The 65223-nt window shown below is 51.0% G+C and overlaps 6 protein-coding genes across 12 annotated transcripts; 4 read left to right on the top strand and 2 right to left on the bottom strand.

The window, feature by feature from the left end:
- Positions 1–7471: 7471 nt before the first annotated feature.
- Positions 7472–19205, top strand: LOC111153853 (VPS11, CORVET/HOPS core subunit). Its single transcript, XM_022513120.1, has 16 exons — positions 7472–8067; positions 8838–8986; positions 9078–9213; positions 9538–9701; positions 10540–10787; positions 11499–11700; positions 12098–12249; positions 12994–13180; positions 13810–13956; positions 14069–14257; positions 14368–14529; positions 14971–15110; positions 15195–15397; positions 15530–15701; positions 17287–17509; positions 17634–19205. Exons 1-16 carry the CDS (start codon positions 7881–7883, stop codon positions 17796–17798), a joined length of 2826 nt encoding a protein of 941 aa, XP_022368828.1. The 5' UTR covers positions 7472–7880; the 3' UTR covers positions 17799–19205.
- A 616-nt stretch (positions 19206–19821) lies between these two features.
- On the top strand, positions 19822–27605 carry LOC111153864 (hydroxymethylbilane synthase). Of its 4 annotated transcripts, none has more exons than XM_022513136.1 (14): positions 19822–19988; positions 22154–22207; positions 22544–22616; positions 23179–23228; positions 23742–23797; positions 24165–24242; positions 24456–24533; positions 24643–24718; positions 25788–25901; positions 26152–26190; positions 26435–26554; positions 26798–26851; positions 26988–27074; positions 27173–27605. In XM_022513136.1, the coding sequence occupies exons 1-14, from the start codon at positions 19956–19958 to the stop codon at positions 27344–27346; spliced, it is 1086 nt and encodes a 361-aa protein (XP_022368844.1). In that variant the 5' UTR covers positions 19822–19955; the 3' UTR covers positions 27347–27605. The 4 variants fall into 4 exon arrangements, with proteins under 4 accessions (XP_022368844.1, XP_022368847.1, XP_022368845.1 ...); XM_022513137.1 differs by lacking the exon at positions 19822–19988 and adding an exon at positions 21571–21990; XM_022513138.1 differs by lacking the exon at positions 19822–19988 and adding an exon at positions 21927–21990 and having other exon boundaries at positions 22158–22207.
- Positions 27606–28560: 955 nt separating this feature from the next.
- LOC111153866 (histone H2AX) lies at positions 28561–29233 on the bottom strand. Its single transcript, XM_022513140.1, has one exon. The coding sequence runs from the start codon at positions 29167–29169 to the stop codon at positions 28738–28740; it is 432 nt and encodes a 143-aa protein (XP_022368848.1). The 5' UTR covers positions 29170–29233; the 3' UTR covers positions 28561–28737.
- A 760-nt stretch (positions 29234–29993) lies between these two features.
- LOC111153751 (dolichyl-phosphate N-acetylglucosaminephosphotransferase 1) lies at positions 29994–34811 on the bottom strand. Of its 2 annotated transcripts, XM_022512960.1 has the most exons (9): positions 34445–34811; positions 33990–34110; positions 33604–33817; positions 33209–33355; positions 31877–31961; positions 31333–31521; positions 30933–31020; positions 30618–30773; positions 29994–30539 (listed from the first exon to the last, which is right to left on the bottom strand). In XM_022512960.1, exons 1-9 carry the CDS (start codon positions 34603–34605, stop codon positions 30474–30476), a joined length of 1227 nt encoding a protein of 408 aa, XP_022368668.1. In that variant the 5' UTR covers positions 34606–34811; the 3' UTR covers positions 29994–30473. The 2 variants fall into 2 exon arrangements, with proteins under 2 accessions (XP_022368668.1, XP_022368667.1); XM_022512959.1 differs by having other exon boundaries at positions 29994–30773.
- Positions 34812–40822: 6011 nt separating this feature from the next.
- Positions 40823–49667, top strand: LOC111153947 (C2CD2 like). 2 transcript variants are annotated; one of them, XM_022513294.1, is made up of 14 exons: positions 40823–41242; positions 43239–43334; positions 43707–43826; positions 43995–44105; positions 44194–44310; positions 44405–44516; positions 44659–44767; positions 45578–45642; positions 45732–45859; positions 45958–46132; positions 46824–46925; positions 47052–47185; positions 47273–47558; positions 48575–49667. In XM_022513294.1, exons 1-14 carry the CDS (start codon positions 40889–40891, stop codon positions 48784–48786), a joined length of 2121 nt encoding a protein of 706 aa, XP_022369002.1. In that variant the 5' UTR covers positions 40823–40888; the 3' UTR covers positions 48787–49667. The 2 variants fall into 2 exon arrangements, with proteins under 2 accessions (XP_022369002.1, XP_022369001.1); XM_022513293.1 differs by having other exon boundaries at positions 47049–47185.
- Positions 49668–52952: 3285 nt separating this feature from the next.
- Positions 52953–64012, top strand: LOC111153941 (histone H4 transcription factor). 2 transcript variants are annotated; one of them, XM_022513282.1, is made up of 10 exons: positions 52953–52999; positions 57240–57424; positions 59938–60167; positions 60420–60531; positions 60689–60841; positions 61554–61631; positions 61720–61840; positions 61932–62070; positions 62160–62284; positions 63036–64012. In XM_022513282.1, exons 1-10 carry the CDS (start codon positions 52953–52955, stop codon positions 63454–63456), a joined length of 1611 nt encoding a protein of 536 aa, XP_022368990.1. In that variant the 3' UTR covers positions 63457–64012. The 2 variants fall into 2 exon arrangements, with proteins under 2 accessions (XP_022368990.1, XP_022368991.1); XM_022513283.1 differs by lacking the exon at positions 52953–52999 and having other exon boundaries at positions 56352–57424; positions 62974–63176.
- The last annotated feature ends 1211 nt before the right edge of the window (positions 64013–65223 follow it).

The following is a 65223-nucleotide window of genomic DNA, read 5'->3' as shown; positions in this document are numbered from 1 at the left end:
CTGCTTTCTTCTTCTTTTTTTGTAACTAAGAACAAATCGTGAGGATTTTCCATATCTGTTTGTAAAGATTCACCTCATGGTTTACTGCTGTAGAACATTCCACAGCATGGGGCTTGGTTAGCCACAGTGATGGAAACATACGTTGTCATTTCAGTCCCACTAAGAAAGATTTTGTATCTGTATGACTGACTCTACTTTTGGGTAGCTATGTAGGACAGTAGATTCTTTCCATCCATTTCTTTCTTTTTAAAAATTTTATTTATTTATTTTAAAAGATTTTATTTACCTAAATTTGAGAGCGAGGGAGAGCACAAGCAGGATGAAGAGCAGAGCCCGATGTGGGACTCAATACTGGGACTCCAGGATTATGACCTGAGCCAAAGGCAGACGCTTAACCAGCTTAGCCACCCAGGTGCCCCTCTTTCCATCTGTTTTAAACAGATTTTGCATTTTTAAGATTTACTGGGCCTTTGTCGCATATAAGCACAGTACCCGGTATGGGATCCCACAGATGGGGATGACCATGTCCTTGCTTTTGGAAGTCACAGTCTGTTGGGAAACAAATAGGTTTATGGTTTCAATGCACTTACTAAAAACCTATTGAATGGCTGCAAATTGGGAAAGCAGAAAGATTAGTGTGCCCTGCTCCTGAGCTCCCATCCCCAGAATATCCTTGGTGGGAGCACAGGTTTGCTGCAGTGATGGTTTTCGACCTGGGAATTTGCCCCTTCAGAGATGTAGCAGGTGCAAGTCCTCTGGGGAGTCACCTATTTTGTCCTCTGAACAGAGGGGAGAAGTGTTTCACAAGGACATGTCATAAAACAGTGGGAACGTTTAAAAGTAAAACACCTGATTTAATTTAAAACACCAATTTAATTTAGATTGACCAAAGCAGCCGAATTCGCTAGTTCTTGTTTAGAATAACTTGTTAATAACATTTGAGGACTACATCCCTTCCCCCACGCTGAGCAGAAACCCACAAGATGCCACCTTGCAGAACATACACCAAACTGACAGAAGACAGGAGCCCCCAATTTCGCTTTAGATATAAAGTTTAAAACCAGGCAAAACTAAGCTATGGTGATATAAGTGGAGATGGTTCTCATTTTGTGGGGTGGTAGTGTTTAGAAGAGGGCATAACAGGTTTCTTGGGGTCTTGGCAGTGCTGTTTGCAATGGCTTTGTGAAAATTTAATGGGCTGTTTTATGTACGCTTTTCCATGTATATGTTGTACTTCAATAAAAATTTTAAAAATAGGGTGCCTTGGGGTGCCTGGGTGGCTCAGTGGGTTAAAGCCTCTGCCTTCGGCTCGGGTCATGATCCCAGGATCCTGCCCACATCGGGCTCTCTGCTCAGCGGGGACCCTGCTTCCTCCTCTCTCTCTCTCTGCCTGCCTCTCAGCCTACTTGTGATCTCTGTCTGTCAAATAAATAAATAAAATCTTAAAAAAAAAAAAAAATAGGGTGCCTGGGTGGCTCAGTGGGTTAAGCCTCTGCCTTCAGCTCAGGTCATGATCTCAGGGTCCTGGGATTGAGCACTGCATCGGGCTCTCTGCTCAGCAGGGAGCCTGCTTCCCCCTCTCTCTCTGTGCCTGTCTCTCTGCCTGCTTGTGATCTGTCAAATAAATAAAACCTTTTAAAAAAATAAAAATTAAAAATATTTTATATGTGTTGCACAAAAGACTAGAAGACTTGGGGCGCCTGGGTGGCATAGTCGGTCAAGCGTCCAACTCTTAATTTCAGTTCAGATCATGATCTCAGGGTCGTGAGATCAAGCCCTGCATCAGGCTCCACGCTGAGCATGGAGCCTGTTTAAGATTCTCTCTCTCCCTCTGTGCCACACTCTTACCCCTCCCCCTTCCCTCCCTCCCCAGCACTGCTGCTCTCTCTTTCTTGGTCTCTGTCTCTCTCAAGAAAGAAAACAAAACTAGAGGGTTTGATTTTTGCTGGAAACCTTAAGCAGGGGAAAACTTACTTTTATCAGGAGATGCTGCACCAGATGAGTTTTTTCCTACTTCTTCACCAGTGGTTTTAGAATTACAAAAATATGGTTACTGAAAAAAACTGGAAGAACATGAAAAAGAAAGAATAAAATAAAAACCACCCACAATTGAATTTTCTAAATTAAATACTTTCAGCATTATGTTGTATATCCACACACACACTTTAAACTTTAATGGAAATAATATTTTGTGACTGTTTTTCATTTAATTTACTGAGAACATTTTCCTATGTCATTTTATCTCTACAGAATTTTCAGTGGCTATCTATAAAATTGCAGCATGAAGAACTACAATAATGTATTTATCAAGATTACTATTTGACAATTAGGTTGTTTCTTTTTTTCTGCTGTTATAAAATTGCAATAGACACTTATTGACAAATCTTTATTCAGATCTACCCCTTATAATCTACTTAGGATAAATTCCTAGAAGTGGTTATGCAGGCTTAAATTCCTCTTTAGGCATTTGATATATTCTGCCAAGTTGCCCTCCAGAAAGATTTACCATCTCTGCTTCCCTACAGCAGTGAAAGACAGTGCCTGTATCTTTACACACTAGCAAGAATACTGATGTGTTTCTGTGGTCCTGGTATTATGAATTTGAATAGGATGGGAGGTGTGGAAGAGAAGGCAAAAGATTGGGAACATTTCACAGTTTGCATTGAGATGGGGATGATTATGTGTCAGGAGAAAACAAGACTTCCAGTTTTCTTGAATTCTGTCATTTCACGACTGCATAGAGAATTGCTCAGAATTTTGAACAAATTTATGGAATTGGCTTTTAAAAAAAATAAATAAATCGAGCACCCAGAATATGGGGCTTTAGAGTTGGACAGACCTGGATTTGCCTGTAAACACCACGTTCTACCTGTATGACTCTAGGCAAGTTGTTCAGCTTTCCTGAGCCTCAGTTTCTACAGCTTTAAAAGCGACCTGCTTGGGGGCGCCTGGGTGGCTCAGTGGGTTAAGCCTCTGCCTTCGGCTCAGGTCATGATCTCAGGGTCCTGGGATCGAGCCCCGCATCAGGCTCTCTGCTCAGCGGGAAGCCTGCTTCCTCCTCTCTCTCTCTCTGCCTGCCTCTCTGCCTGCTTGTGATCACTCTCTCTCTGTCAAATAAATAAAATCTTAAAAAAAAAATTGTTTAAAAAAAAAAGCGACCTGCTGGTACATGCCTGACAGGGCTGATGTAGAGGGAGGTAAGGTGCTTAGCACAATGCTTGGGACGCCCTAAGCACCAAATAGACATTAGTTAACTACTTGTTTCTGTTCTTAGTGGGGAGAAATACAACTTAAAAATAGGCACTACTGCAGTGTTAAAAGCTTGGTTAAGTGCTCTGCCAAGTTCATGGGGAATTTCCTTTCTCTTTAGGGGGCCAGATTTTCACAATCAATAATCAGCTAATTGCTTCCTCCTGTTTCACTGTAGCTTTGGAAGCTGAACTCTCCTGTATGTGGAGAGCTCTGAGTATATTTTAAGATTTTATTTATTTGTTAGGGAGAGGGAAAGAGCACAAGCAGGGGGAGTGGCAGGCAGAGAGAGAAGCAGGCTCCTCAGCAGAAACCCCCATGTGGGACTTGATCACAGGACCCCGGGATCATGACCCGAGCCGAAGGCAGACGCCCAACCAGCTGAGCCATGCAGGCGTCCTTCTGAGTTTATTTTAGATTGGCTTTCCTGTTGCTAAAGTGGAAACTTCTGCTAGCCCTCATACGGGCTAAGAGAAAAAAAACCCAGACCTTTCAGTATTCCGGAAAATGGTTTCTACCCTGAGAGCCAGATGAGAAAAAAACAAAACAAACTGATAGAAAATAAAAGCTTGCAATCAGAACAAGAAGTATTCCTGTTTTGCTCCAGTGGATATAACTGTTCTGTACATCACGGACAGCAGTTTGCTGAAGAGGAAAAGAGGCCATGGCTAGGCACTCCTTGATTGTGAATTGTGATCTCTTTAATTTCAAACTGAAGACTTGAATTGCTTCTTTATCTTCAGTCCATTTGGACCTCAAGGTCTCCATATGCAGAACTATAACTGAATCAGTACATCATTTTCTGTGCAGTTTGCCTGCTTATCTTCCTTACTATACTGAAGTTCCTGGACTTAGACAAGTATAAGAAAAAGATAAATCCTTGTTTATGTTCTTTTTAAAAAATTATTTATTTATTTATTTGACCGAGAGATGGCGAGAGAGGGAACACAAGGAGGGGGAGTGGCAGAGGGAGGGGGAGAAGCAGGCTCCCTGCCAAGCAGGGAGCCTGATGCAGGGCTCAATCCCAGGACCCCAGGATCACAACCGAAGCCAAAGGCAGACACCTAATGACCGAGCCACCCAGGTGCTCCTCTAGTGTCTGTTCTGACAAGTATAGCCCAGCTTCACGCTTCAGAAAAGTGTCTAATTAAAGGTTAGGGACCAGAAGAACTTTGATGTGCTCACCCAGGGAGAGTCACTTGAACCTCTTGGAGACTCCGTTTCCCACCAGAGATAATGATACTTCTGCAAATGGTTGCTATGAAAAGTCCATAAAAAGAGAAACCACCCTGTTAGGTATAATTCATTATATAAAATTAAGGACTGGTTACTGTCAGACCTTTCTTTAAAAAAATTTTTTTTAATTTGTTTATTTGACAGCATGTGCATGAGAGAGCGCAAGCAGAGGGAGCAGCGGGAAGAGGGAGAGGGAGAAGCAGGCTCACTGCCAAGCAAGGGAACCTGACTTGACTCAGGGCTCGATCCCAGCACCCTGGGATCACAACCTGAGCCAAAGGCAGATGCTTAACCAACTGAACCACCTAGGCATCCCTGTCAGTCCTTTCTGTGTCTGTCCCTCATGGTGGTTGAGCTCCCTAAAGGGCAAGAATCATGTCTTGTTCATATTTACATTCTGGGCAGTTAGTACAATTGCAGGAATAGTGAGTACTTGATACATGTTTGTCTAAAGGAGGAAAGGAGGGCACCTGGGTGGCTCAGATGGTTGGGCGTCTGCCTTCGGCTCATGATCCTGGGGTCTTGGGATCCAGTCCCTCATCTGGCTCCCTGCTCATTGGGGAGCCTGCTTCTCCCTCTGCCTCTCTCTCTCTCTGTGTCTCATGAATAAATAAAACCTTAAAAAAAAAAGAGGAAAGGAAGGAAGGCAGTAAGTCTGAACAGGTGCAATGGATTGTGAATCCCTGCCTTCGTACCCTTGTACCCTCATAAATAGGACCAAATGGACACAGGCTTTACCAGGTTCAGGTATCATAGGAAGACTCTGGGCCTCTGCCATTGGACAGTAAGGGGAGCACCCAAGTCAAGAACAAAGATGCCCCTCTGCTGTTCACCTCTCTGCATTCACGTTACTTCTTTATTTTATTGAAAAATGATTGATATACAACATTGTGTTAGTTTCAAGTATACACCCTATCAATTTGATATTTAAATACGTTACAAAATGGTCACCATGTAAATCTAGTTAACCATCTGTTGCTATACAAAGTTTTTATAATATTATTGACTATATTCCCTATGTTGTACATTACATTCTTATATATGTATTGTATAAATACATTTTAACCCCTTTACCTGAGGCACTTGGGTGGTTCAGTCTGTTGAGTGTTTGGCTCTTACTTTTGGCTCAGGTCATGATCTCGGGATGGTGTTCCATGCTGGGTACAGCGCTCAGGCCAGAGTCTTCTTGGGACTCTCCCTCTCCCTCTGCTCCTTCCCCTGTTTGCATGCTCTCTCTCTAAACAAAAATAAAATCTTTTTTTAAAATCTTTTTTTAAAAGATTTTATTTATTTATTTGACAGAGATCAGAAGTAGGCAGAGAGGAGGGGGGAAGCAGGCTCCCCGCAGAGCAGAGAACCCACGATGCGGGGCTCGATCCCAGGACCCTGAGACCATGACCTGAGCCGAAGGCAGAGGCTTAAACCCACTGAGCCACCCAGGCGCCCCCAAAAATAAAATCTTAAAAAAAAGACAAGGGGCACCTGGGTGGCTCAGTGGGTTAAAGCCTCTGCCTCGGCTCAGGTCATGATCCCAGGGTCCTGGGATCGAGCCCCACATCGGGCTCTCTGCTCGGCAGGGAGCCTGCCTCCTCCCTCTCTCTGCCTGCCTCTCTGCCTACTTGTGATCTCTGTCTGTCAAATAAATAAAGTCTTCAAAAAAAAAAAAAAAAGACAATCCCCTTTACCTCTTTCACCATCCTTCACCCCCTCTCCTCACATCCTCACATTGCTCCTTTTTTTTTTTTAATGTAAGTTCTGTGTCCAATGTCAGACTTGAACTGATGACCCCAAGATCAAGAGCCACATGCTCTACCAACTGAGCCAGCCAGGCACTCGCCACGTTGCTTCTTTTAACATCTATTATTCATAATCTTAACAAATGAAATACACACAATATCCAAAAAATTTAAGGAATGGTACAAAATATACTCAACAGATGAAAGAGAGTCGACTCCCCATTTGTGCTTCTGCCTATGGGTTCAGATCCTGAAACTGTGACAGAGGAAAGAAATCTGAGCTGGACGTCAGGAAATCTATGTGAACTAGACAGTTTCTTCCTCTCACTTATCCCTTTAGCAAATGGGGCACTACCTTTTTTCTCAACCAGATTGAGGAGAGGAGGGGGTAAGGGGAAAATGATCCACATTCATTTCTTCAACCAAACGAATATCTACCAGCTCTGTTAAGCCTGGTTCCTGGTAAACAAAACACAGCCCCCACTCTCTGGGAACTCCTGGTGGGAACAAAGAGTAAAATAGTCTGGAAATAAAAAGCAGTGGGGGAGAGGGGTGCAAAACAAACTCCACAAATACTAACCACATGGTCACTTTTTCACACGTCATATTATCTCAAAATGACTGTCACTCCTGTACATAGCTCCTTGTGGCACCAGACTGTACACCTACAGTTTTCCATGCGAACAGTTGGTTTAGCCAGAGATGGAAATGGTGGGTGGCCATGGAATACCTTGGACACTTGCCACTTGTTAAATCACTTGGCTCTCAGAGCTAACCCTTCCAGGCATTTTCCCTGTGTTGGGCTTATGTCCCATACCCTCCCACTATAGAAAGGGAAAGAAAGCCCACGTTCTTGAGAGTTCCTGCACCATGAGTATTTCCTAGTTTCGTTAAGAAACATATTCTACGTGTCTACTTCATGCCACAGACTCTAACAGAGGGACACAAAAACGAATGTAAGACTCTGTGTTTCGCAATCTGTATCTGGTGGCAGATGCAAACTTCTAATTTTAGTTCTCCTGCAGCTGAAAAGCCAGTTTCATATACCTTCATTCATTTATGCCTCAAAACAGCCCTGGGAGATCGGGACATAATGCACTTAAGCACAGTGGGTTACAATTCACAAGGCGCCTGACATTCCTCACCTTTTTTCCTTCAAGATTTTATTTATTTGGGAGGCAGAGAGCGTGCAGGGTGAGGGGCAGAAGAGGGAGAGAGAATCTCAAGCAGACTGCGCTGAGCCCAGAGCCCCAGCCGGGGGTCGATTCCACGACCTTGATATCAAGACCTGGGCGGAAATCAATAGTCGATGCTTAACCGACTGAGCCACCCAGGCGCCCTCATATGTCTCATCTTGATCCCTTGTTGTCCATGCATTCAATAATGGAGGAACCTGATGCTCAAAGAGGTGAAGGGTCTAGCACTTCAGAAGCATTTTACCCAGTGCACGTATAGAACCAACAAATTAGCAACGGGAGGAGCGAGTGAGTGACCAGCTAGGAATCCTATCTCACGCGGGCCCCACTCACCGGCCTGGGGAAGCTGTCACTTGGACTTCAAGGCGCATGTGCAGTCTGGCTCCTGGAAGCGGTCCTATCACGTGATCTTTGCGCGCCTCTCACATGACCTCTCTCCCAGAGGCGGGGACCTTGGGCCAAGATGGCGGCTTACCTGCAGTGGCGGCGCTTCGTTTTCTTCGACAAGGAGCTGGTGAAGGAGCCGCTAGGGAATGATGGGGCAGCTCCTGCGGCTGCACCTGCCTCAGGACCCGCTGCTTCCAAGTTCCTCTGCCTCCCTCCCGGCATCACTGTCTGCGACTCCGGCCGAGGGAGCCTAGTCTTTGGAGATATCCTTCCTCTGGAGCTGTCTGTTCCCTTCCCAGATCCCTGAAGAGATCCAGCTGGGATGGAATCTGTCGGGCATAGGGGTTCGTGTTGCGTGCCACTTTCCTTTAGATGGGTGCCCAGTTCTCCTTCTGAGGCTTGAGGGAAGAAAGAAGGAAGTCCATTCTCTTAACTTGTTACCAACTGAGCAATCCTGGGCAAGTCACTTAACCTCCCTGGGCTTCAATTTACTTATCTGTGAAAAGGGTATGAAATACCAACTTGGCAAGGTCGTTTTTAAAAAAGATTTTATTTATCCACTTCAGAGAGAGAGAGAGATCGTGAGAAGGGAGGTCAGAGGGAGAGGCAGACTCGCGGTGGAGCTGGGAGCGTGATGCGCGACTGGATCCTGGGACTCCGGGATCATGCCTGAGCCCAGGGCAGTGGCTTAACCAACTGAGCCAGCCAGGCCACGACAAGGTTATTTTTAAGATCAGTCAGAACGATGAATGCAAGTAGGCTTTACAAGATGAACGTGTTAGATGTCATTACCTCCCCTGCCTAGATCGTGGGCAAGGAGATAAATGAAAGTGAGAGTTTGTTGCTTTTTTCTTGACAGTGTTGGTACTAAACTCTGGCCTTCTTTTTCACCCTTTTAAAGATAGGGACTTTCCAGAGATGATATGTGGGAAAATCCTTGAAAAATTTAAGGAGTTGGATGTATGTAAGTAGTTATCTGGGTTCTGGTCTAAATATATCTCCTTGGAAAGGAGGCTCCTTGACTATTTTGCACATATGGAAGGCCAAATCTGGTTCTTGCCTCGCTCCCTACAGCTGACAGGCTTCCAAGCCTACAAACTGCGGGTGACACACCTGTACCAACTGAAGCAGCACAATATTTTGGCATCTGTTGGTGAAGATGAAGAAGGCATCAACCCCCTGGTGAGTCCTAGAAGGGAAGTGGGAAAGGACCAGAAGACTAGAATGATTGTTGGAGGGGACTAGCATTCACACATCCGAGGTGTGTTCACAGGTAAAGATCTGGAACCTGGAGAAGAGAGATGGTGGCAATCCACTCTGCACCCGAATCTTCCCTGCCATCCCAGGAACAGAGCCGACAGTTGTGTCTTGTTTGACTGTCCATGAAAATCTCAACTTTATGGCCATCGGTAAGCAGAAGGCAAACGTAACGCTCTGTGATTCTTTACAGATTTTCTTCAGAGTTGCTCTGCACCTTGTCTTCATTGTTTTAATGAGATCATTTTGTACTGAACTCAGGCCTTTGAGATATTAAAGTTTGGAGTGGGAAAGCATTCAGTTTTGTTCTTTGAAAAAGAGTCCGTGAGTACCGATTTTTATGTTAACCGCTGGGAAAGCTGGGTATGAGAAGAAAGTTTGTCACTTCCAACAAGTGCCTCAAATGGTCTTTTTCCCTTTCTGTGCTTCCTGATCTTTTCAGTCTCAGTGAAGTGCTGTTTCCTGCTCTCCTACAGGTTTCACAGATGGCAGTGTTACATTGAACAAAGGAGACATTACCCGGGACCGGCATAGTAAGACCCAGATTCTGCACAAGGGCAACTATCCTGTAACTGGGCTGGCCTTTCGCCAAGCGGGAAAAACCACTCATTTGTTTGTTGTGACAACTGAGAATGTTCAGGTATGAGTTAGGGGCAGGCAGGGGAGGGTTCTCCATTGCTCAGGGGCCTAGGGTAAGGAAGTGACAAGAAAGGTAGGATTCTTAAATTTTTCATCGTGTAGCCTTGAGTCATTTGCTCTGCTTAATATTTTATTTCTTCATTTAAGAGATGAGGAAGAGTCAGAATTAGGAAAAGAGCTAGAGCTTATAGTTAAAGACCTGAATTTTCTTCCTAACTTGTTAAGTGACATTCGACAAGTTGCTTTACTTTGCTGGTTCCTGGTGCTCTTCTTATTTCTAACAGCCTACTCTCAGGAATAATCTTTTGGTAAAACAGTACAAGATTATTGTATTTCTAATGGTGGCAGGATTCCATTAGTAGGTGGTGATAGTATACACATAGGAAGGCAGTGTGGTCCTTGCTTTCTCATATATATATATATATATATTTTTCCCCCCCTTAAACAAAACCTGAGATTTAGAGATTTAGAGAATTAGAGAGAGTGCGCACATACGCAAGCATGGAGCATGAGTGGGGTGGAAGGAGCAGAGGGAGAAGGAGAAGCAGGCACCCCACAGAGCAGGGAGTGCAACATGGGGCTCGATCCCAGGACCCTGGGATCATGACCTAAGCTGAAGGCAGATGCTCAGCTGACTGAGCCATCCAGGCGCCGCACCCCCCCCCACCAGCTTATATATTTAGCAGATGGGTGATGGTTAATGGACAAAACAAACAGCCAGAGAAAGTCTTAGGGTGCTGTGAGTTAGAGAGAGAGCCAGTGTGGAGTTGGGAATACCTTTGAGAAGGCTTAGATGCCTGCTCCTGAAAGGGAGCCTGTTAACTTCTTTCTTCTCACAGTCCTATATAGTTTCTGGAAAGGATTACCCTCGTGTGGAGTTGGACACCCATGGTTGTGGCCTGCGCTGCTCAGCCCTAAGTGACCCTTCACAGGACCTGCAATTCATAGTGGCCGGAGATGAATGTGTCTATTTGTACCAGCCTGATGAACGTGGGCCCTGCTTTGCCTTTGAGGGCCATAAACTCATCGCTCACTGGTTTAGAGGCTACCTTGTCATTGTCTCCCGTGACCGGAAGGTTTCTCCCAAGTAAGGACTCCAGGGAGAAGGAAGAGGGTGTAGGGCTGTCCTTGTTCCCCCAAATTCACATGATTTTAAAATCCTAATGCCTGCATCCTGTCAATCTCCTACTTTGGTTTTATGTAAATTATGCTTATACCAAATTCACTTGTAATGTTTTTACTGAAAAAAGTATTTTTGCTACAGATGTTTGCCAAGCAGCCCTGGTGCACTAGAATGCTCCAGAGAATTTGGAACTGCCTTTTTTTTTTTTTTTTTTTTTTTAAATTCTTCTGTCAATATAAATTGGGAGGAGGGACAAGGAAATAAGTAGTAGAGAAGTTGGAAAGGGCTGGGTGTGCAGGACATGGTATTTTTATCCTGAGCAACCTGAAAGGGGCGGCAGGGTCTTCTGCATGAGGGAAGTGATCCCTGTCAATGTTCGTTTTCACTCAGCACTAAGTGTAGCATCTTGTTTTTACCAGGTGCTAATTATGTTAAACAAATGAGTGCTCGGACGTTCTTAGTTTTTTAATCTATTGCTTATGTTAATTGTAGGATCCTGAAGGGTAAGATCTCTTCCTAGAGCTGCCAGTGCAATGCTGCACTTACGGAATGTGCTGCTAGAGGGGCCGAAGGGTGGTCTGTCGGGGGTGGAACGGGCAGCACTAAAGTTGTGATGTAAGGGGTTGCTGAGACAGAGCGGTTAGAAATACCTGGTGCTTTTTCTTTTCCACACAGGTCGGAGTTTACCAGTAGGGACTCACAGAGCTCCGACAAGCAGATTCTCAACATCTATGACCTGTGCAACAAGTTCATAGCCTATAGCGCCGTCTTTGAGGATGTAGTGGATGTGCTTGCTGAGTGGGGCTCCCTGTACGTGCTGACGCGGGATGGGCGGGTCCACGCACTGCAGGAGAAGGACACACAGACCAAACTGGAGGCAAGGCCACCAGGTTCCCAGAGCTGGCCACAAGCACCCAGACACAGCTGTAGGAACAGGCTCCCCAAGTCACCTTGGCCAGGGTGTTTCCCTCCCTTTGGGGCATAGCCTTACCCAGGTCCCTTAGGGCAGAATTACAAGGTAAATGACCTGGGATGAGATCTTAGAGGAAGATAATGGCTAGGAGCCTGAGTCCATTCTCGGGGTCCACTCTTTCTGCCGAGAGACTTGCGCGGTAAGGCAATGTTGGTCTTGGGGGTATCCGAGAGGTCGTCCCTGTCTGGGATCTAGGCCGGCCAGAAGTCTGGGACTGTCTGGCTTGTGTATTGTAGGTGCATTGTGGGAAGGTGTCTTCTCTGGATGGCTTCTACCAATTTTTTAATCTCTCCCCTTCCAGATGCTATTTAAAAAGAACCTATTTGAGATGGCCATCAACCTGGCCAAGAGCCAGCACCTGGACAGTGATGGCTTGGCCCAGATCTTCATGCAGTATGGGGACCATCTCTACAGCAAGGGCAACCACGATGGGGCTGTTCAGCAGTATATCCGGTCAGTCCTGGGGTGCTTTAGGCTATAGCTCTGCATGCAGCCAGATAGGCTGACACCTGGGCTTCAGTGAGGGGAGCAAACTCACCAGGAACCACCTTTTCCTTCTGCAGGAACTGGGATGGCCTTGGTGAGAAGATAGTACACTTAATTGCAAAGGGTTAAATATTACATGACCAAGATACAGTTGAGCCAATGAGTTTTAAAGTTGAACCTCTTGTTTTATACTTCAGCCTGGCCTTTGTTAATATCATTTTGGGAGCGGCCAGGGGTTCAGTTGGTAGGGCATTCAGTTCTTGATCTCAGGGTCATGAGTTCAAGACCCACGTTGGGCATATAGCTTAGTTAAAAAAAAAAAAAAATTGTGTTTTGATCTGATTTTTTTAAGAGAAAAGGATATTCATCTCTTGGCTTCCACAGTTTCTTCTCTTGGTACTAATTCTTGGGATTTTCTGCCCTAATAAGGGGTTTGGGGACCCTGTCTAGCTCCTTTCCCTACCTTTCTAGAATTCCTGTTTTCAGCCAAGTTTAAGAGTCAGTGCTCTGGAGCCTTGCTTTCTCACATGGTCCATAATCCAGGAGCATTGGTATCATCTGAGTCTTTGTTAGAAACACAGACTCAGGCCTTACCCCAGACCTCTCGAAACAGAATCTGCATTTTAAGAAGACCTGCAAGCGATTCCTATGCACGTGAAAGGTTGAAAAGTACGCTGATGCAGATACTGTGTGATGCACGTGTCTCTCCAGAACCATTGGAAAGTTGGAGCCGTCCTATGTGATCCGCAAGTTTCTGGATGCCCAGCGCATCCACAACCTGACCGCCTACCTGCAGACCCTGCACCGGCAGTCCCTGGCCAATGCCGACCACACCACCCTGCTGCTCAACTGCTATACCAAGCTCAAGGACAGCTCGAAGCTAGAGGAGTTCATCAAGGTGTGGGGGGTGTTAGTGGGAGAGTCCCTAAGGGTCCCACTGAGCATGAGGTGGTGCCCATCTTGTCCCTCAGCAGATGCTGGGAGAGGAAGGAGCTGACCTTATGTGGGGACCAGGATCCTCTGGTCTATAAACTGGGAAGAGGAACAGCCTTTCCTGCTAGTTCTCTCCCAGCTCCCCTCTTGTTTTTTGATGCTTGGACTTGCCGTAGTATCTAAGCTCGGAATTAACATTGGGAGGCCCCTGGGTCCCCACAGGAGTCCCTGAAATAGTAGGGGCAGAGGAAGACTGGCTCTTAGAGACTTTCTGAGAAGAGGACATAATGTTCTAAAACAATGGGCTTTATTTATTTGCTTTACTATTATTATTGGTCTCCCAGCGACCTGGCCTTGACTTTATTGTTATCTGAAGAATCTGGGAGCACCTGCCTAGCTCAGTCAGTAGAGCCATGTGACTCTCGATCCTCTGGGTTGTGAGTTCAAGCCCCACATTAGGTCTAGAGATTACTTAAAAAAAAAAAAAAGAAAGAAAGAAAGAAAAAAAGAAGAAGAATCTGGTCTTAGATGCATGTTTCCTCTCCGTTTCCCAACCCCCTTTCTGTGAATGACTGTTTCATGTCTCTCTGGCAGACAAAGAGTGAGAGTGAAGTCCACTTCGATGTGGAGACAGCCATCAAGGTCCTCCGGCAGGCCGGCTACTACTCCCACGCCCTCTACTTAGCTGAGAACCATGCCCATCACGAGTGGTACTTAAAGATACAGTTAGAAGATATCAAGGTAAGTGAGACAGAGACCTGTTCTTTTGCTAGGACATTCTTGGAAAGATGAGAGTGCTTCCTGGTGGGTGAGGCAGGAGCATGCGCTTCCTCTGCCTGTTACCTCTCTCCAGAATTATCAGGAAGCCCTCCGGTATATCGGCAAGCTGCCTTTCGAGCAGGCTGAGAGCAACATGAAACGCTATGGCAAGATCCTCATGCACCATATACCAGAGCAGACGACCCAGTTGCTGAAGGGGCTCTGTACAGACTATCAGCCTAGCCTCGAAGGTCGAGGCGATCAGGAGGCCCCAGGCTGCAGGGTGAGACCTCAGGGAGAATGGCTTTTGGACATCAGGGATCCCCTGGGGGGGCCTCAAGGAGACCATGCCCATTCACTTGGCTTCCTCCCTCCCCCTCTTCCCTACCACAGGCCAACTCTGAGGAGTTCATCCCCATCTTTGCCAATAACCCTCGAGAGCTGAAAGCTTTCCTGGAACACATGAGTGAGGTCCAGCCCGACTCACCGCAGGGCATCTATGACACGCTTCTGGAGCTGCGACTGCAGAACTGGGCCCACGAGAAGGATCCCCAGGTGAGGCCTGGCAGATCTATGGTGCTCCTCTTCCACCTTCTTTTTTTTTTTTTTTTTTTATTTTTTTTTTTTTTTAAAGATTTTTTTTTTTTTATTTGACAGAGAGAGATCACAAGCAGGCAGAGAGGCAGGCAGAGAGAGAGAGGAAGGGGGAAGCAGGCTCCCTGCTGAGCAGAGAGCCCGATGCGGGACTCGATCCCAGGACCCTGAGATCATGACCTGAGCCGAAGGCAGCGGCTTAACCCACTGAGCCACCCAGGCGCCCCCTCTTCCACCTTCTGTGGTGGCCTTTTGCTACCTTCTTTAGACCAATAACACCTCACCCCCCGGGGGGCTGAGTGGTCCCCTGTGAAGAGGCGGTTGAAGAGGTGGTTGATTGGGCTTGTCGCGGAGACCCTGTGGTTCTGCCCTCTGGCCAGCAGCACGCTTCTCCTTCCCTAGGTCAAAGAGAAGCTTCATGCAGAGGCCATCACCCTGCTAAAGAGCGGCCGCTTTTGCGACGTCTTTGACAAGGCCCTGGTCCTTTGCCAGATGCACGACTTCCAGGATGGGGTCCTTTACCTCTACGAGCAGGGGAAGCTGTAAGATGTGGGCCCAGTTCGAGGAAGGGGGAAGGGTCCCTGTGTCTGGGGATGGCTGCTGAGTGTGCCCTGTCCCCACCCCAGGTTCCAGCAGATCATGCACTACCACATGCAGCACGAGCAGTACCGTCAGGTGGTGGCTGTGTGCGAGCGCCACGGGGAGCAGGAGCCCTCCCTGTGGGAGCAGGCGCTCAGCTACTTCGCCCGGAAGGAGGAGGACTGCAAGGAGTACGTGGCCGCTGTGCTCAAGCACATTGAGAACAAGAACCTCATGCCGCCCCTACTAGGTGCTTGAGAGGACGGGGTAGTGGGGCCGAGGGGGGTGCGGGCCACCGACAGCTCCGGGCAGAGGCTCTTCCATTCCATCTAGAGGGTGCCATGTGCTTTATTGTTTCCTTTCCTTCCCGACCCAATCTCAGTGGTGCAGACGCTGGCCCACAACTCCACAGCCACCCTGTCTGTCATCCGGGATTACCTGGTCCAAAAACTGCAGAAACAGAGCCAGCAGATCGCACAGGATGAACTCCGGGTGCGGCGGTACCGAGAGGAGACCACCCGCATCCGCCAGGAGATCCAGGAGCTCAAGGCGAGGTACTTGGCAACTGGATACATGCAGAGGCCCAGGGGATGGCCTCGTTCTTCACCAGGTGTCACTAAATACTTTTCGTAGAGGGTTATATGGAGCGTGTTCAGACATTTCATTCTTTTTTTTTAAGATTTTATTTATTTATTTGACAGAGAGATCACAAGCAGGCAGAGAGGCAGGCAGAGAGAGGAGGAAGCAGGCTCCCTGCTGAGCAGAGAGCCCGATGCGGGGCTCGATCCCAGGACTCTGAGATCATGACCTGAGCCGAAGGCAGAGGCTTAACCCACTGAGCCACCCAGGCGCCCCCAGACATTTCATTCTTAGAGATCTGTCTTAACGGAGGAATTCCAAAGAAGGGTTTATCCCATAGATCATTATTTATTGGGCTTTGGAGAATGTTACTTGTGGCAGGTACTTTTCTTTCTATAGGAGTCTGTGTTTTGTTTTATTTTGAAGATTTTATTTATTTATTTGAGGGAGAGAGAGAGAGAGCAAGTGAGCATGAGCGCAGAGAAGATAAGAAGGAGAAGCAGACTCCCCATGGAGTTGGGAGCCAGATGTGGGACTCAATCCCAGGACTCCGGGGTCATGACCTGAGCTGAAGGCAGTTGCTTAACCAACTGAGCCACCCAGGCACCCCAGAAGTCTGTGTTTTACTTTTCTTAACAACACATCTAAGTTGTGGTTGGAAGCCATCAAAGGTAAAACAAAAACAAAAACAAAAAAACTTGGCTTTAGAAGATAGAGGAAGTGGATAATTATAAGTATTTGTACTGTATATTAATCTCCTACTTTTAAGTTTTAATCTGCCCTTAACATTATAAAATATTTATTAGAGAAGAAGAGTTTTTTCATCCCACAAATATTTACTGAGCCCCTGTTATGTCTCAAGCACCGTTCTTAACAACACAGACAAAAAGCCCTGCTGTATGGCGCTTGCAACGTAGAGATAGAAACAGACACTGAGTAAGCAAAATATTATGTTAGATGATGATAGGGTCCAAGGAAGAATTGAGTTCAGGAATGGGAGGAGGGTGCAGAGCGTGTGTACATTCTCCTGTAGGAGATGGCCAGGAAAGGCCTTACCGGAAAGGTCACATCTGAGGAGAGACCTGAAAGACCAGTATAAGCGCCCAATTATGGAATGACTAAGTCTCAGGAATGAAAGGCACAGCATAGGGAATAGGACCAGTGGTGTGCTGATAGTGCTGTGTGGTAACAGACAGTAGCTACCCTCGTGGTGGGCGCAGCAGGACACAGACTCGTCAGTCACGGTGTTGTACACCTGAAACTAACATGACCTATGTCAGCCATGCTGCAGTTTAAAAAAACAAAGATATGCAGGACAGTTTAGTGGTAGTTGTGAAAACTGAAAGCGTTAGCTGGCCTTGCGGGATGTGTGCTGAGACCCACTGCAGGCCCAAGGCAGGGTGTCCTTATTTGACTTTCTGTTGGTGACAAGGGCAGGGCCTCGCAGTCCCTTCCAGGGACCTCTCTCTCCTTGTTGACTCCAACCACCTTCTCTCTGTTCCTGGCTCTCGGCTCTGCTCTCACTCTTTGCCACTCCCTTCTGGTCTCCCTTGCCTGCAGTCCAAAGATCTTCCAGAAGACCAAGTGCAGCATCTGTAACAGTGCCTTGGAGTTGCCCTCCGTCCACTTTCTCTGCGGTCACTCCTTCCACCAACACTGCTTTGAGAGTTACTCGGAAAGTGATGCCGACTGTCCCACCTGCCTCCCTGAAAACCGGAAGGTCATGGATATGATCCGGGCCCAGGAACAGAAACGCGATCTGCACGATCAGTTCCAGCACCAGGTGGGCGTGAGTGCGTGGTTAGCTGCCCCACTCCCTGAGCCTCACCGGAGCATCGGCTGGTTTCCTTCTCTCACTGAGGACTGGGAGACCTACAGTTCTGATTCTTCTCTCTCTTTCCCTGCAGCTCAAGTGCTCCAACGATAGCTTCTCTGTGATCGCGGACTACTTTGGCCGAGGTGTTTTCAACAAATTGACTCTGCTGACCGACCCTCCCGCGGCCCGGCTGACTACAAGCCTGGAGGCTGGACTGCAGCGGGACCTGCTCATGCACTCTAGGAGGGGCACTTAAGCAGCTCGGGGGGGTGAGGTGTGAGAGTGGGGGTGCAGCAGTGGAGACTCGGGGGACAGAGGCAGGGCTGTTGCACAGGAGTCAGGCACACGTGCCCAGGACTACACCCTGATCCAACGCCATAGCCCTCAGGAGTAAAGGGGACTTTCTTTTTCTCCTTCCTTCTTTGGCCAGCCCACCATTCCTCCTGTTGACTTTTCGAGCAGTGTGGATCATTCCAGACCAGCGGGGGAGGGCACCTCAGCAACCTCTGAGTATGAACAATAGCTGCTTTATTCTCTCTCCAAGAGCACCAGGCTGTGCTTGGGTCCTTGCTCCCAGAGTCTATAAATAAAAGAATATAATAGTTTGGAGGTTGAAGGGTTTATTCTGGGGACTTCATGGTGATTCGTAGCTGTGCAAACTGTACCTTTCCTCTGCTCTGGAGGACCCCTGCTTCCTTTCCTGCACAGTTCCTTGAAGACCGTGTTGGACAAAACCTCATTCCAGTAGTGGGTGGAGCCTGTGGCACCTGGTAGACTTTGATTTAGGAATCTCTGCAAAAGGCCTGATACCTTTCTGCTCCAAGAGCAGCCTGGACCAAGGTACCCAAAACAGCACCCGCTCTGCAGCCTGGCTGGTTTCTGTGGCTCTCGTGTCAATCACATATTCAAGCAGGAGGCAGACTCTGGTGGGGATCCTGGAGTTGAGGCCTGCCTTCCCAGCGGTAGGTTGGTGTCTTGCTGGATTTAGTACCAGGTGATAAGTAGGATAAAGAGCCCTTTGCCCTTGACTAAAACATTTATTTCCAACCTCTTCAAAGTTGCCAACTGAAGTTTGTGTTGCTAGGTGTCTGCCTATAATTTGCGTTACACTGCCTGTCAGAAAATTGCTCTGGGGCACCTGAGTGGCTCAGTTGGTTAAGCATCAAACCCTTGGTTTTTGGCTCAGATCTTGATTTCAGGGTTGTGAGTTCAAGCCCTGCATTGTGCTCCAAGCCCAGCATGGAGCCTACTTAAAACATTTTTTTAAAAGGAAAACTGCTCCTATGGGGCTGCTTAGCCCAAGAAAGTAACCTTGGACATTGTGCTTTAGGTAGTATTCAGAAGAGGTAGAGTACACTATATTTATAGTGGCTAAAAATAGAGACTTTGGGTCAGCTGACCCAAGTTTGAATCCTAGTTTGATTTAGAGCATCTTTTACCTCCTCTGAGCCTCAGTTTCTTCATCTGTACATCAGGAATGAGAACACCTTCCTCCTACAGCTGTTACGAAGGCCAAAGGAGCAATCAGGTGTCCAGTTCTTTTGATAGTGGTTAGCCCCCCCGGTGCTCAGTACATGGTTATTAATACTGTTAGTGGATAAAGCACTTTTCCTAACATGCCCTTTCCCACTAACATTAATAAAGTGTTGGCACTCCCTCTTGAGTTATTTGTCTTTGATCTCTGAACCAGTTTCCTCAATTAAAAAGTAGGAATGTTTAGCCTACTTCGGGGTTGTAGCGGAGTTAAGTTTTAACGGAACCAGGGGAGCACCACATAAGCTGCACTCATTGGCTGTGCCACAGCTAGGAGAGAAAGCTGTAGCATTCCGGGGGGCCAATTTTCTGGAGCACCCTCTTGTTTGGAGGTGGCTAATCCAGCCGAAGGGGCGTGGACGGGGCTCAAGGACGCGTTACTTTCAACGCAGCATTTTAGGGTTAATACTCTTCTCCTTTCGGGCAGGGCTCACTTTGGCTTGACTATCCCTTTGGGTGGTGGTCGGGGGGCTGCACAGTTTGCTCTGTGGGTGAATCTGGGGAGCAAATCTTAGTCACTGACCATCAGCATTCTTGATTCAAAAATGAGGTGTATGTAAAAGAAATGAACAGTGTGGCCCGGGTCTCAATGTAGGAAGACTGGGGCGGACGGGAAACCACCGTCCCCACCAGCCTGACGGTACAGAGGCGGTAACAGGTGGGTAAGGTCGTCTCTGCCGCAACCGTTCTAATTCCCGCCCCGAGGGTGGTCCTCCCGGCTGAGGGCGGGTGCCGGAAGTGACGCAGAGCCCTGAGTCTGAGGCTGCAGGAGGAGCTCGGGCCCGCGTGCACCCGCTGCCCGCTGGCCGGGCCCTCCGGCTCCCCCGGCTCCCGGGGGACCTCGGCGGCACCCCCCCGGACCTACCTCCCGAGCACAGGCATGTCTGGCAACGGCAACGGGGCCGCTACGGCGGTGAGTACTGAGCCGGGGACTCTCGTAACTTCGGCGTTCTGGACTGGCGGCCCAACGATTGGCTCCAGGTTGCCACCCTCCGTCGTCTATTGGTCGGAGCGACTATCCGTCATTTTTTTGTCGAAACAGTTTTTAAAGGGCCAGTAGCTGCGTTGCCCTTAGGAAGGACAGGGGAACTGGGTGAGCGGTGGGGGCGGGGTTAAGAGTGGAAGGATCGTCTGGAACGAAACCCCCATCCCTGCGGGCATCTGGGTGGGGTTCCGCCGTGCCTGGCGTCCACGGCCCTAGATTTAATGACCCAGCCCAGGAAAGTTCTTCTCCCCCAGACCCTTTCCCGGGACCCTTTCACAACGAGACAGGGCCGAGGCGGGATTCGGCCACCTTGGGAATCTGTTCCAGTTTGGATCCCGAGAGGAGAGCGTACCCGCAAGTCCCCCAACTGCACACAAACATCTTGGAAGTGCGCCTTCTCCCTTTTTTCTCTTTTAGCGGTCACCCAGCCCCAGCCTACTCTCAAGGTCCCCAGCTGAGACACACCTTTGGGTTACTGTGGTGGGCGGCGCCCTTGAGTCTTCTCCCTAGCTCGCAGCAGGACCTCTGGGCTTGCATAGATGCAACTAAAGCGGCTGGAGGCCACTGCCAGTCTGAGATAAGAAAGAGATGGGGCAGCTGCTTATCTCCCGACGTGCAGCTTGCCAGGGAGGAGAGGGATTTTTTGCCATTGCGGACTTTCTTGAGCCCTGGACGAGGAGTAGGAAAATCTGGATTCTGGCTCCAGCTCTTTTCCCATTATTAGCTGTGTGACTCTGGGCAAGTCATTTCACTTCTCAATTGCTCCTGTAACATGGTCCCCGAGATACCTGCCCTGTCTACTTGATAAGAGTTTTCATGAAGATTAAAAGTAATAGTTCCGGCATTTACAGGTTTAATAAATATTTTTTAATGGAATAAAATATGCCATGCAGAATCGATGCAGTTAAGGGATTATTTCAACCTAGCAGTTTCTGGGACCTTAGATTACTCTCTCTGGACTCCCAGTGGCCCAGAATTTTAGGGGCCATGTTTAGCATTTCAGGCCTAATCTGACTGGCTCAGGGTCCATAGGGTTTATTTATGGGAGAACTGATAGCAATGCTGTAGACTAGGGTCCAGGAGCAGCCAGCTGTCACATCCTCCAACAACAGAGGGCCCAGAGGCTTGCCTGCAAAGCACCTCCATGGGATGAAGATCTCAGAATAGGGAAAGTTGACATTATGTACAGTAGCTACTCTCTGATCTAGAAAGAGATAGGACTACAGACTGAGGCACGCAGTTCTACCTGCATGGCACGGAACACCTTTGTCACAGGTGCCTTGGCAGGAAGAAGAGGTGTGTCCCTTTGAGTTCCTAGCTTGGTCAGCGACGTTCCAGTATTTCTGGTTGGTGCGACCAGAGGTCGCACTCGAGGTGAATGGACGTTAGGCAGCTTAGCCTTTTAAGTCTTGTAGAACATCTGAGGCAGAGAATACTAGGGTCCAAACCTCTTCATTTTATAGATAAACAGATACTGAGGAGAGGATGCGCCAAGGTCAGCCTGCCAAGAGGCTAAGCAAGACTCTCCGTAAGATCTGTTGACCCCAATCCTTTCTGTTGCGTTCCAGCCGGATTATGGGATCCGTGGTGTGGCAGCTGTGGGGTAGCTGTTCCCATCAAAGTGGCAACACACCTGCGCCTGCTGTGCTGTGGATACTGAACTTGTCCTCAGTGACTCAGCGCACAGTCTCGGCGGCCCCAGCTGCCCTGCCCCTGTCTGCTGCGGGAGCCTCCCTCCCTGTGGCCGGGCTGATGGACCTTATCTCTTTACCCACCTGGCTGTGTGCAGCACTCCCCCAGGCTTAGCCAGGATGGGCCTCAGGGCTCAGTGTCCGGTTATTAAAGCAACAGCAACCGTGGGTCCTGCTGGTGCTTCCCTCAGGTCTCTGTTTCTTTGGATCCGTGAGGAGGGCAGAAGGTTCTGAGGAAGGTAAAGGGACCCGTGTCGGAGTATTTCCCCACACCAAGGTTCAGCAGGCCGCAGGCCAGGGGCTGAGGTCCTTTGCTTCCAGGCCCGTGATTCTGGTTCTTGGACAGGTGTTGAAGAACACAAGGAACAGAGGGGATTGTGACTTGGGGATCTTTTTCTGCAGGAAGAAAACGGCCCAAAGATGAGAGTGATTCGTGTGGGTACCCGAAAGAGCCAGGTTAGTACAGTTACCGGGCAGAGGAAGTTGGTGGGAAGAGTTCTGTGCTGGCGGTATCACAAGCTGGGGGGCCCAGAGGGTTAATTCCCAGGACCTCGGAAATGGAAGATAAATGGGGTGGCTGGGTTTTAAATCCCATGGAGAATGGCATATTGCATTCTGTGGAGAGAGGGTCGGGGTACAGAGAGCTCCCAGACCAGACCCCTCTCCTTCCCAGGTAGGCATTCAAACCCCTCTCTGAATTCCGGCTCCTTCAGTATGTCCCTCACCCAGTGAGGGTGTGAGCTCTGGGTAGTGGCAGGGAAGGATAGGACTAATCGGAATGTTTGCCCCCAGCTGGCTCGAATACAGACAGACAGTGTGGTGGCAATGCTGAAAGCCTTCTACCCAGGTCTGCAGTTTGAAATCGGTGAGTTTTCTGGACAGGAGTGGAAGCTAATGGGAAGGAAACCCTTCTGCCCCCGGACAGGCAAACACAGCATTTCTGGCTTTCCCTAGGCTCAAAGCTTCATCCCATTGCCTCTGAGAATTTTTTTTTTTTTTAAGATTTTATTTATTTATTTGACAGAGAGACAGCACAAGCAGAGAGAGCAGCAGGCAGAGGGAGGGGGAGAAGCAGGCCCCGGAGCAAGGAGCCTGATGTGGGGCTCCATCCCAGGACCCCCGGATCATGACCCGAGCTGAAGGCAGACACTTAATCCATTGAGCCACACAGGCGCCCCACCTCCGAGAATTCTTGGCTGTCCCCAGTTGGAGGGCCATTTCCTCCTCTGAACACTTCCAACTCTGACTTTTTGGGCCAGCCTGGCATTTAACACCTCTGCTTTGGGTCTTTCTATTGGGGTGTTTAGTCCTCTTCCTAGCTCATTACATTCCTAGAGGGCAGGGGTTGGGGTATATGTGCCTCTGCATCCACAGTGCTGGGCTCAGGAAATACTGATCAATGAGCTTCTGGTTGGTTCTCTCCTCAGTTGCTATGTCCACCACAGGGGACAAGATTCTTGATACTGCGCTCTCTAAGGTAACATATTCCCCCCAATCCTTTTCCCTCCCTCCTCTTTCCTTCCCCCAAGAGATTTACTCTGGGGCTCTTTCTTTTTTCTTTCTTTCTTTTTTTATTTTTTAATTATTGTTTTTAAATATTTTATTTATTTATTTGAGAGAGTGCGAGAGAAAGAGAGCATGTGCACAAGGGAAGGGCAGAGGGAGAGGGAGAAGCAGCGCTTAGTCCCAGAACCCCAAAATCATGATCCAAGTGGAAGACAGAGGCTAAACCGACTGAGCTTACCCAAGCACCCCTTATTTTTTATTTTTAAAGATTTGTTTATTTAATTGAAAGACAGGAGCCTGGGAGGGAGGGGGCACAGTGGGTGGGAGGGGCAGAGGGAGAGGGAGAAGCTGACGCCCTCCCTGAGCAGAGAGCCGAACATGGGGCTTGATCCCAGGACCCGGGGATCATGACCCGAGCTGAAGGCAGCCACTTAACCGACTGAGCCACCCAGGCGCCCCCCTCAGGCTGTTTTTTGACTGGCAGATTGGAGAGAAGAGCCTGTTTACCAAGGAGCTGGAACATGCGCTGGAGAAGAATGAGTAAGTGAAAGACAGTTCTTACTCAGTCTCTTGCTAGGACCCTTGTGCACATCACACCTGGCTATCAGCTAGACTCTGGGGCTTCAACCTTTGGATAGGCTAGAGGGAGGCTCATATGTGGGTTTCTCAGGCCTCAGAAAAGGGGAGTGTCCTGGTTCTGAGCGATCTGGCTGCCTGGAAGGCGGGATTGGCTGGGGAAGGGGGACAGAAGAGAGGGTGCAGGGCTCAGGGTCCTGAGATCTTGGGCAGGCCCGCTTCCTGATCTGCTCTAAGCGCACCACTAAAGTAGAGGTGGGCATAGGTGGAGGAGGGGTGGGAGCCTGCTGCTGGGACCCCTTCTCCTTGCCTCCCTCTTCCATCTCTCTAGAGTGGACCTGGTCGTTCACTCCCTGAAGGACCTGCCCACCGTGCTTCCTCCTGGCTTTACCATCGGGGCCATCTGCAAGTAAGAACCGTGAAGTCGGGCATGGGGTTGGGGGGAGGCATCATGTTAAGCTCTGCTTTTCCCTTTGGGACTCTGCCCTGTGCCTCTAGGACCAAGGAGTGTCAGGCATGGCAGGAAATTGAGAACATGCCAGTTAGTTGGTTATGGAGAGAGCCTGGAAGTGACCTGCACTGACATCTCGTCCTCATTCTTTGACTTTCCCTCTGACTCCAGGCGGGAGAACCCTTATGATGCTGTTGTCTTTCACCCAAAATTTGTTGGGAAAACCCTAGAAACCTTGCCAGAGAAGAGGTGAGTGGGGCCTGGATAAGCATCCTGGTGGGACATGCGCAGATGGTGGAGGGCCGGGAGCAAGAGGAGGAAATCTCGGGTTAAATCTCATTTTAAACCCTCTGAGCAGTGTGGTGGGAACCAGCTCCCTGCGGAGAGCAGCCCAGCTGCAGAGAAAGTTTCCACACCTGGAGTTCAAGAGCATTGTATCCTTTCAAATGAGGGAGGGGCCCGTAGTCAAGGAGGAAGGGTGGGTCCAGAGGACCCAGGGAGTCATGAGAGCAAAAGGAGCTTCCAGAGGAAGTGGGCATGGGCCAATGGAGTGTCTGTTCTCCATTGTCTGCCCTGTCATCCATCTACCCATCCATCCATCCATCCATTCATAATCCTTTCATATTTTCTTAGCCCCAGGCCAGTGCCTGGCACTGGGGACAATGGTGAGCAAGACCAACGTTGTCCTTGCTTATAGAGTTTTACATTTTTGTTCTGACAACAAATGAGCATTGATAATACAGAGTGGTACTGAACAGTGATTACTTGGGAGGTGGGGGAGGAGGAGGGTGCTTCCCTTTTATTTCATATTCTACTGTATTTTGATATTCTAAGCATATTGAGTGTTTTATATAAAGCTAATTTTCAAAATAGTATGTGTTAAGCACTCCCATGCACAAAGTAGGGAATTCTCTGGAAGCTTCTAGCTGGAACATCTGTAACAGACGTGGGGGTCAGGGAATGCTTCTCGGAGGTCTTATAACCTTGTCAAGTTAGTTAACTTCTCTGTATCATTTTCCTCATCTGTAAAATGGAAATAATTAGAATACCTACCTCACTGGGTTGTGGAAATTAAATAGGCGTGGGTAAAGCACTTTCTTTTTATTTATTTATTTATTTAATATATATTTATTTTTATTTTATTTATTTGCCAGAGAGAGAGAGAGAGCGAGCGAGCGCACACACAAGCAGGGAGAGCAGCAGAGAGAGAGAGAAACAGGCTCCCTGCTGAGCAAGGAGCCCATTTCAGGACACGATCCCAGAACCCTGGGATTATGACCTGAGCTGACGGCAGATGCTTAATGAACTGAGCCACCCAGTGAGTCCCTATAAAGGACTTTACCAGTGTATGGTGTGTAGCTCAAGTGTAATGAAGTAAATGTTAGCTGTCATAGGTAAGCAGAAGACCAAAGGAGAGATGTTAGAATAGAGAGACTCAGGCAGGGGGAGCGGTGTGAGGCTTGGGACTGCCCAGTGCTTGTGGTCCTTAGCATCTCCCCACAGCGGGGAAACCTCAACACGCGACTTCGGAAGCTGGACGAGCTGCAGGAGTTCAGTGCCATCATCCTGGCCGCTGCTGGCCTACAGCGCATGGGCTGGCAGCACCGGGTGGGGCAGGTAGGGGCTGTCCCTGTTCCATCCCCAGTTAATCTTCTTCCTTTCCTGCCTGTATTCTCTTTCTGAACACCCTACCTCAAACAGTATAAGCAGGACATGGGTCCCAGGCTGTGAAGATTGGGGATCAAATGTCAGAGTCCCACTTTTGCCTATTTAGGCTTTCTGTGTGGTAGGGAAACCCCCTCTCACTACTGTCTGCTTTTAGCCACCCCCATCTCCACCCTTCTGACTGCCTATTCTGCCCCTGCAGATCCTACACCCAGAGGAATGCATGTATGCTGTGGGTCAGGTATGTTTGACCAGGGAAGCCATGTGTTGATGTGCCCTTTCTTCTGCTGTCAGCCAAAAAGCTGGTCTCATAACCTTCTGCATCTGCATCTCCCGGCATGAACATTTCTAGGGAGGGGCAGGCCTTCGGAGGCTTCTGGGCTGAAAGGGACCGTGGGGAGCAGTTAGAGGTGGGCTGGTTCCTGTCCTCACCTCCATTGGTTGGGGAAAGATTAGGCCTGATATCTTGGGGGTTTCTCCATCAGGGAGCCCTGGGCGTGGAAGTCCGAGCCAAGGACCAGGACATGCTGGATCTGGTGGGTGTGTTGCATGACCTGGAGACTCTGCTTCGCTGCATTGCCGAGCGAGCCTTCCTGAGGCATCTGGTAGGGTCCATGTTCCACCGGTGGAGGGGTGGGGACTTGAGGAGTTGGGAATAGTCGAGGGGGAGATTTCTCATATTAATGCTCTTTATTGAGTGGTAACTCATTCTTGAATGTATGGACAGGACCCAAGTCTGGGCCCCTGCCTCTTGTCTCAGTTAAGTCTTCTGAGGTCTCTATCTCTGACGGCTCTGGCCGCGTGGTGCTGTTGAGTCCCTAGCTCACACAGAGAACTTCTCATTGCAGGAAGGAGGTTGCAGTGTGCCAGTGGCGGTGCATACGGCTATGAAGGATGGGCAAGTACGCAGGGGAAGGTGGGAGGGAAGGCTGTAAGGGAGCACTGTGACGCGTTCTGTGCATCTCGAGTTGCCTGCAAGAGCCCGGGTTTCTAATAGTTCTCTCAGAATATGCTGAGATAACCTGTTTTCTTTGCCAGCTGTACCTGACTGGAGGAGTCTGGAGTCTAGACGGCTCAGATAGCATGCAAGAGACCATGCAGGCCACCATCCGGGTCACTGCCCAGGTGCCAAAGCTGGAGGGTGAGGGAGAGGGGGAGAAAACAGACCTGCCTGTTACCTCCTCTTTCCTGCTGACCAGATCCCACCTCCTTCCCTCACCTAGCAGGAAGATGGCCCCGAGGATGATCCGCAGCTGGTGGGGATCACTGCCCGGAACATTCCACGAGAAGCCCAGCTGGCTGCTGAGAACCTGGGCATCAGCCTGGCCAGTTTGTTGCTGAACAAAGGAGCCAAGAACATACTGGATGTTGCACGGCAGCTTAATGATGCCCACTAACTGGTCTGTGGGGCACAGGTGCCTGGGTCGCTATTGTTCAGTGCCTACCTACCAGCCCTCAGTGCCCCATCCTCACTGCTACCTGGGGAGTGATTACCCCAGGGGATTGAACTGCAAAGTCAGAGACTTGCCTCACCTTGGGGCTGTGGGGAGTGCCTTGCCTCCATAGTAGGTGGGGGTTTCATCTCTTTAGAGAAAAAGTTCAAGCCACGGCCTTCGAATGTAACCAACTCAACTAATAAACCAGCTCTCAAGGTGACTTTGTTTTTGGTGGGGTTGCAGGAAAGATAAGGACAGACACAAAGCCTGTACTCTTCAGAGGCTGGGACCTTTGTGCAAAGTTCTCCTGGAATGTTCTTTGTTCCTGCCACAGTTCTCATTTCAAACAACAAATGGTCTCCCATGAAAGAGTAGTGATGGGAGAAACCTAGGACTTGCCCCTCTCCAGCTAGCCCACATGGACATCCGATAGGTGGGCCATATATCAAGGAGTCCCCGCCCCCGCGCACCCCACCACCTCAGGATAGGAGTCTACAAAGTCGCCAATGCTACAACTCTTAAAGAATGACAATAGACACTGCATTTTTTAAAAAAAATCCTTTAATAAACAAAATTAGTCCATCTGAAACTCCCCAATACAGTAAGGTCCTAGTCTTGGGTGGGTTGTAGCTGCAAGATTCCAGTTCCGAAGCAATCGGAGGCTCAGTGCAGACGCGGACGAACGGGCCAGTGCTGGTACGGAGGTGCGTGGCCCGCGGGGAAGTGGGGCGAGCTGCGGGGCCCGAGGGCCCCGTTGCGGTCAGCGCGGGCGCGCGCACACCTCCTGCGGTCCCCATGGCCCGCGGGGCGCAAACCCGGGCCCCCGCCCCTCCCCCGCCGAGGCCCAGGTGGCGGTCCCTGAAGCGTTCGGCTCGCGGGTGCAGACGGCGGGGAGCGCCGGGGCCAACAGTGAATGGTTCTTCCCGGCCGCGTCTGGAGAGTCCTGGCCCCGGCGCGCACCTCGGCCCTGCGTCAGAGCGGGGAGCAGCTCTTCCAGGAGGCGCCGCGGCCTCCCTGCGGCCCATCGGCGGTTCCGGAGCCCGGGCGGCTGAGTCACGGGCGCCGCGGCAGGCAGTTGCGCGCCCCCGGCCCGCTCCCGGCGACGGCGCTCGGGCCTCTGCGCCAGGCAAGCCGGGCCGCCCCCCGGCCTGGCGGCAGCGGGCACAAACACCAGCGGGCCCGCGCGGGGGAGGGGCGGGCCGGGCGGCGGCGGCGACGCGGGAGGGGGAGCCGAGCGCCGCGGCCGCCCGCCCCGAGCCCGACGTGGCTCAGCTCTTTCCGTGAGGGCGGTGGTGGCCCTTAAAAGGGCCTTTGTGGTGGCATAGGGGGGCCGGCTGCGGCTCGGGCGCCCCTCAGTACTCCTGAGAGGCCTGGGTGGCCTTCTTGCCCCCCGCGGGCGCCTTCGGCCCCACGGTGGCGCTGGTCTTCTTGGGCAGCAGCACGGCCTGGATGTTGGGCAGGACGCCTCCCTGGGCGATCGTCACGCCGCCCAGCAGCTTGTTGAGCTCCTCGTCGTTGCGGATGGCCAGCTGCAGGTGGCGGGGGATGATCCGCGTCTTCTTGTTGTCGCGGGCCGCGTTGCCCGCCAGCTCCAGGATCTCCGCGGTGAGGTACTCGAGCACCGCCGCCAGGTACACCGGCGCGCCGGCGCCGACCCGCTCGGCGTAGTGGCCCTTCCGCAGCAGCCGGTGCACGCGGCCCACTGGGAACTGGAGGCCGGCGCGCGACGAGCGCGACTTGGCCTTGGCGCGGGCCTTGCCGCCGGTCTTGCCGCGGCCCGACATGCTGCGCGAGGTAGAAGAGCGGTGAAGAAGGACGCTTCGAACCGGACCAACGAACTGGCGCCCGCCGCAGTCTAACTGCTGCCGCGCGCGCCCAGGGGCCGCCCTTATAAGCCCCCAGGGCACACCTCCGCGCCCTCCTGATTGGCTCTTTTCTCAAATACCCGCCTCCGGTTGGCTGCAGTTAACCCTTCCGTGACGCGCCACGGCTGAGGGAGCGCGCCCGCCGATTGGCCCAATTTGAAAACCTTTTGCCCGGGGAAAAAGGCGAGGAGGAGTGGTAGCACGCAGCCAGCCAACCCCTCCCTGAGCGAGCCAATCCACGTGAAGGGCGCCAGATTTAAACGCTACAACTGGAGCCCAGAACCGGAAGACAAAGAGGGTGGAGTCTGAGCCACCCCAAGAGACTCTGGGAAATCTGTGAGGGCCTAGGATTTTTAAAGGAACGGGGTCTGCGCCACTACCTCCCCTTCCAGGTCTGGTCACTCTCCTTCTCCTTTCTCCCTCCTCCCATCCTGCAAAGGGAAAGTGAAAGAGAGAGGAAATGGGATCCCTTCCCTCTGTTCCCCTCAAAAAGTTCTGTCCCACACCAGACAAAGGTAACTCCAACCTTATGGCTCTCCCCGCCACTTGAAATGTGAGGATTTCAATATTTATTCAACATGTTCCGTCTGATCTCAGTTCTTTCTGTTCACTTCTTGTTACAAGGAGCCTGCTATGCTGAAAGGGAAAGGACTGGGTAGAGGGATGGGCAACCTCTTGGCTCCACCAACCCTCCCAACCTACCCTCAAATGCCCATATAGGAAATATACCTACAGGAACAACAAGAAGAAAAAGACAACACTTTATTGTCACCACTGGGAGCACCTGGCTCCCCCCCATCCCCGCAGTCTGCCCTTACTAATCAGAATACTTAATTTATAGTCAAATATCAAGTAATTTTAAAGCCTGTGTCCCTATCCCCTGGCCAGGGTTCTATCCCCAGGCCCAACATATTCCTTGAGAGTCCGAGTCATGGATAACTGCATAAAAGTGGCAGTATCCCAGCTCAGGCTGTAAAGACGGGACCGAGAGGGAGAGTGGCAGCTGAAGGAAGCCACAGGCAAAGTCCAACAGTCAGTAGAGGGCAAGACATGCCCAAGACGTCCATAATCACAGCGAAATGGAATCACTAAGTATAAAATCTGGGGGAGAAGAAGAGGTGGTGGGTAGAGGCCTGGGCCAGGAGGCATTCCTGGTTAGGAAAGAGGTTGGCCTGAGTCAGGAACCCTGCAGACTGTGCAGTAAAGGGCAAGCATCGGGGGACTCAGACATCGTAGAAGAGCCGGACAAGCTGGTACCGAATGGAGAAGGTGACGGCACTGCCAAGGATCTGTGAGGAGAAACACGCTAGAGTCAGAACCATGGAGAAAGGGAAACAAGGAGCTATAAAGCCCTTCCCTGACCACACCTGTAGCAGCAGCAGGAGCAAGGTCAGGTTTCTCTCATGCATGGGCCCGATGACCTTAAGGAGCAAGTTGATGAGGGTCATGTTGTTACACTCCGTGAAGCCACCATCCTCATGCTCGCTCTGGCGCACCGTCACAAGCTGGAGGCCCTCTGCTACCTGGAGGGGCCAGAGGTGGAGAGAACTTCAACTCTGCTTCAGCAATGGAGATCTGCTTCGTACTTCCAAACTCCCCTTGGATCTGATGCAGGCCTAGGATCCCCAGTCCCTGAATTCCAAATGACGGCCTAGACCCTTACCTCCTTGTTACCCTGTTACCTTTAGAATAAAGGTGCCCAAGAAAGAGAGGTTCTTGGTCTTGAACTTGGAATAGCTCATCTCCAGTTTGCCTGTCTTGGTATTGAGTCTGCAGGGGGAAGAGAGCTTTATGTGACTGGGCCACTACTCCAAGAACTCTCCTCACTGTAGTCAATTAATAGGAAGAGCACCAAACATGGCATCAAACGACCTAAGATCTATTTCTGGCTCTGCTTACTACTGTGTGATCAGAGCTAATTAAATTATGTAGGTGAATGTGCTCTGTAATTTAGAAGGGCTAACCATGTGGAAAGAGCCCTTCTTTGGGCCCACTCCCTTTGCACAGCAGATGTATAAGGCTGGCTTTACGCATCCCAAGTGAAAAAGCTACGATGTCCCTTTCAAGCCCCAAAGTGGCTACCTGGGAATACGGTGGCGAGGGCAGGGTATGATATGCAGGAGCTGAGGCAGTGAGTAGAGGAAGTTGAACACCTGGGGCATGAAGAAGAGTAGCATGGTCTTGCTGAAGTGTCCCAAGATGCCCACCACGGCAAAGGTCATGCCAGCAAAGTAACAGAAGGTATCTCCCACAAACACCCGTGATGGGTACCTGTGTGGGGGAGAGGATCTGAGCCAGTGGTGGACGCACTATCCATCTTTTCTCTCACATTACACCCCCTGGGCCCTGGGCTAGCCCTGACTCTAGTTCTGGCCCAGAGGAGACTCTAGCTCTTCCAGCAACTGTCCAAGACCCAAGGCCCTGCATTCATCTCTTCTGGAGGCTCCAAAGCACTTGTTTCTAACTGCGAGTGGGCAGGGATCAATTAGAATATTTCCAACTAGAGACCCAGAAAACACTCAACATAGGTGTGTGCAGGTTTAGCCTCTCCAGGAGCTGGGTCATGACCAGGACCATACTCATTCTACAATCACATAGCTATCCCCCTAGCCATAGGCCCACTTACCAGTTATGGTAGAGCAATCCCAAGGTGGTGAAAAAAAAGGGTATCATGAAGTAGAGGGAAAAGACATGATCATCTCGATAATCACCTTTGGAAGCAGGAGAAAAAGGAGAAGTTAGTTGATAGTACTTCCCTGCATATCTGGGTCCTATTTTTGTCTCTAAGTTCTGTCGCAAGGGGTACTCTCCATGTCTCCCAAGTCAAGAACTCACTACCCCTTTTGTGTCACCCAGGCAATTCCTAATAATCCACCCTCGTTCACGAACCCTTCGTAAATGAGTTACTGTCTTCAGTTTGGTTTAGATCAGTCAGACCTAGGTTTGAATACCAGTTTTACTTCCTGTGTGACCTCGATCATGACACATTTAAATTCTCTTGCCCCCAGTTTCCTCCACTATAAAATATGGTTCACAAGAACCCATGACACATGTTACAAAATTTAAATGAGATAATGCTTTAAAAGTGGTTGGTTTTTGTTTTTGTTTTTAAGATTTTATTTATTTGTCAGAGAGAAAGAAATAGCGCACAAGCAGACAGAATGGCAGGGAGAGGCAAAGAGAGAAGCAGGCTCCCCGCTGAGCAAGGAGACCGATCTGGGACTCGATCCCAGGACCCTAGGAGCATGACCTGAGCCAAAGGCAGTGACTTAACCCACTGAGCCACCCAGGTGCCCCTAAAAGTGGTTAGTTTTAATAAGCATTGATATCCATCAGCCAAAGACCACCAGAAACACACCTGCACTCAAAGCTGGGTTTACTGACTTGTAACAAGGGAAACATTGGAGATTACACACCACAGGCAACCATGGGAGGCCTCAGTAAGGGGGTATTAGGAGGATTTGTTTTAAGTGATTCTGGGGAGAAAGCAAGGAGGTGGAGTTTTGCCCTAGACTGGGTGCTGTCAATGGAAGTAATTGTATAAGTGAGCATCTCAGTTTTGTCTAAAAAACACCAGGAACTGTTATCAGAAGGAAGCAGCAATTGCTCCGTTAGCCAGAAGAGGGAGACCTTAGTCATCTTTGCAGGATGCACAAAATGTGGTTGTCTATACTTGGACATGTTTAGGGAGGGACCTGGGTTTACTCTATATCATGGTCATAGACTGACCCTGTCTGACTTAGAAGTTCTGTGAAATGGTTTACACTCAACAGAAGACTATGGCCTACCTATTAGTGCCAATCCAACTAAAAATGACAGGGCTGCTATTTTTCTTTCTTTACATTTAATATATCTTCATATATTGCTTTTTTCCCCCCAGAACTCCCCAAAGCCAGGTATCAGGCAACTTCCTTAGCACTCAGACTTCTCTTCTCTCCCTACTCCCAATCCCACCTACCTTCCAGCTCCACCAGATTGAAGATGATGATGGAAGCAGCAATGACTAGTGACTGGCCAGCCTCTAGGCCATTAATTCCTGCTAGGATATTGATGGCATTGGTACAGAACACTGCCAGCAGCCCCATGTAGACATAGTACAGGATCCCTGGGGGAAGAAGACAGAAGTGTGCCACCCACAGAAATGAGGACTTAAGGATATTCTGCTGAAAAAAGTGGTGGGGACAGAGGACTGGACGAAGGACCAACAGAAAGGATCTTAGAAGACACAGGGATAAGTCAGGGACACTTGGAGGAGAATCTGGAGTACCAGGAATGATGCTCTGCTAGATATCTCCCAGGGTGAGGGTGCCCTGAAGTAGGGGCCACAGGGGCAGCGGTGGCAGGGCTACTCACCCAAGTCCAGGTGCAGGCCAAGAATGGGCCGGAAAGGCTTGGGCACCACAATGGTCGTGTTGCCAAAGTTGGTGAAATAGACCATGAGAAGAGGTAGTGAGGCAGCTGTAGGCAGCAGCAGCTTATGACGCCAGCGCAGATTCAGTACATCATCCGCAAAGCCCAGGAAAATCATGCAGCAGATGGCAAGGAGCGCACCTATTAGGGCCACAAACTGGGGGAGGCTCGGACAGGTCACAGCTCAAGCCTGCGCCCACTTCACCTTTCAAAACTGCCTGTCTTTTTGCTCGTTCCTCAGCCCCTCCACCCAAACCCAAACAACCCCAGCTCTCTCAGGTAGCTTCCAGACCCCGGCCACAAGCAACCGCCCCCACTCACCCACTTACTTCATGGTGCGGGAAGGCTTTACACCGCTCCTCCATAAAGCAGTTCAGGAAAGGGAAAGGGATGAAGCAGAAGAGGATGATAAGGAAAACAGCACCGCTGATCACTCCCTGGGACTCTGGGCTGTGGCCCAGCAGCAAAAGGAGGGGGCGGAGGGAGAGGAAAGGGGGCGTGGTCACTCACTAGGGCGGGCACACCAGTGCCGGCCCATCTAAAGAGGGAAGGGGGTGGGGAAGGCCACCAGTGCTGGAATCCCTGATACACCCGCGGGTCCCCTCAACCACAACAGCCCTTCCCAGTGTTAGCCAGTGCTGCCCTTCATCTCCCAGAATCCCGACCTGTCGGCAGAGTTAGGGCTCCATCTCCGCGGGGTCAGGCACCCCAGTTCCCGCCCGTGCCCTGCGGGCCCCTTCCTCTGCCCTTGCCTCCCGCCCGGGACCCGGGTGCCACCGCTCACATTTGCTGCCGGCCGGTTTTGTTGAGGTCCTGGCCACAGAGGTGCGCGGCGATGAAGTGGCCACGGAAGGCGGGGATGAGGGTGACTGTGGCCACAAATCCCAACAGCGAGCCGATCAAATTCACCAGTAGCGGCATTGGCAACTCCGGGAAGGCCCACATGACGACCAGGCAGGGGCCCCGCTCCGCCACCTCAGCTAACTGACAAGCCGGGCGGAAGCCTTGGGCCTCCGGCAGAGAGGAGTGGCCGCTCCCCACAGGCTGGGTTTTCCCACAGCAGCCTGAACGAAATCTAACAACTCTGACTTGAGGCGCGCTCAGGACTCCCGCGAGCCTCTACAGCGCAACCTCGGCTGTGCCCCCACTGCACTTGCATACCCACTGTTTCCTCCCGGATCTTGTTCGCAGAGCAACCAGCGTCCTGGAAGGCGGCGGCGGCCATTTTTAATATGGGCACGTAAAGGCGGGGGGCAAATTGTCCTTTAAACTGTGTCTTTATTTGAGAGTGTTCACCACGAGGGTATTGGGAAAACAACTAAAGACAGAGAAACAAAAGCGGATACTCTCCTAACGCCATATTAAAAGTGTATAGCCCGAAGCGGACAAACTCTTTGCCCGGTTCCAAGATGAACACCTCCTGTCCCACGTGTCTGACACGGCTTACTCCTGGTTCCACGTCAGTTTTAGGTCCGCCGGCCGCAGCCGGTCACGTTTAAAGGGCCAGTACCCCGCGTTTCCTCTGGGCTGCCCCTGGAGGGGGGAGATGGCTCTTGGAAGCAATGGGGAAGGCAGGAGGGACGAGGGTAAGGAGCCTCTCCTGCTCGCGGTAGAAAACCTGTTGCCAACGTAGTCGGAAGTCAAGGTAAACGCAGCTTAGTTCCCGGGAACGCAGCTACACTTCAGAAGCTGCTGTAAATTCTAAAGCCGAGACACTTGATAAGTCCCTCCCATTCCTCTACTCCTCCCACTCCTCCCACTCCTCCCACTCCTCCCACTCCTCCCACTCCTCCCACTCCTCCCACTCCTCCCACTCCTCCCACTCCATGTTTTTCTTGTCCTCGAGTCAGGTACTTCGCCTTCATCATCCCACCGCCTTCTGCCCCCGCAGCAGCAGTAGTTGCCGAGCAACCCAGCGGGGCACTTCACCACTGAAGGGACTGGCAGTGCCCTCCGGTCTTGAATTTAACCCGGGACTTGGCTTTCCTTGGTCCTCCATTGTGCCAAGCTCCCAAACTGAGGAGGAGAGGCTGTGACTAAGGAAGCAAGAGACTCAGCCCCACACGTGGCTTCCTGCGGGCCCTCTTCCTCCAGGTTACGGTGCCTTCTGCTTGGCACCTGTGTCCTTGCAAATAACAGTTCACCAGCTTCATTCCCTTTCATTCACCAGCGGGGTCTCAGTGGAAAGTGATTTACGTTCCATAGAGAGGTAACCACCATCTGGGACTAGGAGACAACTTAAGTATCCCCTCACTTTGTCCGCTCTTGGAAATCCCCTGCTCCAGAAGTCAGGGTCAGGTTGACTCTTTTTAGGCCAAAGATGGTCTCTCCTGTCTCTCAAAACTAAAGTACGTGTTAAATGTCCCTCCTTGAAGGCAGCTCTAATTAGCAAAAAAAAAAAAAAAAAAAAAAAACCCAACAACAACTGTGCATGTATGAAATATACTTAATATACATATAGTAATCCCAGTAACATACTTGATAGTATTCCACCAGATTTTCAGTACCTCTTATCCCACAGGTAGTGTGTGAGTGTGTGTGTGTGTGTGTGCGCGCGCGCGTGCGCGTGCACGTGCGCATGCATACATGCATTTGTGTCTTTTAGACTGGAAACTCCCTAGAGGCAAGTGTTTTCTATTCCACAGAGTATCCCCATGGGGCTAAGGACACAGAGATATCTGTATACAAGGCACCCACACAATGAGTCTGTGTCTTAAAGAAGGACAAATGGCAATTGGAGCACATGGAAATAGCAATTAGTTGTGACCAGGGGAGGTAAGTAGTCTCTCCAAAGATTTCGGTAGGTGGTAAGCGTGGAAGGGCCTCCCAAGTAGGGGAAGTGAGACTCCAGGAGCAGGTGGAAAGGAGGAGCTTGTGGGAGCCTCAGAGGAGGCAGCATTCAGTTATCTTGTTGATCAGGAGCAGGCTGAGACTCCCTGGAGGTTGGAGGGACAGCGTATCTATTTCCTTCCTTATTAGGAGTTCAGTCCTAATAAATCTTCCTTCCAACCTGGCATCAGGAACCTCTGACTCTTCTCCAGAGATCATTAGCCATCCTCCAACCCCCGTACAACCTCCACTGGAACAGGGTTGGGAGGGGACTTGTTCAAAGACAAATCACTAGAGATTCCTCATCCAATATACATGTTACCATCAGAACATGGTTACTGGGGTACTGGCATTACAATATTTTTGTTCCCATGATGGAAAACGCCCAGTTGATTATCAGCCTAATTAGGAGAAGCAAACACAGGACTTGGCCACACTTGAAATTTTGTGCCTTTCCTGGTAAAAATTCAAAACATTTGCCTGAATGTTAAAGCTGGTCCTAGAATTCACAGATCAGGTGAGTTGTCGGTGGCTTCTGCTGGTTTCTTGGGCTGAGTAAACAACATCTAAGATGCGTGTCTCCTACTAGGAGGCCCTGAGTGCCTCCCACTGAGCAAGGCCAATCTGTTGTTAAGTTGGATTGCCTATCAAAGTCTGTCCCAAATATGTCTTACAGTGCCTAAAAAGTCCATGAGACAGCTTTGGATAGTCTGGGGCAATGACACTTGCAGGACCCTATCCCTGGCTCTTTCCAGGCAGTTGAGTTACTTTTTCCTTTTCTTCCTGCTTCTCCCCTATCAGTGTATCAGAAGTTGTTAGCTGAGGGGTGCCTGTGTGGCTCAGTCGTTAAGCCTCTGCCTTTGGCTCTGGTCATGGTCCCGGGGTCCTGGGATCTGGCTCCCTGCTCAGTGAGGGGCCTGCTTCTCTCTCTCCCACTCCCCCTGCTTGTGTTCCCTCTCTCTGTTTCTCTCCCTCTGTCAAATAAATAAATAAAATCTAAAAAAAAAAAAAAGTTATTAGCTGAAAGCAAGCCCCAAGATATCCCATTCCATTGAGATAACATGAGCTTTCAAAAGATGCAAACAATATAGAAATTCTTAGTGTTGGCATGTATAATGGAATGTCTTGTTAGACTTAAAATTACAAAGGATTTACTAATCCCTACTATATTTGCAGGAAACTTTTAAGTATTGCCGGGACACAAAGTGATATAAATGCACTCCCCTTCCCCCAGCAAAGAGTCTGCTTTAGCATATTAAAGCACCTTGGTTGAATATGAGAAAAGACAGATGACTGTGACGGGGCCCCACTCTTTTTTTAAAAAAGATTTTATTTATTTGTTTTATTTTATGGGGTTGGGACAGAGGGAGAGGGAGAGAATCCCAAGCAGACTCCACGCTGAGCATAGAACCTGATATGGGGTTCAGTTCCACAACCCCGTGATCACGACCTGAGCCAAAACCAAGACTTGAACTGAGCCACCAAGGTGCCCTTATAGGGTCCCTGCTCTTTTTTTTTTCCTTAAGATTTTATATATATATTTAAAGATTTTATTTATTTATTTATTTGACAGAGAGAGAGAGTCAGCACAAGCAGGGGGAGCAGGAGAGGGAGAAGCAGGCCCCCCACTGAGCAGGGAGCCTAGTGCAGGGCTCGATCCCAGGACCCTGAGATCATGACCTGAGCTGAAGGCAGACGCTTAACCAACTGACCGACCCAGGCACCCCAAGATTTTATATATTTTTTTAAAATATTTTATTTATTTCCTTATTTAAGAGAGAGAGAGAGAGAGCATGCCAGCACAAGCAGGGGGAGCAGCAGGCAGAGAGAGAGAAAGAAGCAGGCTCCCCACTGAGTAGGTTCCATCCCACAAGATCCCCGGAACCACAACCTGAGCCAAAGACAGACACCCAATGAACTGAGCCACCCAGGCACCCAAAGATTTTTTTATATTTGAGAGAGAGAATGAGAGAGAGAGAGAGAGCATGAGCAGGGGGAGGGGAAAGAGGAGGGGGGCCAGGGAGAGAGACAAGGGGAACAGGGAGGGAGCCCGCTGAGTAGGGTGTCCAACATGGGGCTCAGTCCTAGGACACCAAGATCATGACCTGAGCAGAAGTCAGACGTTTAACTGACCGAGCCACCCAAGCGGCCTGACAGGGTTACCATTCTAAAGCAGCTTCCTCGTGAGTGGCAAAGCAGACATAAACAATCAGCTAGACTCTAAGACAGAATAAGTACTAGAGAGCTAAGTAACAAGTGAAGGAAGAGTAGTGGGGCTAACATGGGAGACTCACGTGAGACTGAACCGTGAAGCAATGTCTGGCCACCCAGAGCTCAGTGCTTAGTGGAGGAGTTCAGGAAATAAATCCAAGAACTCAGAGAGCTGAGATCCCTAGGAGGTTGGAGGATTCCTGAAGAAGGATTCCTGGGGAGGAGGGTCTGCATAGTGAAACTGTGCACCTAGGCAACTTCTTATATAACCTGCTTCCCTAGCTCTAGCCACTTTGCCCAATGACAGCTTACTCTTGGGGTCTGGCCCTGAGTTCTCTCCTCCCTTCATTGCATGTCTTTTCCTCCCTTTATGATTAGAAACTTGCATTCTCGGGGCACCTGGCTGGCTCAGTTGGAAGAGCATGAGATTCTTGATCTCAGGATCCTGAGTTTGAGCCCCAATGTTGGGTGTAGAGATTAATTTTTAAAAAATTAATAAACTTTAAAAAAATGCTAGGAATCTTCCATGATTTTTGGTGTCCAGTGATCATGCACGGGCAGGGCTATAGCAAGGCTTGTCCATCACCAGCCATATCCCCATCATTCCTTACAGTGAATTCCTAGCATCCCAGGCTACCCCACCGCTTCCTCTGGTTCAGGAACCTTGTTGCTGACCTGCCAGATCCTGCCTAGCTCTGCAGCCCCACACTTTAGAAGGCATTGTATTCCCAGATACTCATTCCTTGGACTTATTGACTAGATTGGGGAGAGAGATTAATACCTTCCCTGTTACCTATCTGGGAGCTGAACCCTTGGCCATATGTAGCTGGAGAAGAAGGGTCTCTTGGGGAATGGGGGTTCCTTTGAATCCTGTTGCAAGAGTTCCCTCCCCCTCCCTTCAGAGGGAAATGACAAGCCCCTGTCCTATACAGATGGAATCTACTCCCTCAAATCTAGGAAAAAGGATGGATCCTGAGGCCAGAGTGTACCTATAGCATCATTTTGTGTGTGTTTGTTGGGATATCACATATTTGGATGGCATCACATTTTCTGGCTGAATCTATTGATAGTTCACTGCTACACTGCCAGCTCCCTTCTCATTACCACCTCTTCTACACGTGCTCCATAGGCAGGAGCTGTTACTATGGAAATATATTATTTTTAAAAACAGAAACAGCCCCAGGCTTGGGAAGTATCTCCAGAACAAACCCACACGAGCAAGGAGGTTAATAGGGTGTTCCTGAATCCCAGCTCCTAGTGGGAGGGAGGTGGTGGTGGTGAAGGGGGCTTAATATTCCATGTTCTATTCTCAGAGTCTACCAGGTTCAGGTTCTTTCCGGTCGGTATCTCCTGGACTACTGCCAGGCACTTCCATCTAGGAGGGATGCTTTGCACTTAGTTATCCAGGGCCTAGTTTAGGCCAAGAAATGGGAAGGTGCTGAGCCTGGCGGTGTTGAGAGAAGGGGGCGACGCTATCCACGGGGTTCAGGTCCTTCTTAACCCCCACAACGCGTCTAAACTGTAGAAATCTAAGCTGCGCAGAGGAAATCAGAGACGGCGTCTCAAGTGAGTGAAGTTACTCCTGCTGTGAGCTCAGGGGAAGGGGAGTACCCCGATTTCAGTATGGGGCGGGGTGGTCAAAGATCCCGCCTATTTTCAACCCCGGAACCTCCTCCACTCTGTGTGGTCCTCCCGCCCTCCTCCAAGCCCTGGAGCCCCGGGCTCGCCAAGCCCCGCCCAGCGCGGGTGCGGCTCCTTTAAGGGCGGGTGGGGGCGGGGCGCCGGCCGTGTTGTCAGTGTCAGCTTTGCGCACGCAGCCCTTCCGGAGCCGGTGCCGGTCCTCTATCCCCCACGTCTCCGCAGAAGAGTCCCCGCCCGGGTCCGGGAGGGCCCGCGCCGTGGGAGGAGTCGGGCGCTGGCCGGAGACTAACCCAGGTCGGACTGCCGGACCAACCAAGGAGGGAACCGGACCGCGCAGAGAGGGACCCCGACGTCGCGACCCCCCAGGACTCCTCTCATCGATCTGTGGCACCCGCTAGTTCCGGACACCTAGCCCCGCAGAGCCCCCGAGCCCGCGCGCGCCCAGCCCCGGGGGAGCCCGCCCCCGCCCCGCGGCCCGCCCGGGCCATGCTCCCCCGGGGCAGCGGCTGAGCCCGAGCCGGGGCCCGGATCGGAGCCCGCGCGGAGCATGGATCCGGGCTGGTGGCAGCAGGACGTGGGCTGGGCGGCCCTGCTGATCCTTTTCGCCGCCTCGCTGCTCACGGTGTTTGGCTGGCTGCTACAGTATGCCCGGGGCTTGTGGCTGGCGCGGGCCCGTGGGGGCCGGGGCCCGGGGCCCGCCTTAGCTGCGGAGCCCGCGGGCTCCCTGCGGGAGCTGGGCGTGTGGCGCTCGCTGCTGCGGCTGCGGCCGACTCGGGCCGGTGCCCCCGAGGAGCCAGGCGTCCGGGGCCTCCTGGCGTCGCTCTTCGCCTTCAAGTCTTTCCGAGAGAACTGGCAACGGGCTTGGGTGCGAGCGCTGAACGAGCAGGCCTGCAGGGACGGGGTGAGTTGGACAGGAGCACCTGAGTGTTCCCCTCACTCAGCCTTTCCTTCCAAGGGAGGGAGGGAGGGTCTGCTTGTGCCTGGAGGACCAGATGGGGGTGGGGATCAGCTGGAGAACCCTATGGCTTCTCTTCCCCTCTGGGATTAGAGAAAAGGGTGCAGGTGAGGCTGGAGGTTGTGGAAATCTAGCCATGTCCCATATTCTCTATTCTGTGGTGGAGGTACTCTCTGGCTCCAAACCCGAGCACAAGTTGCTGTTCTCATAGCAACGCTAATCCCTGGGCCTGAGGGCACTTCCGTGTAGCCTGGGTGCTGGTTGTGTTGGAGGAACGGGGATGGCAGGGAAACAGGTGCACCTGCGGAAGGAATTTGCCTGGTCCTCATGCCACCACACCCAGTTAACATTTCATGCCCCTAATCCCTGGTTTGACCAGGCAGATAGATCCCCAAGGAGCCTGAATTACCAACCCTGCCAAGCTTTTAGTAATTTCACTGATACAGACTAGCACATCCTCCTTCCTGCTGACCTGCAGCATATATATTGAGGAAAAGGTGTTAAAGTGGAGAGCAGATCTGTGCCCTTCTCAGTGGATGAGCCTGGAGCTGCCCCTTGAGGGTCAGTCACAAACCAGCCCAACCTACTTCCTCCCATTGCACCATGGGCATCTGGTCTCCCAGGAAGTAGGGCAGGAAGCGTGGTCATAAGACTGAGGTAGGGTGGGAGGTAGAGGCCTCCCTGTCATGGGGCCCTCTCCCATCCTGGCGCAGTGATCTCTCTTCGCCCTCACTGTCTATCAGCCTCCTGCCCAGAGGGTTCTCTAGCTCCAGCTCCCACTAGGGCTTTGCTAGCTCCCCAGATGCCTGGAAGCAAAAGTGGCCACACAAGAAGTTGCCCGGTCTCCTCTGTCCAGCTAGCCAGCAGAAAGCCAGACGGGCGTCTGTTAGTCCACATCTTGAACTCATCCCTCTGCCCAGTTTTTCCTGTACCTTGTCCCTAGGTCAGGAGTGGCTCCTCGGGACAGCTGACTCAGCTGGACATTGGCCTCCCTTGCAGGGGGTGGGGAGATTGGGGTTCCAAGCATCCATCTCCCCATCTCCCTGGGCCTGGCCTTCAAACAAGGCAGCGACAGGAACAGAGAAGTTGGTATTCCCTGATTTGCCAGGCTCATGAGTCCCGTGAATTTGTTTCCTCCCATCCCAAGACCCGAGGAAGGGCAGCCAGCTCAATTTGTGCCCCCTCTTCAATTCTTCTTCCCATCCTGCTCTCTGGATGGTGCTTCAGTAGGCTGTTTCCATTGCTGTGTAAGAATTAGGAAGCTCTTTCAAGACCTAAGCTAAGCAGCTTTCCGCTGCCTAATACCACCCTGCTGTTTGCCTTGAGGAATTAGCTCGGTCCCGGACCCTTGAGCCCTCTGAGCTTGCTTTTCTTCCCAGTCCCTCTGGGAAAGTTCCCCAAGGCCGTGCTGAGCTAGTCTTCAACCCCAACAATATGGATAGGGTCATACCCTTGAGTCTCCGCATCCTATTTATCTGGAAGAAGCCTTAGCCTCATTTCTTCAACTCTTGTCTTGATTCAAGTGGCCTTGCTTCCTTTACCCTTAGCTCAGCCGTGTCCCTCTCTCCCCAGTTATATGTATGTACCAACCAAAACCTTTATTACTATTTTTTTCTATGCACACCTTTCTTTGGGGGTAGGTTGGGGGATGAAGAAGAAGGTGAGGGGAGAAGAGGGAGGCTCCTGATAATTCCAGGAGAAATCTAGGGTCTTCTTCTCAAGGTGACCTGATCTTTGAGGTGGTCTAGCTCCACGGCTCTCCCTAGTAACTGCAGGCCCCAGAGGGGTGTGGTTCTAGGGGAACACTTCTTGTCCTAAAGCCCTGAGCCAAGGTGGGGCCAGCAGCCAGCCTGCAGCCTCCGCAGTGCCAGGGCCCAGCCAATAACTGCCCTGTGGGGGGCAGCTCCAGAGACCTGAGCCTATGTCCACATTACTCCGTCAGAGTTCCATCCAAATCGCCTTTGAGGAGGTGCCCCAGGTCCCACCCAGAGCCAGCATTAGTCATGTGACCTGCATAGACCAATCGGACCGCACCATGGTAAGGTTTTGCGGGGGCACTGCCTTCCACAGGGCCTGAGGGGGGCTGATCTCAAGAGTTCCTTTTAATCTGAGGGCTCTTGACTTGGGAGTCTCTGAATGCCTGTGGCATCCAAGGACTGGGTTCGGGAGGTCTGAGAGCCGCATTCAAATTACATGCGAAATGGGGCACATGTGTATGTATCTGCATTTTTCTGGACGGGGAGTCTTTGGGTTTTATTTAATTCTTTTATGGGCTTGTGACCCCAAAGAAGCGAAGTCCCAAGGAAAAGCAGGTGGGGTGGGCTCTGTATAGGGCAGAGCGAAGCAGGGTTGAGCCCCCGTCCTCCCATCACACCTGACCCTCGTTGCCTCCGTGCCTTGCTGGTCTCAGGTGCTGCATTGCCAGCTCTCTGCTGAGGAGGTGATGTTCCCAGTCTCTGTGACCCAGCAGTCCCCCGCTGCCGTCTCCATGGAGACCTACCACGTCACTCTGACACTGCCACCAACACAGGTGGAGGGGGATGTGGGAAACCGAGTTGGGTAGGGGGTGGTTCAAGGCCTCATCCTTGCATTTGGGTTCCTCTCTGGGACAGAATCAGGGAAGGGAGGGTCCTGGGGAGTAGGGAGTCAGTTGGAGGCATGAGGCAAGTCAACCCACCCCTTTGTCCCTCCCCCGCAGTTGGAAGTCAGCCTGGAGGAAATCCCTGACGAGGGGCTGCTCGTGTCCTGGGCCTTTACTGATCGCCCAGACCTCAGCCTGACGGTGCTTCCCAAGCTGCAGGCCAGGGAGGTAAGGGGGCAGGCTGGGGCGGAAGAGGCAGAGCAGGGAGGCTATGCAGAGCTGGGGGCCCCATCTCTTTGTTCTCTTCACCATGCAGAGAGGCGAGGAGCAGGTGGAGCTCTCCACGATTGAAGAATTGATTGAGGACGCCATTGTCAGCACCCAGCCGGCCATGATGGTCAACCTCAGGGCTTGCTCTGTGCCTGGAGGCTCGGTAAGTAGGTCCTCAAAGCAAATCGTTTGTAAGCGGAATGTCCCCAGTGTGCTCTGTTGGGATTCCTGTTCTTTTTATCTCCTTCTGCTCTTAGGTGCCCAGTGAGAAGCCACCCACGGTGCCCCAGGCACAGCCTGCCATCTCCAGACCTACACGGTTATTCCTACGGCAGCTTCGAGCATCTCACCTGGGAAGTGAGTTGGAAGGTAAGAGCCAGAAGCAGCTGGGGGACTGCTAAGACTATGGGTGCAGGTGCTCCCTGTCCTTCTGCCAAGGGTGTGGCTTCATTATTCCTCAGTGGCTTCCTGTCTTTGATCTGAGCATCGTCTAATTTCTGGTTCCTCCCAGGCACTGGGGAACTGTGCTGTGTAGCTGAGCTCGACAACCCAGTGCAACAGAAGTGGACCAAGCCCGTGAGCGCTGGTCCCGAGGTGGAGTGGACCGAGGACCTGGCCCTGTAAGGAGTGACTCCTCCACCCCCACCCCTGCTCTCATGGGCAGACTGAGGATCAAACCCTTCCAGCATAGCTCTGGCATGAATCAGCTCTGCTGTCAGTACACTCTTGTGTGAGCCCCAGTTGTATGCCAGGCCCTGGCCTAGGTCCTGGGGATACAGACATGACCAAGTTGATTGCAGGCTCCAGGCAGAGACAGATGTACATAAAGAAGATGGGATAAGGGCTCCAGTCAAGATTTGCCCTGGGCATGCTTAAGTGGGGGAGATTAATTCCCACAGGGGGGTAATAAAGATCAGAGTAGGCTTCGTGGAGGAGGTGGCATTTAAACCACACCTTCCAGCAAGAATAGGATTTCAATAGAGTGTGACAGAAAAGTGTTTTTGGCAGAGGAAACAGCCTGAGCAAAGGGAAGGGGGTGGTTTGACATAGAGAGATAGACAGGGAGGGCAAGACCAGGGAGGATCCATGCCCAGCATACTGCGCAGAACCCTGTCCTATTCCCTTGGTAAGAGAGGGTGTTTTTTTGTTCCATTTTTAAAAAAATTTCATTGATTTAAGTGATCTCTCCACCCAATGTGGGGCTCCATCTCATGACCCTGACATCAGGAGTCACGTGCTCTTCCACAACTCAGCTGGCCAGGTGCCCCTGGAAGAGAGAATATTTTTGGAGAGCAGGAGTTAATCCAATTGGAACCCTTGTTCCTGCTTGTTTATGTACACCCCTCTTTGCCTCTGGCCTGTGATCAGTTCGAGGGTGGGTTTGGTTTGCTAATCGTCACCCTCCCTACCTCACCTCCCCTTGGCCACAGGGATCTGGGCCCCCAGAGCCGGGAGCTGAGCCTCAAAGTGCTGAAGAGCGGAAGCTGCGGAGACTGTGAGTATGGGGCAGGGAGGAGCCCCTCTGCTGGGTGCTAAGTGGGGCCTGGTCATGGGCCCAGCTCACAATGCTGTCCCTTTCCCCAGCTGAAATCTTGGGCCAGATCACACTGTCTGTGGGCCCCCCTTCCAGACCTCTGTCCCGAAGACAGGTCTGCCCACTCACCCCTGGGCCGGGAAAAGCCCTGGGACCTGTGGCCACCATGGCAGTAGAGGTGAGAAGCTGAACCCAGGGGGGTTGACGGGAGGACACCGGGGACTGGGGAAGGGCAGTCTTTGAGCTCCGCCTCTTTGCTCTTCCCCTTCTGGGCAGCTTCAGTATGAGGAGGGCTCCCCCCAGAACCTGGGCACTCCAACTCCCTCCACGCCACGCCCCAGCATCACACCCACCAAGAAGATCGAGCTAGACCGGACCATCATGCCTGATGGCACCATTGTGACCACAGTTACCACCGTCCAGTCCCGGCCCCGTGTAGAAGGGAAACTAGGTAAAGAGAAGGGAGCCCAGTTCAAGCCAGGGTCCCCTGGCTGCAGACCCGTGTGGGGCAGGGAAGGGCAAGGGAAGCCCTAATTCCAGCTCCTCCTGTTTTCCAGCCACAACTTCCTCATCATCTTTGTCTCTCAGACCTCCCCTTACATCCTTCCTTTTCCCCCACTGTTCCTCTCCCGCCAACCATCCTGGGATCCTGGGTCTGCCGGGCCCTCCTGCAGGACCCTTGCCCTTCTGTCTCCCCTGTTCCCTGCTGTCTTTTCACAGGTCTCCTGCCAGCCCTTTCCCCAGACCCAGGCACCTAGTTGTCCCTCCCTCCACCCTCAACCTTCTAGCACCTTTGGGATCTGCCAACTAGCCCAGTGACCTCTGTGATACTTGTCTCACTCCTGGGGGCCCTCCATGACATTCTTCCCATTTCTGGGGGCACCACGGGGCTCCCCCTGCCCCCAGGCATCTTCATGGCATCTCCCCACGCCCTGGGTGGGCCCCACGACCCTTCCCCGCACTCCCATTGGTTCCCATGGTGTCTTTTTGCCCCTCTGGCATCTTATTAATCACCTGTGTGATTAACTGTCCCTTAGTCACCCCTGCCCTCTGAGTCAGCCAAAGCCTGCATCTCAATACAGTAGGGGGTGGGGGCCACTTTAAGGCACCTCCCAGCTCACTGACCCTCCCCCACCCACCAGACTCCCCCTCCCGCTCCCCGTCCAAGGTGGAGGTGACTGAGAAGACGACAACTGTGCTGAGTGAGAGCAGCGGCCCCAGCAGCACCTCCCACAGCAGCAGCCGTGAGTGGGGGATCGGGAGGTGTGAGTGTCGGCGGGCATGGGGGCCCCAGAGTCAAGAAGCCATTTTGTGTGGGACCCAGGAGCCAGGGAGCAGTCAGGTTATCCAGCCTCTGTACCCCCCAGCAGGGGAGAGCCACCTTTCCAACGGCTTGGACCCTGTCGCAGAGACAGCGATTCGTCAGCTCACTGAGCCCAGCGGGCGGGCAGCCAAAAAGACACCCACCAAGCGTAGCACTCTTATCATCTCTGGCGTTTCCAAGGTAACATGGCTCTGAGGAGAGGAGCTGGGATAGGGAGAAAGCCCTGATGGGTCACTCCTGCCCATTAAAACATGTCGCTCCTGCCAGGTGCCCATTGCTCAGGACGAGTTGGCACTATCTCTGGGCTATGCGGCATCCCTGGACGCCTCCATGCGGGAGGACGCAGGAACCAGTGGGGGTCCCTCCTCCCCGCCCTCAGACCCACCAGCCACGTCCCCAGGACCCCTCGATGCCCTCTCCAGCCCCACCAGCGTCCAGGAAGCAGATGAGACAACACGTTCGGACATTTCTGAGAGGCCATCTGTGGATGACGTTGAGTCGGAAACAGGGTCTACCGGTGCGCTGGAGACCCGCAGCCTCAAGGATCACAAAGGTGGGGAGACATTGGCAGCACCCCCTCCCTTTCTTTTATGCCCAGTGTCAGGACCTGGGTCCTACTGGACACCTAGGGGAATGGGATTCTCAACCCAGTTTTGCCTTCTCCTTCCTCTGCTAAGGGATCCCCAGAGTTCCCAGCCTGTTTCAGCCAAGCCAGAGTAGAGAAGGAGAACTTGCTGCCTAGGCTCCTGGCCTGGATCTGACAGGTGCCAGTGACAGCAAGGGATGCCGGAGTCTTTCCCTTTACCTACACTTTTCTTCTTGGGTCTAAGCACTTATGTGCTTTCCTATGGTCTTTCTTTTTTTCCTCCCCCCGCCTTCCATTCTGTACTCTCTTCCTTATGAGTATAAGGAATCCTACCCTGGGATCAACTCTAGGAATGTCCTTCCAGCAGCCACATGGCTGGCCCAGGGATAGGCGTGGTGCTTTCCTCACTTCTAAGGATGAGGGGCTTGCCCCCCACATTTTTATACCTCTGCCAATGAGTCTGTGAACCACAAATGTATTTAACTGTGACTTAAGCCTTCATCACTTCTTGGGATAATGAGATTCCTAAGTCCAAAGCCCGCTGTGTAAGCACTTTTCTCATTATGTTGGTTCTGAATTTACCTCCCTGAGGTTTTCCAGCTGCCCCACTTCCTGCTTACATCCTGAAATTTGGTTGACGAGTCCGTGCCTACCTTGTCCTTCCATGACTTTATGGGCTTTTAGGAGTACCCTGTGCTCAGCCTTTGTCTTCCCATAGTAGAGGCCCAGTTGTCAGTCTAGTGCTCAGTGGCAGTAGCCAGGAGTACACACAGGAATCCCATAAGCACCTCCATTTTTCTCCTTAGGAAAGATAGAAGGCATATTTTGTCTCTACTTTCTTTCGTAAGGAAGCCTGGCTTTCAGACAGAGGAACTGCTTCTGTATCTTCAACCCCTGAGCGCTTGGTCCTTTCTCTGCTCCCCACCTCACCCCATGCAAGCTGTGCCCCTCTCTCTGCCTCAGCCTCCCCTCTTCCCCCACAGTGAGTTTCCTGCGCAGTGGCACGAAGCTTATCTTCCGCCGGAGGCCTCGCCAGAAGGAAGCTGGTCTGAGCCAATCACACGACGACCTCTCCAACACCACGGCCACACCCAGTGTCCGAAAGAAGGCTGGCAGCTTTTCTCGCCGCCTTATCAAGCGCTTTTCCTTCAAATCCAAACCCAAGGCCAATGGCAATCCCAGCCCCCAGCTCTGAGGGCCCTTCTCACCTCCTGAGCTAGGAGAGGGCAGGAGTCCTCTCAGCCCACCCCCCACATCCTCTTCCATTCCCCTTCCTGGATTCCCAACAGCCTGGGCCAGGGAAGCCCTCTGGGTTCCAGGAAGCCCTGTGCACCCTGGGCTGTGGGGCCAGTTGGAAGGGTACTTGCAACGGGAAGCATGAGACAGGCGGGCACCCGTTGCTGAGGATGCAGAAGAGGGAGTGGGTGGCTGGGAGTGAGAGGAGGGCTCTGTCCCGGCACATGTGGGCATTCCTCAGAACTGGTTGCCTGCTGTTGACATTGGCCCCTCAGAGGAGCCCCAGGGTGCTCAGCTCCTCAGCTGGTCCTTCCTCCCCTATTTATTCTCTTTTCTATTTATATGTGTGGTCCAGGACCCTCAGCGAACAGATCAGAGAGGGCATCTCTCCCAGGTGACCCTTCTTTCCTGTCCCAGGAGGGTAGGCAGTTAATTCCCTTTGGGACAGGACTCCCATGTCTCCCTCAGGTCCCCACTCCGACCAGCACCAGTGTCTGCCTCTGAGGACATTGGCAGCTCACAGAAAGCCGGGCCGGTGCCCCGGAAGGGGGGCAGGTACTCCCCACCTCCCTGCCTCCCCTCCTGCTCCTCATCCCTCCCTCCCCTTTATTACTGTTTTTGTACTTGATGCCTTCTCCGTGAGCAGTGGCTCTGTAGGAAGGAGGGAGCCAGGAGCTGGGTGGAAGCCTTCCCCAGAGAAATGGCTTCAGGGGCTTCATTAAAGACTGTGATGATGATGGCACAAGAGCAGGGCTACACCTCTGTGTGTTGGGAGATGATGATGTCCATTGCTGTGTGATGGCTTGGAATTTAATTTATTAAATTAAAGTCAAATTGGAGTTTATAATCTGGTTCTCCTTTGAAAGGTCAGTGAGCAGCTAGGCTGTGGCATTGGTAGGGTGGGAAGATCAGAGACGGGGGGCCCAGATAGTGTGGTGGGGTAGATGACACACATGTTGGGTCTGCTAAGAAGTTCATGCAGGGAAGAAGGGATGCGTGGAGAGACGATGGGAGAACGAGTCTTTGAAGGGTGAAGTCATAGCAAAAAACATCAATCAGAGAAAAAAGTCAATCAACTCGTACAGGCATCTTCATTCCCCTTTCTTGAATAGGCTGCTCCTTCCAGGATATGATAGGATCCTAAGCATGGATTCTGGATCTAGATGGCCTAGATTTGAGTCTCAGCTCTTCTAATTACCCGTGTGGCCTCGGGCAAGTTACGTTACCACAGAGTGCCTCAGTTTTTTCATCTGTAAAATGGGAACTGTGATAGTAGCTATGACTTGGTTGTGGCTGAGAAGTAAATGCATGAAGTGCTTACTATTCTGCTGGCATATGGTCAATGCTGAATAAGTGCTAACTGTTGCCTCACAAGAGACAGATTGGGAGGGGGAAGTCTTATAAAGGTTTCATCATACTGAAAAGTCTTTCATTCCTAAATATGGCCAAGCTTCAGGGAGTTCTGGCTGCTAGCAAATTCTACACCCCTGGTTCCCGTTCTGTGGGACCTTACCCAGGATTTGAATCAGGTAAGCTGCTGCAGGATGTCAGACAGAGCCCTGGACCTGGGACAGAAAGCCCGAGTGTGCCACAGACACACCAAGTGACCTTGGACAGACCACTCCTCCTTTCTGGACCTCTACTTCCTCATCCCTAAAATGAAGAGTGACCTAGATAATCATTCAGGTCACCTCCAGCCTCACCATTCTAACTGACTTACATCACAGGGGGTTTAGGGCACATGCCTTTGGGTATGCAGCATGGAACTGTCAATCTTTCCCATGTCCCATCCATACTAGTCACCGAATATAGGATTTTATTTATTTATTTATTTAATTTGAAAAAGAGAGAGAGAGAGAGAGAGAGCGTGCACCAGCAGAGTGAGGGGCAGAGGGAGAAGCAGACTCCCAGTTGAGCAGGGAGCATGAGAGGGGGCTCAGTCCTAGAACTTGCTCTGAGCCCAATGCAGACACTTAACCACCTCGCCCCCCGAATATAGTATTTTTTTTAAAGATTTTATTTATTTATTTGACAGAAAGATCACAAGTAGGCAGAGAGGGAGGGGAAAGCAGGCTCCCCGCTGAGCAGAGAGCCGATGCGGGGCTCTATCCCAGGACCCTGAGATCATGACCCGAGCTGAAGGCCGAGGATTAACCCACTGAGCCACCCAGGCGCCCCCCGAATATAGCATATTTAGTAAGAGTGGCAGAGTATGGATGTTTGGTTACTTTGGATATAGTGATATGTTCAACTCTAGGTCAAGAAAACTCAGAGATTTATCAATCTGTTTCCCTTGATCTAAGAAGTAGCTTATTTACTGAGAATAAAGAACAAATCTCAGGATATGCCTGAATTTTCCAACCAAAATTGTAGCTTGTTTTCAAGAGAAGCAGATTGAGATGGAAGTAAATAATGCTCGACAGCAAGATGTGGTCTAAAATTCTGGAGTCATGTGTGGATCCCAGAGCTATCCTGAAATTTTTGCGCTGTAAAAATTGTTTTGAATCTACATAGCTCTGTGAATGAATTTTTCTTCATGAAATTGCTAAATTAAAGCTAAAAACCATCTTCAGTGGTGTAAATCTGAATTAAAAGAAGGTTGGCATTTTGTGTATTACTATGACTGTGCTTTTGAAGGAATGAAGTTGATAAACTATATTTTTATTACTTCAGAATTATATTTTTTTAAAAACCCGATTTTAAAATAGGGACAACGCCATAGTCCACCGTTAGTAACAAACTTCATGCACAAATTTCTGATTTTACTCTGACTTTGTCATTTTTAATAGTGTCATTCATTTATATTGAACATTTAATGTGTTTTCTGATTATATGAATCATATAGGCTTATTTTTAGGTTAGAAAAATACAGAAAAATGTAACAAAATAAATCTCAACCCCAATGAACTTTACTAAGGTACATTATTTAACAAATATGTCTCGAACCCTTAATGTTTGAGCTGCTAGGCTAAGTGATGGAGTCACGTGCGTGAAGAGCACATACAACCCCTGCCCTCCCCTACTGGAAGACTTGGGAAAAGAAGCATCTTCACGGAGACCAGAAGAATGAGTAGGAGTCAGATACATGTCAGAGGGGAAGAAGGGGGAAGATGGCACCAGGCAGAGGAAACAGCAAGTACAAGGCAGGAAAGGTAAAAGGCGGCTAGGTGTGGTCGAGAAACCGCAAGAAACTGGGCTGGAGAGCAGAAGGTGAGGACCAGGACGAAAGACACGGTTGCAGTATGCAGGACTCAGATATCGAAGGGTCTAGAAAGCCTCAGTATGGTTTGGGGTTTTTGCCTCCGGGCCACAGAAGGCCTTGAAGTGTTGAAAGCAGGGTCGTGGTTTAATCAGAATTTCTTCGTGGGGAAGGTCTTGTAGGGAAGGGAGAGTGCACGTGATGGAACCAGGTAGTGTAGACATGGGGCTGGGCGTCGTTAATAGACTAGCGAGGGGACGGTGAAGGGTGGGGGGTGAATTTGAGAGCTCCCGTGTTTAAGAAGTTAAAATTCACAGGACTTGGGCGGAGGATGGTAGGTAACGGATGAGGGAGGAATCAGGGAGGACTGCTGGGTTTCTGGTTTGAAGGAGTGGATAGATAACGCGGCTGTTCACTGAGTCTCGGAAGAGGAGAGGTGGTGGAGGGAAAAGATGGCACCTCGGAATACCGATATTTAAGAAATCAGATTAAGAGGGTGAGGGTAGAGGTAGAACTTCAGTTTGGGTCGAGAGGGGCTGACAGCTCGGTGCACTCAGCCCTGCGCGCAGCTGCCACCGCCTCCCGCTCCTCTTCCCTGCGCTCGCCCGCAGCTAACGCAGTAAGCTACGCGAGGAAGAGGCCGCACTTGGCGCTCAGCTCGAGCCCCGCGCAGGCCCAGTGGATGCCAGCGCGGAGTCTGCGCAGTTGGGCGGATTCGGGACTTTGGGATTCCCAGTCCGCGCCGCGTCTGGAACCCAGCCGCGCCAGCAAAGCTACCTTCCCCGCAGCCCGCGGGTCCTCACTCCCACCCCTTCCGTATTTTGGTCGCGCACGGTTTCCGTCAGTCGCAGCGGCCATTGGCTGTTAGAGGGATTTGAGAGCGGCGATTGGCTCTCGCTGGCCGTCGCTCAAGCGCCCTTCCGGAGATGGTCCGAGGTGGGAAGAGCTGGAGAGAGCCGGCAGTGGAGGGACGGTAAGCTGGGCTGCGGTTTTCCCGGGGCAGCATCGGGGTGCTCTCTGAGCAGGCTCCCGGGGCCAGGCTCTTTAGTCACCTCCGCGAGGCTTCTTCTGGCAGCTTGGCCACGTCGGTCTGCCCGGCGCCTGCAGTGCCCCCGACCCCTAACCCCGACTCGTATCTCCCAGTTCCCTCGTCTGGGGCTTCACTGCTTCTGAGACATGGTTACCGCCATGCCTTAGTGGGAGAAGGACTCCGGGAAGCCTGCGAGGCTGCGAGGGAGAGGTTTTACCAGCCGGGACTGTCTCCTTTTCTCCGAATTCGACCGGTGTTTCAGGGGCCCGGGCCCCGCCGCTTAGGGCAAGTCTTCCCTGCTTCGCTCCTGCACTGGGATTTTTTTCTGTCCTGGCTTCCTCCATCGACGCTTTGTTTTGGCGGTTGTCTTCATACGTCAGAGTTATCTCTTCGGCCAGATTGTGAGTCCTTAGGAGGTTGAGGACATAGGTCTCTCCTTTTCTTGAATATCGTTCAGGGTTATCTGTCGGTGCCTTGCGTTAAAATATATACCCGTAAGTATTTGCTGATTTCTTCTTACTGTGATTCCAGATGAAGAGTGTTAGGGATTTCTCCGGTGGTCCTTTTGTTGACCTTTTTGTAGAATTGTGCTTAGATCATCTCACCCTCAGAAGCAAGGATACAAACAGCTAACACTTGTTGAGTTCTGGCGGGATGTTATGCTAAGCATTTTAATATACATTATTTAGTCCATAAATCAATTCAGTGGGACAGGCTTAATGATTCCCCTGCTTTATGGGAAACTGAGGTTTAAGTAACTTGAAGGAGGTGACACAGCTAGTAAATGTTGGTGGTTTCTAACCAGGTTTGTTCAGTCTGTCACTAGATGTGATATTAGTATTAGTTGTGATATTAGTTCAGTCTATCACTAGTTGTGATTTTACATTAAAAAAAAACAGGTTCGAGGAAGTTAGGTTATTTATCAAAAAAGTAAAGTAATAAGTTATAGGTTCACTTAAACATTAAAAGAGCTTGTATGAGGGTGTGCTGGTCCTGAAGGTAGAACTGAATGGGGCACAGGCCAGACTTTCTAGGAGCTCACAGTTTATTCGGGAAAGCTGGCAGAATAACTACTTAATAAAACATGTTTGGGGTATTATATATACGGATACAAGGTCTATGGGGGAAGGAAGGAATCAGACAAGGAGAGATAAGATGGCGGGTGTAGGAGGAGAACGGAGCCAAACTCCCTGGCTTTGAATTCTGTCTCCATCACTAGCTTTGTGGCCTTGGGTAAATTACTTAACCTATCAGGGCCCCCTTATCTCATTTGTGGAGTGGGAGAATAATACCTTAGTAGGTGGGTTGTTGTATTGAGTTTTTATACACACAGGACACTTAGAACAGTGCTTTGTGTACTGTACATACTTAATGTTATATTTTTTGAGACAGAGTAAAGTAATTGAGACAGGAAACTTGAACCTAGGCTTTCTGACAGTTGGTCCAATGCCCTCTCCAGTATACAGGGTGCCTCCCTGTATTCCTTGCCTACAGAAGAAGGAATGGTGTCCAGATAGTCACTGTCCCACAGCTCCCCAGGGTGGAGACAAGCAGGGCACAAGGAGAGAAAGTAAAGAACGCTGGGGGACAGCGAAAGAGGGATTCAGGGAGCTTTGCCTAATTTTCAAGTCATTCTAGATATCTAGATGCCTAGATACCTGCTGGGCCTTACCCAGTCCGACAACAGGTATATGTTTACAGTATCTGTGCTCAGCACTGTGCTGGACATAGTATAGGGACACAGATGGGCGTGGTGTGGTTCCTGCTCCAAAGCAGCTAATACTGTCCCATTTGTGTGAATGAGAATAGAACACATCAAATGACCATGGGCAGCATACAAATCGGGTTGAGATTTTCTGGTGTTAGCTATGACAGCCATAGCACCAAGAGACAGGAGTAATCCTAGGGGCAAGTAATTTAGGAAGGCTTCCTGGAATATGATCAGATCCTGACATTGTCTGAAGAGTACAGAGCTCTGGGCTAATGCTGGGCAAGGGAAGGGAAGGGGTGAGGTCCCTGTCCTGAGAGGCCCCTAGTCTGGGGGAGACAGATGTTCCATTCCATTGTAACAGCGCTGTAACAAAGCAGTACACAGTGCTGCAGGGACAGCAGCTGGATTTTCCAGTTTTACCGGGATAAATTGGAAAGGACTCACCCAGGAAGGGACACTGGGCTTGAGGGTAGGTGGAAGTTTCTCAGGCAGAGTTTGGGGAGAATGTAATGTGTTTAGGGACAAAGATGGTTGGATCAAAGAGAGGAATGAACGAACGGGAGAGGAAGCCAGAGCAGCAGCATGGTGTCGATGAGGAAGTGCATGATCTTTGGATAAGAGTCAGGATGCTCTTACATCAAATGAAATGAAGTTTAAGGGGGGCCTGGGTGGCTCAGGGGGTTGAGCCTCTGCCTTCGGCTCAGGTCATGATCTCAGGGTCCTGGAATTGAGCCCTGCGTCCCCCCGTCTCTCTCTGCCTGCCTCTCTGCCTGCTTGTGATCTCTCTCTGTCAAATAAATAGAGTCTTCATTTAAAAAAAAAAAAAAAAAAAAGGAAGGGGCTGACTCATGGTAGGCCCTCAGTCATGATAGTGTCCTTTCTCAGTTTCTGGAGAAGTAAGTTGAGGCCAGTTGGAGAAGAGCCTTGCGTGTAGTTCTCAATGGACTTGATCCTGTAGGCAGGAAAGAGAGGAGGTTTGGGATGTTATGTCTGACTTAGGAAGGCTTTCCCTACTTTTCCTCCTGTTATTAAAATCATAAGGAAGAGAACATAGGTTTATAGTACTGGACTGTATTTATTGATACTGTTAGTTTTATGTGGCCTCTTTATAAAGTGAATCGTCTGTCAGAACCTACATCAATATTGTCTTATATGAAACAAAACACTGCAGGTGTTGCACATATTACTAACACTAGACATAAATGAAAAGATAATGTACTGTCTGTGTGTGTGTAAGCTTTGATAAATTTTAACTTTTTAAAATTTAAGTAATACACACCCAGTGTGGGGCTTGAACTCATGACCCCAAGATCAAGAGTTACATGCTTCACCGACTGAGCCAGCCAGGTGAACAATAAATTTTAACTTTTTATAATAAATTTGGGTATATTTTATGGTATTAAATAATAAATAATAGATAGTAAATAGTAAAACAGACTTGTATTCTAAAATAGACTAGTATTTATGTATTCATGACATACCTAAATTTTTCTTAATTCTTCAGATATATCTAGACTACCCAACTCGTCTGGGAATTTTTTCAGATTGTTGCAAACCTCCAGAAAGTTTTCCAATGTATTCTAAAAGTATTGCAGAACTCCGCATATAAGTGGATCTGCCCAGTTCACGTGTCTGTTGTTCAGGGTCACCTGGACGTTTTAGTTCTGAGCATGTTAGGGGAGTGCTCAGTATCTGCTGGATAGGTTAGGCAAAGGCAGATTGAATGGTGGTTTAAAATTCTGGCGGGGACTTAGGACAGATGCAGTAAGAGATAAAGAGCTTTGGGGCTCATCCACAAGCTGTGTGGGTTAGAAAGAATACGGACTTTGGAGTCAGCCTGACCTGACCCTACCGCCCCACTAGTGTGTGGCCTTGAGCAAACCAGTTAACCTCTCCGAACCTGAAGTTCTTACCTGTAAGTGAAGTTAAAAATAGTACTTCCCTCATTGGGTGGTGTTGGTAATTCAGTGACATCATGTAATGTGTTGACCTATATAGTAAGTGTGAAATGAAAAACAAAGGGTTTTGTTATCCCCATTTCGAAGCTGGGATTTCGGGATTCGGAGGGTGAAGTTACTTGGCCACCTCCACACAGCTAATAGGTGGTGGACACAGCAGTGTGGATTTGAAGTCTGTTCCTTGCCCGGAGCCATCTCTTTGAACTTGTGCACAGTGTTCTGCGTTTCGTTGGAATAATTAATTCCTTCTCAGCCCGTCGCTCTGAAGCTTCATGAGAAATCGGCTGTTGAAGTTCTTAGCTCAGTGCCTGGCACCTGCTCTGTGATGTTAGCGTGTGTTTTCCCTTTACAGGCACGCCAGGCGGCTTCCAGGGGCTCGAAGAACCGAGCCGCAGTAGCTGTTCCTTGCGGGTTATGGGAGAAACGCCTGCCGGTTCTTGGCAGGCTGTGCACCCGTTTGCCCCCAGCAGCACTTGGTGGAATCCTTGTAGCTGTGGATCTCTTCCTCTTCTAGGGTGAAGGCCATGCCGCCCCCGGCGAAAGTTCCCCGGAAGGAGAACCTGGGACTCCAGTGTGAGTGGGGGTCCTGCTCCTTTGTGTGCTCAGCCATGGAGGAGTTCTGCGAGCATGTCACTCAGCACCTGCAGCAGCACCTGCACGGCTCCGGGGAGGAGGAAGAGGAGGAGGAGGACGCACTTGGTAAGGGAGCAGGACAGGAAGGGGAAAGAGCTCAAGGAAGGTGGGAAATCTGACTTTTCCTAATGGTGCCATTTTTGCTTATAAAAACATGGTAGACGCCTTATAGAAAACGGAACGAATCTGCCAGCCTGCCATCAAAAGGCAATATATATGCACATTTTTTTTGGTATGTGCATAAATATGTACATTTTTTAAAAGATTTTATTTATTTATTTGACAGACAGAGATCACAAGTAGGCAGAGAGGCAGGCAGAGAGAGAGGGGGAAGCAGGCTCCCTGCTGAGCAGAGAGCCCGACGTGGGGCTCGATCCCAGGACCCTGAGATCATGACCTGAGCCGAAGGCAGAGGCTGAACCCACTGAGCCACCCAGGCGCCCCATATATGTACACTAGATAAAGAGGATTTTACTATTTAAAAAGGATCATACTGTACATACTGTCAACAGCCTGCTTGTCTGATTCTCTGGTAGAGCTTCTCGGTTTTTCTTTACTGCAGCTGCCAGTTAGGAATACATTTTACATCCCAACCCCATACACAAAAGTTAAAAAATACTTGAAATAATCCTTGCCTCTATTAAATGCTCTCTGAAGTGTCTGTCTTGTTCTTTTTCATTAAAAAAAAAAAAAGAAATGCAGAGGGGCGCTTGGCTGGCTCAGTCGGTGGAGCACTCAACTCTTGATCTCAGAGTCATGAGTTCAAGCCCCATGTTGAGCTTGGAGCCTCCTTAAAAAAATTGGTGTGCAGGGGCACCTGGGTGGCTCAGCTGGTTGAGCGGCTGGCTTCGGCTCAGGTCATGATCCTGGAGTCCTGGGATCAAGTCCCACATCGGGCTCCCTGCTCAGCGGAAAGTCTGCTTCTCCCTCTGATCTCTCCCTTCTCATGCTCTCATTGTCTCTCTCTCTCTCTCAAATAAATTAAAAAAAAAAATTGGTTTGCAGTCTTCTAAATTGATTTCTGCAGTCACTAATAGGTCACAACGCAGTTTAAAGAACTCTGTTCTGCAGAAAGTACAGAGGCAGCTCTCTTTCCCCGGCCTCAAATTCTGTTTTAAGTCTAGTGACTATGAACTATAAGCAATAGTTTTAGAAGTCAAATAATATATGTATGAACAAGAAATTCTTTTTTAAAGATTTTATTTGTTTATTTAACAGAGAGAGAGATCACAGGCAGGCAGAGAGGCAGGCAGAGGGGGAGGAAGAAGAAGGCTCCCCACCGAGCAGAGAGCCCGATGCGGGGCTCGATCTCAGGACCCTGAGACCATGACCTGAGCTGAAGGCAGAGGCTCAACCCACTGAGCCACCCAGGTGCCCCTGTATGAGAGAGAAATTAGGGTGTGTGTGTGTGTGTGTTTTAAAGTAGGCTCTATGCCCGGCATGGAGCTTGAACTCACGACTGTGAGATCAAGACTTGACCCAACATCAGGAGTTGGATGCTCAAGCAGCTGAGCCACTCAGGTGCCCTTATATAGATATTTTTAAAATATTTTATTTATTTATTTGTGAGAGAGAGAGAGAGAGAGCACGCACACACTAGCAAGGGAGGGGGCAGAGGGAGAAGCAGACTCCCGCCGAGCAAGGACCTCACCCCCAGCTGCCATGCAGGACTCAATCTAGGACCCTGGGATCATGACCTGAGCCAAAGGCAGATGCTCAAGCAACTAAGCCACCCAGGCACCCGCCCTTTATATTTTTTTAAGTACCTACTTTCTAAAACAACTAAACCCCTGTAAAGACTTGAAAATGTGCTTGGAGGGGCGCCTGGGTGGCTCAGTGGGTTAAAGCCTGGCTCTCTGCCTACGTGTGATCTCTGTCAAATAAATAAATGAAATCTTAAAAAAAAAAGAAGAAAGAAAATGTGCTTGGAGAGAGCTGCTTAAGAACCAGGCAGTGGGCTGCAGCAGTCGATGGCTTTTCTAGAGAGGACAGGCCTCGGGGAGAATATAGGGAAAGGAAGGACTGGTCTGAAGGAAGGAGTGGGAGGTGTCCCGAACTGGGAGACCGAGGCAGGAATCCGGAGCCACTAGCGCCTGCCAGCCATCCCTGCCATCTGGGAGTTTTGGGCACAGGGCCTTGAACACACCCTTCCCTCTGCCTCAACAGCCACACTTCTCCCTCTAGTTTACAGATACTCACCCTTCACATCTCAACACAGGGACACTTCTAAGTCATCCCTGTCCATATCAGATGACCTCTGCTTGATGATGTTATAGTACCCCAGACCACCCCCCGCTCATAGAGCTTGGGACTGGCTGGGGTTTTATATTCATATGTGTGATTACTCAGTTAATTCCATGACTGAAAGCTGTTGTGAGGGCAAGGACTGGGACCCTTTTTACTCTTTGTATCCCCAGTGCCTGGGGCACGATTGGTGGTAGTTAAATGCTGGTATTTGCAAAATGAACTGCTGGTAATTGGGTCAGAGTCCAGCTTCCTCTCTCGCTGCTAAGTGCTATAGGTAGGAGAACTGAGCTTTGCAAAGTATCAGACTCTTCCTTCTAAACATCTTTCTGCAGAGGAGGAATTCTCCTGCTTGTGGCAGGAGTGTGGCTTTTGTTCTATGGACAATTCGGCTGACCTCATTCGCCACGTTTACTTCCACTGCTACCACACCAAGCTGAAGCAGTGGGGGCTGCAGGCCCTGCAGAGCCAGGCCAACCTCAGCCCCTGCATCCTGGACTTCCAGAGCCGCAACATCATCCCCGACATCCCTGACCACTTCCTGTGTCTGTGGGAGCACTGTGAGGTCAGCGGGCAGTGCTGGGAATGGGGCGGAAGGAAGTTGGGGGTCTTAGCTCACGATGCCTTGACCCTCTCAGGGATGCCCTATGTATGCCAGGTTCCTGCTAGCATCTCATTTCCAGGTAGCTCCCTTGCTCAAATAGGGAGGGGCATGCCCCTGCCGACCTAATTTGGGAGACAGCCAAGGAGCCCCCCTTGGACACGTAGGGGTCAAAGTCCCTCTACCCATCCTCACCCCAAGTTGCTTCTGGCACAGAGTTCCTTCGACAATCCCGAGTGGTTCTATCGGCACGTGGAAGCGCACAGCCTATGCTGTGAGTACCAGGCGGTCGGCAAGGACAACCATGTGGTGCTGTGTGGCTGGAAAGGTAGGGCCTTTAAAGAACGCCTGGGGTTGCTGAGGGCCTAGGGCAGCTAGGCATGGGCCCAGTCCCATGGGGTAAGGGTCGCTGCTGTCTGGAGACTCAGCACCAGAGCCTGCTCTGGGGGTCCGTGGCTGGAGCCTGACTGGGCTTTCCTTCCCAGGCTGTACCTGCACCTTCAAGGACTGCCGGAAACTTCGAGAGCACCTCCGAAGCCATACCCAGGAGAAGGTGGTGGCCTGCCCCACCTGTGGGGGCATGTTTGCCAACAACACCAAGTTCTTAGATCACATCCGTCGCCAGACCTCTTTGGATCGTAAGCAGTCCGAGAAGAAGGGGAGTGGGTGTACGCTGTCCTGCTTAGGGTGGGGGTTAAGGGCATGTTCCTGGGAGAGGGGGCCACTGAAGGCATCTGCAGCTTGGCTACATCTGTCTTAGGGCTCAGTCACCTGCCACAGCCTTGGCTGCCTGGGATTCATTAGATGTTTTATTCAGTGCTTACCGTGTGCTCTCTTTTCCCAGTGAATTCTCACAGCCCCATGAGGTGTGCTTCTTACCCCCCCCTTTTTTTTTTGAAGATTTTATGTATGTATGTATATATTTATTTGTGAGAGAGAGGGCCCGAGAGCACAAGCAGGGGGAACAATAGGCCAAGGGAGAAGCAGGCTCCCTGCTCAACAGGGAGCCTGGTGTGGGACTCCATCCCAGGACTCTGGGATCATGACCTGAGCCGAAGGCACACACTTAACCAGCTGAGCTACTCAGGCACCCCTCACCCTCTTTTTGCAGATGAAGAAACTGAATCTCAGGTTAAATCACTTATATGAGGTTGCACAGCTAGTTAGGGGTCAAGCAGGGATTCTAATTCAAGTTCTTGACTCCCAAGCCCCATGCTCCTTCAGTGGTAGTGTGTCTATCCCTAGTTCTTAAACTCCCCCTTTTCTTGGGTGGTTCCCCTCTCCCGGGCTTGCTGGCACCTCCCCACCATCCCCCACAGCCCACCCTGTCTTCTGCCTGTTCCGCCCCAGAGCAGCGCTTCCAGTGCTCTCACTGCTCCAAGAGATTTGCCACGGAGCGGCTCTTGCGGGACCATATGCGTAACCACGGTGAGTAGCCAGAGCCCCCACGCACCTGGCCCTCCCTCCAGGTTCCCGCTAGGCTTCAGGTCACGGCCCCCCTTTCTGCTCCTCTCAGTGAATCACTATAAGTGCCCTCTGTGTGATATGACCTGTCCGCTGCCATCCTCCCTCCGAAACCACATGCGCTTTCGCCACAGCGAGGACCGGCCCTTCAAGTGTGACTGTTGTGACTACAGGTAAGGGGAACCAGGTAAGGGGCTAGAAGTCCGAGAACTCACGGTCCAGCGTCCCCCGTGCCCTCCAGCCCCGCCTGACCTCTCCCCACAGCTGCAAGAATCTGATTGACCTACGGAAGCACCTGGATACCCACAGCAAGGAGCCAGCCTACAGGTGTGATTTTGAGAACTGCAGCTTCAGTGCGCGATCCCTCTGCTCCATCAAGTCCCATTACCGAAAAGTGCATGAAGTGAGTGGGGCTGTCGGTGGGAGAGGGCAGGCAGAGGTGTGGGGAACCCAGGGTGGAGAGTTGGCCTCACTGTCCTCCCCTCCTATCAGGGAGACTCAGAGCCAAGGTACAAGTGTCATGTGTGTGACAAATGCTTCACGAGGGGCAACAACCTCACTGTGCATCTTCGTGAGAAGCACCAGTTCAAGTGGCCCTCAGGGCACCCCCGTTTTCGGTATGTCAACCCTGCCCGCTAGATTCACAGGCCTTCCCCTCTGCACCTCCCCATACCTTTTCAACAAGTTAAAAACCTCAAATTTAGAACGCCTGGGTGGCTCAGTCGCTTAAGCATCTGCCTTCGGCCCAGGTCATGATCCCAGCCAGGGTCCTGGGGTCCGCCTGCATCGGGCTGTCTGCCCAGTGGGGGGATCTGCTTTTCCCTCTGCCCCTCACCGTTTGGCCCCTTCCTACTTGTGCTTGCTCTCTCAAATAAATAAAATCTTTAAAAATTTCTTTGAATTTGTTGATAATCCTCCATCTCCATTCAGGCTTGAGGAACCCTGAGAATAAAGTGGTGGAGCAAAGATGATTATATTGATCTTTAAATGTGGTTCCGGAGCCCTGCAGCCAGAATCACAACTGGAGCCTAAGGGTCCTGACCCATAGCTCCACGACCGTCTCCTAATTCCTGCGACACCCCCACCCCCCCACCCTCCAACACAGATCATGTCTTTATCCCACCTTCTCTTCCTCTCTCCCTGCCTCTCAAGTTCCTACGTATGATTTCCCATCGTAAGTACTGCTCTTTCCCTCTTGTCTTGTCTTCCACATATTCCCCTAAAGATCTTTTTGGTCTCCAACTCCTGTCGCTTAAAATCCCAGGGCCTGTCCCATCCCCTCATGTCTCTCCCTTACCTTGCCGCTCACCGGGACGTTCCATGTCCCCCTGCGCACGGTCGCTGCCCTGTGTGCTCCTGCTTCACCAGGTACAAGGAGCATGAAGACGGCTACATGCGGCTGCAGCTTGTTCGCTACGAGAGTGTGGAGCTGACACAGCAGCTGCTCCGGCAGCCGCAAGAGGGATCGGGCCTGGGAGCGTCGCTGAATGAGACCAGCCTGCAGGGCATCATTCTTGAAGCAGTGCCGGGGGAGCCAGGACCCCAGGAGGAGGCTGAAGAGGAGGGGGAAGGCGGAAGCAGCCAGGGGACAGGCCTCCCAGCCTCTCAGGACACTCCCAGCCCCGTCATCCATGTGGTGAATCAGACCAATGCCCAAGGCGAGCAAGAGATTGTCTACTATGTGCTGTCGGAAGCCCCGGGAGAGCCCCCGCCAGCCCCTGAGCCCCTCTCAGGGGACGTCATGGAAAAGCTTCAGGGAATAGCGGGGGAGCCAGAGGGGATGGTGTGAAGGCTGCGGAGCCTGACCGTTTCCACCCCAGGCCCCGGGGTTTGCGCCGGCTGCTGGCTGTGCCCCGAGCGGGCAGCCCCTGCCGATGGAGGCCTTTAAGAGTGGTGCCAAGAGCAGTGCGGTGCGCTCTGGACCCGGCCTGCGTCATGCAGCAGACTCTGAAGACTTCCCTTTTCTGCCGGACCACATTTGGTGGGGGATCCTGAGGAGTCTGGATTCCTTGAGGGGGATGCCCTGGTCCTATGTGTTCCTGTAGAGGGGCTAGTATCAGGCTTACCCGTAACCCCCTAGTCATGCTGAGATGGTGGCCAAAATCCTGTCACCTCGTACCCAGTCCCGTCTTCAAGGGTCCTTAGGTCCAGCGATGCTGTGTAACTGGTCCCTGCAAGGGCCTTTTCCTCACAACCAGCCAAGGCAGCCTGAGCCCGGCAGTCCTTTCCCTCCGAAGGGTTCCTACAACTGCAAGGACCTCCCTGGTTATCCTCAGGGATAGGAGTGGAGGTCCTGAGTGTGTGTGTAACAGTTGCTTTGGTAATAAAAGAAACACTTGGGCTGTTCTCATTTCTCCTTCCTTATGTCTCGTGGCTGTTAACTGGATAGTGCGGAGATGCAGCTGCCCGGAAGAGGAGCTGAATCGTTAGGCTTGTTCTTCTAGTGACTGAGGTTCATTTAACTTTCTTCTTGTTCCCCTCCCCCCACCCCTTGGTGAAACTTCTCCATTTCTTCTCAGAGCATCTACCATCTCTCTGGAGGTCCCGTGCATGGGCACAAGTAGCGCTCTAGAATGCGAATGCACCGCTCATCAGGAAGAGAGCACCTGGCCGCAGCCATGCCCTCTGAGTTCTGGTTAGATACCCAGTGTCTCTGGGGGAGGGGTTTCCACCTGTGGGACTGGGAAGGAAGCCTGGGGTGGGCGAGGGGAGGTGGATCTGGGGGCCCTAGGGAATGGCAGTTACTCTAGCTTTAGGAACCAAGTTAGAAAAGGGGGAAAGGTTTTGTTTTTCACTAGATTCTCAAAGACATTGAGACCGTCCAAAATAAGAGCCAATTTTTTGGCCTGTCTAGCCACTTCTCAGCACCGTGTCCATGCTTCGGGTCGCTTCCACTCTGGAGAAGTCAAGGAAATATTCTCAGGGGTCCTAGCTGGACAGAAAGCTGCCCACCAAAGACCAAATGTAATTCTCTTCACAAAAACGGTGTGCCTGTTGCAGGAAGAATTTAGGAAAGAAATATCTCTCTGTTAATTCCATCCGCCATTTACTGAGTTCCTCCTATATAGTCCAGGCACTGTGGCAGGGGCTGAAGATACAAAGATGGACAAAACCCAGGATCTGCCCTGAAGACACCTGGTAGAGAGGCAGGGACAGTGAAGTGATGGCAGCCAGGTGGGGCTCACTGAGGAGGCTCCGAGCAGGAGGCGGCAGTATCCCTTGGGCGAGGGGTCAGGAAAGGTGTCAAGAAAGTGATAGAGCTGCCATGTACAGAGGTGTGGACAGGTTACTCCAGGTCGAGGAAACTAGGTCTGTAAAGCTGAAGGAGTGCTTTATGGTCTGCAGCCCAGGCAGAGATCGGGAAGGCAGGCCAGGCCACCCAGAAGGACTGTGTCAGGTTTTCAGGTGGTGATTCTGCAAGCGATGGGGCATATACATTTGGAAGCATGAGAGGTTACATGCAGAAAAGAGCTGCTGCAAGGTTTCAGACGAGAGAATGAGGGCTTTAGGCTATGTGTCCATGCGGATGTTCCCATGGCCTTTACGAGGAGCACCT

This window comes from Enhydra lutris, unplaced genomic scaffold, assembly GCF_002288905.1.
Source record: "Enhydra lutris kenyoni isolate GAN:26980312 unplaced genomic scaffold, ASM228890v2 scaffoldscaffold34, whole genome shotgun sequence".
NCBI classification, from domain to species: domain Eukaryota; kingdom Metazoa; phylum Chordata; class Mammalia; order Carnivora; family Mustelidae; genus Enhydra; species Enhydra lutris.
The sequence above is the reverse complement of the archived record's forward strand: the minus strand, read 5'-3'. Positions and strand labels throughout refer to the sequence as shown.

What these genes read in the sequence shown, in the direction of transcription:
- LOC111153853 (XM_022513120.1), top strand. Translation starts at nt 7,881, where the DNA reads ATGGCGGCTTACCTGCAGTGGCGGCGCTTCGTTTTCTTCGACAAGGAG. An exon ending in GCTGTTCAGCAGTATATCCG is followed by an intron (nt 12,250 to 12,993) that starts GTCAGTCCTGGG and finishes GTGTCTCTCCAG; the next exon opens with AACCATTGGAAAGTTGGAGC. An exon ending in CTCTACGAGCAGGGGAAGCT is followed by an intron (nt 15,111 to 15,194) that starts GTAAGATGTGGG and finishes TCCCCACCCCAG; the next exon opens with GTTCCAGCAGATCATGCACT.
- LOC111153864 (XM_022513136.1), top strand. Translation starts at nt 19,956, where the DNA reads ATGTCTGGCAACGGCAACGGGGCCGCTACGGCG. An exon ending in TGGGTACCCGAAAGAGCCAG is followed by an intron (nt 22,208 to 22,543) that starts GTTAGTACAGTT and finishes GTTTGCCCCCAG; the next exon opens with CTGGCTCGAATACAGACAGA. An exon ending in GAAACCTTGCCAGAGAAGAG is followed by an intron (nt 24,534 to 24,642) that starts GTGAGTGGGGCC and finishes CCCTCTGAGCAG; the next exon opens with TGTGGTGGGAACCAGCTCCC.
- LOC111153866 (XM_022513140.1), bottom strand. Translation starts at nt 29,169, where the DNA reads ATGTCGGGCCGCGGCAAGACCGGCGGCAAGGCCCGCGCCAAGGCCAAG.
- LOC111153751 (XM_022512959.1), bottom strand. Translation starts at nt 34,605, where the DNA reads ATGTGGGCCTTCCCGGAGTTGCCAATGCCGCTACTGGTGAATTTGATC. An exon ending in CAATCTGGTGGAGCTGGAAG is followed by an intron (nt 31,962 to 33,208) that starts GTAGGTGGGATT and finishes CTGCTTCCAAAG; the next exon opens with GTGATTATCGAGATGATCAT. An exon ending in CCTCGCCACCGTATTCCCAG is followed by an intron (nt 31,021 to 31,332) that starts GTAGCCACTTTG and finishes TTCCCCCTGCAG; the next exon opens with ACTCAATACCAAGACAGGCA.
- LOC111153947 (XM_022513293.1), top strand. Translation starts at nt 40,889, where the DNA reads ATGGATCCGGGCTGGTGGCAGCAGGACGTGGGCTGGGCGGCCCTGCTG. An exon ending in CCAAGCTGCAGGCCAGGGAG is followed by an intron (nt 44,106 to 44,193) that starts GTAAGGGGGCAG and finishes TTCACCATGCAG; the next exon opens with AGAGGCGAGGAGCAGGTGGA. An exon ending in TGGACCGAGGACCTGGCCCT is followed by an intron (nt 44,768 to 45,577) that starts GTAAGGAGTGAC and finishes CCTTGGCCACAG; the next exon opens with GGATCTGGGCCCCCAGAGCC.
- LOC111153941 (XM_022513282.1), top strand. Translation starts at nt 52,953, where the DNA reads ATGGTCCGAGGTGGGAAGAGCTGGAGAGAGCCGGCAGTGGAGGGACG. An exon ending in GGACCATATGCGTAACCACG is followed by an intron (nt 61,632 to 61,719) that starts GTGAGTAGCCAG and finishes TGCTCCTCTCAG; the next exon opens with TGAATCACTATAAGTGCCCT. An exon ending in TCAGGGCACCCCCGTTTTCG is followed by an intron (nt 62,285 to 63,035) that starts GTATGTCAACCC and finishes CTGCTTCACCAG; the next exon opens with GTACAAGGAGCATGAAGACG.